The 72,089-nt window shown below is 46.9% G+C and overlaps 2 protein-coding genes across 2 annotated transcripts; both read left to right on the plus strand.

The window, feature by feature from the left end:
• The first annotated feature begins 16,418 nt into the window (after positions 1-16,418).
• Positions 16,419-17,844, plus strand: LOC119272570 (cysteine proteinase EP-B 2-like). The gene has a single exon (XM_037554037.1). The coding sequence runs from the start codon at positions 16,476-16,478 to the stop codon at positions 17,601-17,603; it is 1,128 nt and encodes a 375-aa protein (XP_037409934.1). The 5' UTR covers positions 16,419-16,475; the 3' UTR covers positions 17,604-17,844.
• Positions 17,845-20,149: 2,305 nt separating this feature from the next.
• On the plus strand, positions 20,150-23,253 carry LOC119269993 (TBC1 domain family member 13-like). Its single transcript, XM_037551932.1, has 9 exons — positions 20,150-20,275; positions 20,382-20,474; positions 20,831-20,935; positions 21,094-21,246; positions 21,784-21,882; positions 21,956-22,084; positions 22,237-22,416; positions 22,678-22,794; positions 22,862-23,253. The coding sequence occupies exons 1-9, from the start codon at positions 20,204-20,206 to the stop codon at positions 23,009-23,011; spliced, it is 1,098 nt and encodes a 365-aa protein (XP_037407829.1). The 5' UTR covers positions 20,150-20,203; the 3' UTR covers positions 23,012-23,253.
• The last annotated feature ends 48,836 nt before the right edge of the window (positions 23,254-72,089 follow it).

The following is a 72,089-nucleotide window of genomic DNA, read 5'->3' on the forward strand; positions in this document are numbered from 1 at the left end:
ATTGATGGGCATCTCCCTAGCCCGTTGATTAGCCGTGTTAATGTGAGACTTTCTCCTTTTTGTCTTCTCCACATAACCCTCATCATTATACTCTATTCCACCCATAGTGTTATATCAGCTCACGCTCATGTATTGCATGAAAGTTGAAAAAAGTTTGAGATTACTAAAGTATGAAACAATTGCTTGGCTTGTCATCGGGGTTGTGCATGATAAGAGCATTCTTGTGGACGAAAATGGAGCATGACCAAACTATATGATTTTGTAGGGATGAACTCTCTTTGGCCATGTTATTTTGAGAACACATAATTGCTTAGTTAGTATACTTGAAGTATTATTATTTTTATGTCAATATTAAACTTTTGTCTTGAATCTTTCAGATCTGAACATTGATGCCACAATAAAGAAAATTATATAGAAAATTATGCTAGGTAGCATTCCACATCAAAAATTCTGTTTTTATCATATACCTACTCGAGGACGAGCAGGAATTAAGCTTGGGGATGCTTGATACGTCTCCAACATATCTATAATTTTTGATTGTTCCATGCTATTATATTATCTGTTTTGGATGTTTAATGGGCTTTATTATATACTTTTATATTATTTTTGGGACTAACCTACTAACCAAAGGCCCAGTGCAAATTGATGTTTTTTGCCTATTTCAGTGTTTCGCGGAAAAGGAATATCAAAAGGAATCCAAATGGAATGAAACCTTCGGGAGAGTGATTTTTGGAACAAACGCAATCCAGGAGACTTGGAGTGGACGTCAAGGAAGCATCGAGGAGGCCGCGAGGCAGGGAGGCACGCCCCCCACCCTCGTGGGCCCCTCGTGGCTCCCCTGACCGACTTCTTTCGCCTATATATACTCATATACCCCGAAAACATCTGAGAGCACCACGAAACCCTATTTCCACCACTGCAACCTTCTGTACCCAAGAGATCCCATCTTGGGGCCTTTTCCGGATCTCCGTCGGAGGGGGAATCGATCACGGAGGGCTTCTACATCAACACCATAGCCTCTCCGATGATGTGTGAGTATTTTACCACAGACCTTCGGGTCCATAGTTATTAGCTAGATGGCTTCTTCTCTCTCTTCGGATCTCAATACAAAGTTCTCCTCGATCTTCTTAGAGATCTACTCGATGTAATTCTTTTTGTGGTGTGTTTGTCGGGATCCGGTGAATTGTGGGTTTATGATCAAGATTATCTATGAACAGTATTTGGTTCTTCTCCAAATTCTTTTATGTATGATTTGTTATCTTTGCAAGTCTCTTCGAATTATCAGTTTGGTTTGGCCTACTAGATTGATCTTTCTTGCAATGGGAGAAGTGCTTAGCTTTGGGTTCAATCTTGCGGTGTCCTTTCCCAGTGACAGCAGGGGCAGCAAGGCACGTATTGTATTGTTGCCATCGAAGATAAAAAGATGGGGTTTATATCATATTGTTTGAGTTTATCCCTCTACATCATGTCATCTTGCCTAATGCGTTACTCTGTTCTTATGAACTTAATACTCAAGATGCATGTTGGATAGCGGTCGATGTGTGGAGTAATAGTAGTAGATGCAGAATCGTTTCGGTCTACTTGTCGCGGACGTGATGCCTATATACATGATCATGCCTAGATATTCTCATAATTATGCACTTTTCTATCAATTGCTCGACAGTAATTTGTTCACCCGCCGTAATACTTATGCTATTTTGAGAGAAGCCACTAGTGAAACCTATGGCGCCCGGGTCTATTTTCTATCCTATAAGTTTCCAATCTATTTTACTTTGCAATCTTTACTTTCAATCTATATTATAAAAATACCAAAAATATTTATCTTATTATCTCTATCAGATCTCACTTTTGTAATTGGCCGTGAAGGGATTGACAACCCCTTTATCGCGTTGGTTGCAAGGTTCTTATTTGTTTGTGTAGGTGCGAGGCGACTTGCGCGTAGTCTCCTACTAGATCGATACCTTGGTTCTCAAAAACTGAGGGAAATACTTACGCTACGTTGCTGCATCACCCTTTCCTCTTCAAGGGAAAACCAACGCAGTGCTCAAGAGGTAGCAGCCCTTGGGTTGGTCTCTTTTTCTTTGATGGGCCTCCCCGGCCTACCTCAAATCGCCGAGCCGTCGCAAGCTGTCGCGGTTACCGTTAAATTGCTTCTACATTGAGCCGCCGGCCGGCGAGCCCTGCGAGCTGCTCCGGGCCTTGCTCCACATCACCATCGTGCCTCACCTCCACTTGCAAGCCGGCCGGTCGCCGTGAGTCGCCCCCACGCGACCTCATCTCCACCTACCTCAACTGGCCCTAAGTCGCCGCTTCCATCGCCATGAATCGCCGCCTCTACGGCATCCGCCTCTACTATGGTCTCCTCCGGCTCACCCCGCGCGTGGGTCGGCCGGCCGCCGGTTCACCGGTTCTGAGCTGATGGCCGCTTCCGAGTCGGATCTGGCCTGAGCCGCCGGCTGCCTCACCTCTGCTCACGAGCCATCCCTACTCATCTCTCCTTGTCGCGGCCGGATGCAGCCGTCCTCCAGCACCCATGTCGTCTTCTCCCGATGCACCACTGAGCCGCCGTAGTGGCCACACCAGCTGCCGGATTGGCTCCGCATATAAAACGCCATCCTCACGGATCGCCGGGCTGCACAAGTTGGAGCCGCCGCGCTGTTGAGCTTCTACTACTAGCTGATGTGTTTTCCTTGAGTTAACGGGTTCGCAGGTTCGAGCTGGAACCCGCCGAGCCGCCTCCAACCACTACTTCGCCGCGCCCTGCTGCGCTATGCCAACCCGCCGGCTCGGCCTCCTGATACGTCTCGAACGTATCTATAATTTTTGATTGTTCCATGCTATTATATTATCAACCTTGGATGTTTTATATGCATTTATATGCTATTTTATATGATTTTTGGTACTAACCTATTGACCCAGAGCCCAGTGCCAGTTTCTGTTTTTTCCTTGTTTTAGAGTATCGCAGAAAAGGAAAATCAAATGGAGTCCAATTGACCTGAAACTTCACGGAACTTATTTTTGGAAGGAAAGCAACCCGGGAGACTTGGAGTCCACGTAAGGGAAGTGATGAGGAAGCCACGAGGTAGGGGGCGCGCCCACCCCCCTGGGCGCGCCCTCCACCCTCGAGGGCCCCTCGTGCCCCCCTGACATACTTCTTCCGCCTATATATCTCCATATACCCTAAAACGATCAGGGAACACAATAGATCGGGAGTTCCGCCGCCAGAAGCCCCCGTAGCCACCGAAAGCCAATCTAGACCCGTTCTGGAAACCTGCCAGAGGGGGAATCCCTCTCCAGTGCCATCTTCATCATCCCGGTGCTCTCCATGACGAGGAGGGAGTAGTTCTCCCTCGGGGCTGAGGGTATGTACCAGTAGCTATGTGTTTGATCTCTCTCTCTCGTGTTCTTGATTTGGCATGATCTTGATGTATCGCGAGCTTTGCTATTGTAGTTGGATCTTATGTTTCTTCTCCCCCTCTACTCTCTTGTAATGAATTGAGTTTCCCCTTTGAAGTTATCTTATCGCATAGAGTCTTTAAAGATTTGAGAACACTTGATGTATGTCTTGCCGTGTGTATCTATGGTGACAATGGGATACCACGTGATTAACTTGATGTATGTTTTGGTGATCAACTTGCGGGTTCCGCCCATGAACCTATGCATAGGGGTTGGCACACGTTTTCGTCGTGATTCTCTGGTAGAAACGTTGGGGCACTCTTTGAGGTTCTATGTGTTGGTTGAATAGATGAATCTAAGATTGTGTGATGCATATCGTATAATCATACCCACGGATACTTGAGGTGACATTGGAGTATCTAGGTGACATTAGGGTTTTGGTTGATTTGTGTCTTAAGGTGTTATTCTAGTACGAACTCTAGGGCTGTTTGTGACAATTATAGGAATAGCCCAACAGATTGATTGGAAAGAATAACTTTGAGGTGGTTTCATACCCTACCATAATCTCTTCGTTTGTTCTCCGCTATTAGTGACTTTGGAGTGACTCTTTGTTGCATGTTGAGGGATAGTTATGTTATCCAATTATGTTATTATTGTTGAGAGGGCTTGCACTAGTGAAAGTATAAACCCTAGGCCTTGTTTCAACGCATTGCAATATCGTTTACGCTCACTTTTACCATTAGTTACCTTTCTGTTTTTATAATTTCAGATTACAAATACCTTTATCTACTATCCATATACCACTTGTATCACCATCTCTTCGCCGAACTAGTGCACCTATACAATTTACCATTGTATTGGGTGTGTTGGGGACACAAGAGACTCTTTGTTATTTGGTTGCAGGGTTGCTTGAGAGAGACCATCTTCATCCTACGCCTCCTACGGATTGATAAACCTTAGGTCATCCACTTGAGGGAAATTTTCTACTGTCCTACAAACCTATGCACTTGGAGGCCCAACAACGTCTACAAGAAGAAGGTTGTGTAGTAGACATCAAGATCTTTTTTGGCGCCGTTGCTGGGGAGGTTAGCGCTTGAAGGTATATCTTTAGATCTTGCAATCTAGTCTTTTAGTTTCTTGTTTTATCACTAGTCTAGTTTATAAAAGAAAACTACAAAAAAAATGGAATTGAGTTTGCCTCATACGCTTCATCTTTTTAATATATCTTTCGTGAGTATGATGGAAAGGAAAATTGTGCCAAGGTGTTAGAAGAAGAATGCATTGGAATGTTTGGCACTAAATATTTTAAGGGTGAGCATGATTGCAATGTTGTTAGTATGAATTCTTTGAATATCCATGATACTAATGATATGCAAAGCCACAAGCTTGGGGAAGCTATGTTTGATGAAGATGATATTTTTTGTCCCCCAAGTTTTGATGAGCAAATTTATTATGATGAAAGCATTCCTCCTATTTATGATGATTATATTGATGAAAGTGGATTTGGAGAGGTCATGACTTTATTTTGTGATGAATCCACTATTCCGGAAGAGGTTCCAATTGATTATGAGAACAAAGTTGCTATCTATGATGATTATTGTGATGACTTGTATGCTATAAAGAATAATGATATCCATGAAACTTGTCATCATGATTTTAGTTTTAAATTGGATTATGCCTCACATGATAATTATTTTGGTGAGTTTGCTCCCACTATTATTCATGCGAAGAATTTTGCTTATGTGGAGAGTAGTAAATTTTCTATGTTTGTAGATCATGATAAGAATGCTCTATGTGCTGGTTATATTGTTGAATTCATTCATGATGCTACTGAAAAGTATTATGAGGGAGGAATATATGCTTGTAGGAATTGCAATAAATATCAAGTTTCCTCTCTATGTGATTAAAGTTTTGAAGTTATCCTTGTTTTACCTTCCTATGCAAGTTGATTCTTGTTCCCACAAGTTGTTTGCTCACAAAATCCCTATGCATAGGAAGTGGGTTAGGCTTAAATGTGCTAGTAATATTCTTTATGATGCCCTCTTTATGTTTCAATTTTTATCTTTTATGTGAGCATCGTTGAAATCATCATGCCTAGCTAGGGGCGTTAAACGATAGCGCTTGTTGGGAGGCAACCCAATTTTATTTTATTCCTTGCTTTTTGCTCCTGTTTAGCAATAAATAATTATCTAGCCTCTGTTATATTGAGTTTTTATGTTTTACTTAGTGTTGGTGCCAAGTAGAACCGTTGGGAAGACTTGGGGAAAGTCTTGTTGATCTTGCTGTAAAAAACATAAACTTTAGCGCTCACGAGAATTGCTGCCATTTTTATTGGAGAGTGATATTTAGTTAATTCTTTTTGCAGATGATTAATAGATAAATTCCTCACGTCCAGCAATTATATTAGAATTTTTGGAGTTCCATAAGTTTGCGTTAGTTACAGATTACTACAGACTGTTCTGTTTTTGACAGATTCTGTTTTTCGTGTGTTGTTTGCTTATTTTAATGAATCTATGGCTAGTAAAAGAGTTTATAAACCATAGAGAAGTTGGAATACAGTAGGTTTAACACCAATATAAATAAAGAATGAGTTCATTACAGTACCTTGAAGTGGTGTTTTGTTTTCTTTTGCTAACAGAGCTCACGAGTTTTCTGTTAAGTTTTGTGTTGTGAAGTTTTCAAGTTTTGGGTGAAGATTCGATGGACTATGGAATAAGGAGTGGCAAGAGCCTAAGCTTGCGGATGCCAAAGGCACCCCAAGGTAATATTCATGGACAACCAAAAGCCTAAGCTTGGGGATGCCCCGGAAGGCATCCCCTCTTTCGTCTTCGTTCATCGGTAACTTTACTCGGAGCTATATTTTTATTTACTGCATGATATGTGTTTTTCTTGGAGCGTCATTTTATTTTGCTTTGCTTGCTGTTTGAATAAAATACCAAGATCTGAAATTCTTAAATGTTAGAGAGTCTTCACATGGTTGCATAATTATTCGACTACTCATTGATCTTCACTTATATCTTTTGGAGTAGTTTGTCATTTGCTCTAGTGCTTCACTTATATCTCTTAGAGCATGGTGGTAGTTTTATTTTATAGAAATAATTGATCTCTCATGCTTCACTTATATTATTTTGAGAGTCTTTAGAACAGCATGGTAGTTTGCTTTGGTTATGAAACTGGTCCTAATATGATGGGCATCCAAGAGGGATATAATAAAAACTTTCATATACAGTGCATTAAATACTATGAGAAGTTTGATACTCAATGATTGTTTTGAGATATGGAGATAATAATATCAAAGTCGTGCTAGTTGAGTAGTTGTGAATTTGAGGAATACTTGTGTTGAAGTTTGTAAGTCCCGTAGCATGCACGTATGGTAAACGTTGTGTAACAAATTTGAAACATGAGGTATTATTTGATTGTCTTCCTTATGAGTGGCGGTCGGGGACGAGCGATGGTCTTTTCCTACCAATCTATCCCCCTAGGAGCATGCGCGTAGTGCCGAGGTTTTTGATGACTTGTAGATTTTTGCAATAAGTATGTGAGTTCTTTATGACTAATGTTGAGTCCATGGATTATACGCACTCTCACCCTTCCATCATTGCTAGCCTCTTCGGTACCGTGCATTGCCCTTTCTCACATTGAGAGTTGGTGCAAACTTCGCCGATGCATCCAAACCACGTTATATGATACGCTCTTTCACACATAAACCTCCTTATATCTTCCTCAAAACAGCCACCATACCTACCTATTATGGCATTTCCATAGCCATTCCGAGATATATTGCCATGCAACTTTCCACCATTCCGTTTATCATGACACATTCATCATTGTCATATTGCTTAGCATGATCATGTAGTTGACATAGTATTTGTGGCAAAGCCACCGTTCATAATTATTTCATACATGTCACTCTTAGTTCATTGCATATCCCGGTACACCACCGGAGGCATTCATATAGAGTCATACTTTGTTCTAGTATTGAGTTGTAATCATTGAGTTGTAAATAAATAGAAGTGTGATGATCATCATTTTCTAGAGCATTGTCCCAAGTGAGGAATAAAAAAAGAAGAGAGGAAGGCCATAAAAAGGAGGAGAAGGCCCCAAAAAAGGGGAGAAAGGCCATAAAAAAGAGAAGGCCCAAAAAAGAGAGAAAAAGAGAGAAAAAGAGAGAAGGGACAATGCTACTATCCTTTGCCACACTTGTGCTTCAAAGTAGCACCATAATCCTCATGATAGAGAGTCTCTTGTTTTGTCACTTTCATATACTAGTGGGAATTTTTCATTATAGAACTTGGGCATCCTCAAGTGACCTAGGTCTTCGTGAGCAAGCAAGTTGGATGCACACCCACTTAGTTTCTTTTGTCGAGATTTCATACATTTATAGCTCTAATGCATCCATTGCATGGCAATCCCTACTCCTTGCATTAACATCAATCGATGGGCATCTCCATAGCCCATTGATTAGCCTCGTTGATGTGAGACTTTCTCCTTTTTTGTCTTCTCCACATAACCCCCATCATCATATTCTACTCCACCCATAGTGCTATGTCCATGGCTCGCGCTCATATATTGCGTGGAAGTTTACAGGTTTGAGATTACTAAAGTATGAAACAATTTCTTGGCTTTTCATCAGGGTTGTGCATGATGAGAGCATTCTTGTGTGACGAAAATGGAGCATGACTAAACTATATGATTTTGTACGGATGAACTTTCTTTGGCCATGTTATTTTGAGAAGACATGATTGCTTGGTTAGTATGCTTGAAGTATTATTATTTTTATATCGATATGAACTTTTGTCTTGAATCTTATGGATCTAAATATTCTTGCTACAATAAAGAGAAATACATGATGAATATGGTAGGTAGCATTCCAGATCAAAAATTCTGTTTTTATCATTTACCTACTCGAGGATGAGCAGGAATTAAGCTTGGGGATACTGATACGTCTCCAACATATCTATACTTTTTGATTGTTCCATGCTAGTATATTATCAACCTTGGATGTTTTATATGCATTTATAAGCTATTTTATATGATTTTTGGGACTAACCTATTGACCCAAAGCCCAGTGCCAGTTTCTGTTTTTTCCTTGTTTTAGAGTATCGCAGAAAAGCAAAATCAAATGGAGTCCAATTGACCTGAAACTTCACGGAACTTATTTTTGGAAGGAAAGCAACCCGGGAGACTTGGAGTCCACGTAAGGGAAGCAATGAGGCAGGGGGCGCGCTCACCCCCCTAGGCACGCCCTCCACCCTCGTGGGCCCCTCGTGGCCCCCTGACGTACTTCTTCCGCCTATATATCTCCATATACCCTAAAATGATCAGGGAACACAATAGATCGGGAGTTCCGCCGCCAGAAGCCTCCGTAGCCACCGAAAGCCAATCTACACCCATTCTGGCACCCTGCTGGAGGGGGAATCCCTCTCCGGTGGCCATCTTCATCATCCCGGTGCTCTCCATGACGAGGAGGGAGTAGTTCTCCCTCAGGGCTGAGGGTATGTACTAATAGCTATGTGTTTGATCTCTCTCTTTCTCGTGTTCTTGATTTGGCATGATCTTGATGTATCGCGAGCTTTGCTATTATAGTTGGATCTTATGTTTCTTCTCCCCCTCTACTCTCTTGTAATGAATTGAGTTTCCCCTTTGAAGTTATCTTATCGGATTGAGTCTTTAAAGATTTGAGAACACTTGATGTATGTCTTGCCGTGCATATCTGTGGTGACAATGGGATACCACATGATTCACTTGATGTATGTTTTGGTGATCAACTTGCGGGTTCCGCCCATGAACCTATGCATAGGGGTTGGCACACGTTTTTGTCGTGATTCTCCGATAGAAACTTTGGGGCACTCTTTGAGGTTCTATGTGTTGGTTGAATAGATGAATCTGAGATTGTGTGATGCATATCGTATAATGATACCCATGGATACTTGAGGTGACATTGGAGTATCTAGGTGACATTAGGGTTTTGGTTGATTTGTGTCTTAAGGTGTTATTCTAGTACGAACTCTAGGGCTGTTTGTGACACTTATAGGAATAGCCCAACGGATTGATTGGCAAGAATAACTTTGAGGTGGTTTTGTATCCTACCATAATCTCTTTGTTTGTTCTCCGTTATTAGTGACTTTGGAGTGACTCTTTGTTGCATGTTGAGGGATAGTTATGTGATCCAATTATGTTATTATTGTTGAGAGGACTTGCACTAGTGAAAGTATGAAGCCTAGGCCTTGTTTCAACGCATTGCAATATAGTTTACGCTCACTTTTACCATTAGTTACCTTGCTATTTTTATAATTTCAGATTACAAATACCTTTATCTACCATCCATATACCACTTGTATCACCATCTATTCGCCGAACTAGTGTACCTATACAATTTACCATTTTATTGGGTGTGTTGGGGACACAAGAGACTCTTTGTTATTTGGTTGCAGGGTTGCTTGAGAGAGACCATCTTCATCCTACGCCTCCTACGGATTGATAAACCTTAGGTCATCCACTTGAGGGAAATTTGCTACTGTCCTACAAACCTATGCATTTGGAGGCCCAACAACATCTACAAGAAGAAGATTGTGTAGTAGACATCACCTCCGCTGCCTTCTGAGCCGCCGTGCTAGTACCAAGTCACTCATGCGGGGTGTTAAGCTGCCGAGGCCGCGTCGAGGCGCACCTGTTGCGTGTTCATATGTCCCGATGACTCACCCCACGATGAGTCGCCCTTGCTTCAACTTCGCCTTCGTCGCCGCACCTTCGGGGCGTTTACAAGCCGCCTCTGCTGGCCTCCACTAGTCCGTCCGCCGCGGGTTACACCTAGCATTCCGCCTGACCGGCAACTACGGTGTCTTGCTAAGCTGCCGGTTTTCTACGGCAATTGACCATCGCATCCTTTGCTGGCCCTGAGAGCCGCCACCTTCTACCGTGAGCCGCCCTTGCCAGAGTGGCCTTAAGCTGCCACTGATGCATCCGCACCACATCGACCACACTTTGCCTCGCTGCCGCGCCCGCAGGACCCGAGCGGGAGCCGCCGGGTTCTCCTGCGCCGTACGCAACCTCTGCTTTGGGTTGCTCTGCATTGACCCGCCTCGCTACCATAGCCTGCCTCTGCCACTCGCCTTCACAGTCGCCTACGCCAAATTTTCTCCACCGCAAGCACAAGCCGCCCCCTGGTTCACCTCCATCCGCACGCCTCCACCATGTCCGCGCCTATGAGTCGCCGGTGCCTAGTTCTACAGCCACGGACAAAATCCTCGCCGAGCTCGTTTTCGGGGCCTGCACGCCTTCACCCATGTTTGCTAGCTAGTGCTAGTTGTGTTTGCGCGTATATGAAACAAACAGAGAAGAGTGGAGGCCGGGAGTAGCACATACGCCTGCAAGTTTTCTGATACTCTACTAGTCCATGGAAGGTGCTAGATGAAGCACGTATGCAGCCAACTACATTTTCATACGAATCACTATGAATTACAAGGCAAAGACTACATGGATACTGTTAAAGTTAGTACTCTAAGTTAAAACGTCTACAAAATACCAATGCAATTATCCGCGGCCGCCTCAAAGCGCCCTCGCCACCTCTGTGAGGCACTGCTTCGTTAACCAGTATTTACATCAAGACCAAGTTGACAAGGACACCCAAGTTTGATGCGCTGCTTGGGAGGCATGACTCACTTAAAAACTGGATGGATGTGTGGTTATCTGTCTGGACGTGAAGGCAATCATTTGGTAAAACTGTTGTGCAATCACTTCGTCCAAAAAATAAATCAGGTGATATCCATCTAAAGTCTATTTTTTAGCACACATTGTTTTTGTCAAAGAACAATTATTTTGGTCTATATATAAATCACTGCAAAGGTGACCGTCATGTCACAGAGTTTGTTGAATAAATCATGCTGGGATATACAATGAGTGTTGTGAAGATCATCAACTCGCCACCTTGCCTCCAGCTTTAACATATTCCAGTGTTCCGCTGTTCAACTATATGTCGGTTTACATCATGGTCAAATATGGAGAATCTTAAGCCAACTCTTCGAGTCGTCTTAAGACTCGGGGGCTACAATGATATGGCTCAGCAAGTCTTGCCAGTTTCAGAAAATTCAAGAACCCCAGGACGTTGAAGGCGAAGATAACCCGGTCCCGGAGGCTGCTGCCATATTGATGAAAATTTAAAGGCCGTCAGAAAATTTCCGGCTCAAAATGAAGATTCCTATTTAAAATCCGGCTCAAGATACATCTCTCTCCCATAAAGCTTTGAAGCTCCCAATATCTGGTTTAACATCCGGTTCAAACAGAATCCATCTCTCGCAAGTTCGAGTTCTCAGGAAAAACTAAAGGTTGCCAAAGAGAATTTGCTGCCATGATGCGTGGTTCAAACATGGGTATCCTGCCTTATTGGTTTATCTTATTGGTCATTTGGGGGCTTCCTACTCAATGAGCATGGCTGTGTTTACCCTCTTGCTCCGGCTTACACGCCTTATTACAAATCACTTGGAGGCTTGATGCCCGAGTTAAAGGGACCAAAGAGAGTTGGATGCACAACACAGCTCAAACATAGGTACCTGCTGAGCACAGCTCAGAAATATATCATTTGGGGGCTTCCTGTTCAATGAACACATCTATATTCACACTTTTGATTGGCATAGATGTCAGGTGTATTCACCAAAAATCCGGGTTATCGGCCTATATGCAAGATGCTCTTCGACCAGGTAATCCTGGATGACCCGCCCTGTTCTTAACAAGTCAATCTCTTAAATGAGACCCTGAACTTGTCGAGGTTAAAACATTTATTGGGTCATGAAAGAGCCGGCTTACGGAAAGTAAGGAGAAGCTCAGGTTGTTAAGCCGCCTTCCTTGAAACTTGGTTAAACCGACCTGTTTTGCACGATGCTACTCCAACCCCGCATACTCTCGATAAGTCAATCTTTTAAAGACCATGAACTTATCTAGGTTAATATGTCGATTGGGTTATGTGAGAGGCGGCTCACAGAAAGCGCAGATACTCCAGCGGCTATCATGCTAGTTTCATTGAAGAAGATATTTTGGCTCGGCAGCCTATGAAAGCCTCGTGTTTTGGGGGTTATTTATTTTATTTATTTTGGATTTGGATCACCTCTTTTTCATATGGTTTTTACAAGTCGGGCCAAGCAGCCCTGATTATGTCTCATATTTGGGATATTACCCCTACCCTGGTTATGGACTTCTATGGTCACCAGCGGATTTATACTGGGCATCATGACCTGCCCCGTGGTAAACTGCCGGGACACTTGTGATTTGTTTGTGTGTAGGAACCGGTTTTCAAACCGGGTTATATTATTCAAATCTTTAATAGCCAACATGGCTGGATTTTTATTATGATTATCAATAACCAGTATTATGATTGAGGTTTTCAAAGCCGCTCCAGAGTAATGGCTATTATTTCTTCATTCAAGAATACCGGCTCACAATAGAGAGCAAGGTTCAATATTGATATGTAGAGCATTCAGCAATATCATCCAAACAGAGGATATGATTTATTCTACAATGGAAGGAATAGTCCCGAGTCGCTGTAGACTTACGACCCAGCACTTGGGGGCTACATTATCCAAGTTGAGATTACATTAAATATGCAAGTCCCATGTCATTGCCAGCATGCACCATGGCACTTGGGGGCTAATGCAAAGTCATTTTTTACTTGCCTTATTGAAGAGCCGACTCATCACATCGTAATGAGCCGGACCTTGGGGGCTACCAATTGCTCCTGTCAAAAATTCAAGGTACACAAGCCTTAATCCATTATATTGAAGGGTTCATTGCTTAGTTGGTAGAGTACAAAGCTCTTAACCTTATAGACGTGGGTTCGAGCCTCATGGTGGGACTTACATCATATGATGTTATTTTAAATGAAGTATATATAAAGTTCCAACTCAGTATTATCGTACTAAGCCGGCCCTTGGGGGCTACACGTTGTTGTTCAAAGTCTACATGATCATATTTACAAAGTACATGCTCATTATTGCATAATGACCCAGCCCTTGGGGGCTACACTGGTTGAAGTTTTTATGAGCATAAGGCAGTTACAAGTCCCAGGTTGCTGCAAGCATGACAACTCGGTACTTGGGGGGGTACTTGGGGGCTATACATATGTGGAATATTCAGTTTTGACTAGTGATTGAGATGAACAACCCGGATTTCTTCAAGGTTGCGACATTTATATTGAAGGAAGTCTTAAGCTGTTGATATGCTCCCTTCTTAAGACTTGGGGGCTACAAGTGATATGCATATAAGGGAGGTACATTTTCAAGCTTGATGTTAGCAACAATTATGACCCGATGCCATCAATATTTACAAATTGGCAATTTTGGCAATGATAAACCGGAAGTTCTACATCTTCAAGCCGGCTGAAAATCAGATGAGTATTTCAAGATCAATATTCTTGTTAAGCTGTGGGAGCTGAATCAAATGAATTATTCTTCACAATATTTCTGTGAGAAACCAATGCCAATAAATTGATTATGAAGCTGGTCTATTGACCCGGACTTTCCAGAAGAAGGAAAGGACAAGGACTTAAGGATGATCAGGTGCCGGCTTACAAGAATTTTTAAACCGGAGCACAGCCTGTCCAATTTGTTCTTGTGTTTATTTTGTAGGATGAGTTTAACCTGGATAAATCCAAATTAAACTGGGGGCTAATGTCGGGGATATACCCCACGGTGTAACCCGGCCGGATGTATGACCCGGTCAGACTTGGTGACTCAATGGTGACCTGCCTTGACCCGGTGACTAACTAGTAACCCGCCCAGAGTTGGCGGTTCATTGGTGACCCGGCAGGCGGGTCAGAGGAGCGACAGGACCCGGTGGCCCAGAAGGCGGCTCATGGAAGGCCGACTCAAGTTATGGTGGGCTGGTTTAAGGCATAAGGAATATTCTCTTACAAACGGAGCAAGACTAGGATTTCACTCGTAATAGAGTAGTCCTAATCCTACTAGGACTAGTCATGTAACCCGCCTCTTCAACTTATATAAGGAGTGGCAGGGCACCCCAAGAGGGACAAGTTCCACGAGTTGGAGAGATTAGGGTTAGACAAACAAATCAATACCTCGAGATAGAGCACCCTTGTAATCGTGTTCATCGTCAACAATATCAATGAAGCAGGATGTAGGTTTTTACCTCCACCGTGAGGGGCCGAACCTGGGTAAACCCTTGCGTCTCTCAATTCTGACCAACCCCTCTCATGCTACCACATGGATGCATTGGCCTCACGACTAAGTCGTGACACGAAGAACATCTGCCATGACAAATCCACGACACCTGGGTTCTTTCGGGTATACAAATTTTCCCGCGCACTAATTCTGAAGTCTAATGGTTGTTGACGGGCTAGGTTCTTAGGTGTCTTTGAAGTTGTAGAACTTTCGACACAACTGTTAGTTTTCCATGGCGCGCCTATAAATAGCCCCCAACACCCTTGTGATTTTGGTAGATTCCCAAGTGTTGTTTTGCAAAATACATTGTGACTTACCCATTTTTCTCGGTACAAGAATCCTAAGTGAGGAAAACCTAAGCAAGAAGAATCCAAGTTGTGATTGAGAATCATAGAAGAACACCTTTGAACCTAAAAACCCCGCTTATTACTCTTGAAAATTTAGCATCTTCAAAATGTTAGGCATCAATTTGTGGATTTTCCACAAACTAGGTTGTGTCGGTGCGGAGTTCACTGCAAGTGGAAGTGTAGCTTACCTCCAAGGAAGTGAATATCAGGATACATTCTTTGGAGCTTCGGTTATCCCTAACCTTAGCTCTTTACTTGTGGTTTAATTTTGTGTGGCAAGCCATTCGTGGGAAGCTTCTGACCGCGGACCAGTTCCGTAAGCGTAATGGCCCGGGAGAATACCAATCATGTGTTGTTCAACTGTCACCTTGCTAACCTATTCTGGAACGGCATCAGATCGTGGTTGGGTGTGAATTGGTCTCCCTCCTCTTTTCTGCACCTCCGGTCCTTCAGTCCTTGTCTAATTCTCTTGTTGGGCAAAAGAGACGCCTATTTTGGTTCGGGTTTTCGGCTATGTTGTGGGTGTTATGGATTACTAGGAACAAATTTACTATCGAAAACATCTTTCCTTCTAAACATGTTCACTGCTTGTTTAAACTGATTTCCTTTTTCAGCAGTGGAAATTATTGACTAAGGAGAATGATAGCGAGGCAACGAGTGTGCTGATCTCATGTGTGCACTACAACTCTACGGCGTCTTCTTTGCTTCGGATCGACCAAGCTGACGATGGTTGATGCTGTGTAATCGTGTTTCTTTAAAACTCTCGCTGCGTGTATTTTCGGTTGCTAATCCTAGACATTGATGTTATGTTCAAACTCTGGCTGATGGCTTTATCTATAAAGTTGAACTATGGCCTTTTCTCTTAAAAAGTAAAAAAGATAACATTGTGTCTTTTGACACTTGAGAGAGGTAGGTGAAGGCGAGCAATACCGCGGCAGACTACCCCGCCGGCGGCGAACGGCTAGGCGGCCAGCCGGTGCAGTTACAATCGAGCATGCACCCCGCCCCCCGTGACTGCCATTAATGCCGTCTTTGATCCTCTCGACCGGCGCAACGGGCTACGTCGTCATCCGCCATGATCGAGTATCACCAGTAACTGCATCTACCGATTCTACGGCGGCGCAGCGTCCATAGAACGGCACACCTACGGTCAGCAGACTATCACGGCGATCCGATCCAACGACGAAGGAATGAATCAGGCCTGCACCTCGGCCACGAACCGGGAATGGTCAGTGAATCTGCCCTGAATCTTCGTGGCCGCCCAATACCAGCGCCGCCGCACGCAACTTGGCAACCGCCCCGAGCAGAATCTGACACCCCGTCCGGTCAGCTTTCTGTTACCGCCATTTAAACCTCCTCGTGTCTTTCCCGCCGCAAACCAATCCATCGCTCTCCTTCTGCTTGCTTACAAAGCTTCTCAGTGCTGCTCATCAGATGACGAGGGACGACCCGACCTATAAATACACCTCCTCTCTTCTCCTCCACCCTCATAGATCTCACACTCCAAGCTAGCCAACACCAGCTACTGCTCGGTGAACTAGTTTGGTACGTAGCAGCTAGCACGATGGGGCAGCTTAGCAAGAACCTTCTGGTGGCGTCCATGGTGGCGGCCGTGCTGGCCGTGGCGGCGGTGGAGCTGTGCGGCGCCATCCCGCTGGAGGACAAGGACCTGGAGTCGGAGGAGGCGCTGTGGGACCTGTACGAGCGGTGGCAGACCGCGCACCGCGTGCCCCGCCACCACGCCGAGAAGCACCGCCGCTTCGGCACCTTCAAGTCCAACGCCCACTTCGTCCACTCCCACAACAAGCGCGGCGACCGCCCCTACCGCCTCCGCCTCAACCGCTTCGGCGACATGAGCCAGGCCGAGTTCCGCGCCACCTTCGTCGGCGACTTCCGCCGCGACACCCTGGCCACGCCGCCGTCCGTCCCCGGATTCATGTACGCCGCCGTGAACGTGTCCGACCTGCCGCCGTCCGTGGACTGGCGGCAGAAGGGCGCCGTGACGGGCGTCAAGGACCAGGGCAAGTGCGGTAGCTGCTGGGCCTTCTCCACGGTGGTGTCCGTGGAAGGCATCAACGCCATCCGCACGGGCAGCCTCGTGTCCCTCTCGGAGCAGGAGCTCATCGACTGCGACACGGCGGACAACGAAGGGTGCCAGGGCGGGCTCATGGACAACGCCTTCGAGTACATCAAGAGCAACGGCGGGCTCATCACCGAGGCTGCCTACCCGTACCGCGCCGCCCAAGGCACCTGCAACGTCGCGAGAGCGGCCCAGAACTCCCCCGTGGTGGTGCACATCGACGGGCACCAGGACGTGCCGGCCAACAGCGAGGAGGCGCTGGCCCAGGCGGTGGCGAACCAGCCCGTGTCCGTGGCCGTCGAGGCCAGCGGGAAGGCGTTCATGTTCTACTCCGAGGGGGTCTTCACCGGCAGCTGCGGCACGGAGCTGGACCACGGCGTCGCGGTGGTCGGGTACGGCGTGGCAGAGGACGGCAAGGCGTACTGGACGGTGAAGAACTCGTGGGGGCCGTCGTGGGGGGAGCAGGGCTACATCAGGGTGGAGAAGGATTCCGGCGCCGCGGGCGGGCTCTGCGGCATCGCCATGGAGGCGTCCTACCCCGTCAAGACCGACAGCAAGCCCAAGCCCACGCCGACGCCCAGGCGCGCCCTCGGAGCCAGGGAGTCACAGTGATGCGGCGGAATTATTGCTACTACTACTATTGTTCCTAGTTAAATTAAGGGTGAAATAAGTTAAGATTGAATTAAATGGTTCTGCGTGGGCACGCGGCAAGAATTAGGCGTGTGTCACGTGGGACAAGGTCGATCGATATCTATTTGGATTTTCTGAATGTAATGTAAAATATAATGTGATGTAATGTATTGCTGGTTACAGTGTATGAAAGCTTGCTAATATATTGAGTTCTGTTCAGAGATGAAGTTGTTTGAATTTTTTTGAATTTATTTGCTTTTGCGGGTAAGGCAACATGCATGAGTTGGGCTAAAAAGATAGTTCGGCTGTATTTTGTCCTTTTATTGGGAAGTTCTTTCAACCTTTAAGGCCCATTTTGTAAAACTTTCATTGTTGGGCTTGATGGGCTTCAGCAAATTCCACTTGGATGCCATTGCATTTTGGTGCCCGCTACTTGGGCGTAAATCCCGAGGATAGTTTACACAAATACGAACAAATAAGTTTCATCCAGAGTTATAATCATTCGAAAAGAAGCTACTATCATCATTGAGGAGCGCATAATCTAGAAGTCGTGTTTGGTTACCACTCGCGTCGGGCATGCACAAGATTAATGTCGATGCAACAGCGCCCCGCTCAGCTCGGAGTTGAAAGGGGGCATGTGCAGCTATGGACCTGTTCTTTTCAGCTGTAGATTCCTGCATATGTGGATTTTGCTGGGCCGCAAAGTGAATTAGATGTGTCTAGAATCCCTTAGAACTACGGTCCAGTTCTTTTTGGCTACTTCAATCTTACCTTGTTGTCTGACGAAATGCCTATAATACCCCTATCAACGACATCGCAAATTCTATAATACCCCTGGAGGACTAGTTGCTAGGTTAATCTATGGGTGAAATTAGTTCTTTTTGTATTTTGCTTCTAAAAACAAAGAATCTGCTACAAAAGCCAAAAAGAATGGATCCTATATGTCGCGACGAAAGTGGAGGTTATTTCGGATACTCGGTAAGAATAAACAAAGAAATGTCATAGTGGATGATGTCATTAACTCTCTATCTTCACTTAAATCTGGTGCATGTATTATTGGGTTGTCCACATTCATGAAGAACACTTGCTTATAAGGCTCTCTGCTCAAGAGTCTGATTCTGAAGAAAATCAACATGGACCAACACAAATTTGGCATGGTGATCTCCAAGCACGATTGGAATGGGACAGATTTTGAAGCCCGCACTTTACAAAAACTTCTTCCAACCTCAACATGGGACATCATATGTGGTTTTATATCAACCCTTCCATGATTGTGCATCCACAAACAACAGGATTGAATAAATATCTCTCTTGATTCTAGAAAAATAAAAGATAAATCAAGTGGGTCCTCTAACGAAAAGTTATGCGATCGATGGGGCGTCATTCAGTTTATCATCCGCCATGCTACTAATGCTATTGGCAAAGATCATGAATGGAAGCACGGGGGTGGAAGCGGTAGGGTGAGGTGGGGCACTCGCCCTACCTTGATTTCTGGCGATTGTGTACTTACGTATACAAATCTATCGATCGCTAAAAATCACGATGAACCATTTTACTGGGACGTGAATCTTGTACACCTTATTGGGTCGTTGCAACTAGCAGGTGTGTTACATTTTTATTTCCTTCATCATGACACCACATCATCGTGTACCATTAAAAAAATCCAGGGCAAGCACGGCGGGGATTAGGCTCCAGACTCTCACTCGACACGAACCCTAGCGGCGATGTTCGGGGGCGGCGACCAGCAAGAGCTTAGCCGCTTAGGTGTCGGGGCGGCACCAGCAGGAGTGTCGACCATGTGGGGGCGAATGTCAAGGAGGAGCGCTGAGAGCGGAGCTTTCCCGGTGGCTAGGAGCGCACGCTATTTCCAGCAGCCAGCAAGAGCGCGCGTGACGACTTGAAGCCCACATTCAGAAGGAGAAGATGATGGGAATAGGAAGGAGAAAGTCTTGATCTTGGTTAGATTTTCAAAAGAAGGGCAGTGCACTACCATTGTGCGCATCTTCTAGACTCCATTAAAGCTTCCTTATCGATATGTTTTAGGTTGTTGTTCTATTTAAAATATGTTTGCATTTTCATTGTATTTGATTATTTTGTGTAGGGTCATATGAAAATACCGGTGTGCATCACTGGATGTATATTATCTATGTTAGTTTCTCACCAAAATTTTTTTTGCTTAAAAGTTCACCCCACCATGAAAAAAAATTCGTCCTCCACCACTGAATGGAAGTACGTAGAACTTTCACATGATGTGAGTGAGTGATGACCTAACAAACAATTTTTCACCGACCAGATACATGTGAATAAAATTCATAAAGCTTCAAGAAAATTATGAAAAATCCATAAATGAAAGAGGCCCTAATGTTGACCATTGATCGAAAGCTCAGTGAAAGACATGCCGGTTCTAGTTATATAGACCAGGAAAGTCGTCGCATAATCTCGGCCGTCCATTTCAATGGTCCTAGCAAATCGACGGTTGCGGCCAGATCACATAATGTCCCAACGCGACCCAAACAGTTCCGAACCCACGGACCAGTGTCAGAGTCTGCACCCGTCTTGTGAATTTGTGATATCCCAAATCCATGGCGAGCTCGCCGCAATCCCCGCAGTCGGCGGAGCTGGAGATCTCGCGCCAGTCCCGTATCCTCGCGGCGGTGAGTCCGAATTCCGCTGTCTCAGTTCCTAGCTTTTGCTTCTTCGCTTCTGCCCCATCGGGTCGTCCTGATGCGTCGTTCTTGGGGCGACCGGTGAGCTCTGCAGCTGTCGAAGAAGGTGATAGATCTCGATGAGCTGCGGATGCTTGCGGCTCAGGGCGTCCCCGACGGCGCCGGCGTCCGGTCGACTGTGTGGAAGGTACCCGATTGGCAGGCTCGTCCTTCTGTTCTTTCGAGATTTGTTCTGTAGTCTCAAGCTGAAGATTTAGTATTTTGCCTTAATTCAGAATTTCAGACAGACGACTGATTTACTGTATGTGCAGCTGATGTTTCTGGTCAATGTGCGTTGTTTATTTTTGCCTTTTGATGCCAATGTCAGATTAGAAATCGTCTGCCTTTTTGTCCCTTTGTGTTCATCCACGTGCTACTGTTAACCTTTTTTTGATCAGTTGTCCTTATATGGTCAGTTTGAGGGGAAAGATGCAGTCAAAAGTGTTGCTTTTTGCCCTCTTCGGTCACAGACTCACTCTCACTGTACATGTGTTGGTTGCGCAGCTGCTACTGGGCTATCTGCCCAAGGATCGTGCACTGTGGGAGCAGGAGTTGGCAAAAAAGAGGTCACAATATGAAGCCTTCAAAGACGAATTCCTTCCCAACACTGTATGTCACTTCACGCTCAGATTAGACTGTTTTTTTGCCTTAATTGTACGAATAAATCCTTTTCTAAAAGAATGTACGAATTAATAGATTCACATCACATTGGTACTTAGTTTAGATCCTCACCAGGAGACAGAGATCCTGAATCCTAATTTTGCTAGGTAGGTGGAAGTAGCACGACTGGGGGATCAGAAGGCCACAGTGACGGAAATGCAGAGCATGTTGAGCATGGGTTTCTTGACAGGTCGGAGATAGCCCAAGATGATCATCCTTTGAGCCTTGGGAAGACCAGCCAATGGAATCAGTTCGCTGAGGTATGCTCTAGTGCATTTGGATTTTATGATCTGGCCAATTGCACACGTTGTTTTGGTGTACTTCGTAGTTCTGGAGACATATTGCAGGCAGTGTTTCATTTTTTGGATATTGGTACTAATCTGTGCTGCTTACACTGGAGGTTGTGTCAGACAGCCATTAGCATCAATTTAGAGCATTTATGCTTTGACAAACATAAGGATCAAGTGCAAGAAATTTAAACCACTTATATCATTATATCTGCATCGTATTTATGCTCGTTTTTGTTTTATTTTCGTAAGAAGGACATCGATTGACATGTTTTGAGAATTTAAATTGCAAAAAATCTGGTGAACCGTTTGAAGCAATTGTTGTCAAAATTAAAACATGTGGATTTACCTTTTAGTTTCGGAAGAATTAACCTTTTCTAGTGTATTTATATATGTGTGCTCTCAATGTTTGCGAATGCATATGGTGTCGAGTGCATGGGTGAGTCATTTCACCATTTCACATGACTCTAACATTGGTATCTTTTTTCTTTGAATATATCTTTCATATAGCATTCAGAGATGATCGAGCAGGTTGACCGTGATGTAAAACGCACTCACCCTGACATACATTTCTTCTGTGGAGACTCTTCTTTTGCAAAGTCCAATCAGGTAAATCTCCAGTATCTAAGTGTAAACAGTTTTCTGCTAGGATACATGGCTGATCATTTGTTATTCTGACCAGGATTCTCTGAGAAATATATTAATTATCTTTGCCAAGCTGAATGCTGGGATAAGATATGTGCAAGGAATGAATGAAATTTTGGCGCCGCTCTTCTTTGTATTTCGGAATGATCCAGATTATAAAAATGCTGTATGGAGTAAGCGATTATTTTGACATATGCGTCATACCATTTGTTGTAGAGCAGACTGTTGACTGCTGAGACAGTTCTTATTTTGTATACTCATGAGTCATGACTTTGAGACTATCTATATCGTGATGTTGGTACCTGGAATCCTTTGCAGAACTTCGCCGAAGCCGATTCTTTCTTTTGCTTCGTGGAGTTACTTAGTGGGCTTAGAGACAACTTCTGCCAGAAGCTAGACAACAGTGTTGTCGGCATTCGAGGGACGCTCTCCAAATTATCGCAACTTCTAAAGAAGTATGATGGAGAACTTCAGCACCACTTGGAAATAACTACGGAAGTAAGTCTTGACATAATAAACAACATGATCTTTATTGCTGTGTGTAGGGTTGTCCTTTCACTTGCCACACCAATTGCTATCGGTGACATTATGTATGCTTCATCTGAGCTGAGCCTTCCACTGTTCTATATTTTTACAGTAGCTCTTTTATAATGTTTGGATGTGTGGAACATTATGATAGTAGCACACTACTGATATGCCATGGTTATAGTAGTGAAGAAAGTGCCTGCAGTATTTCTAACAGAAGCATGGTTTCTGCAGGTTAATCCCCAATTCTACGCGTTCAGGTGGATAACGCTGCTGTTAACCCAGGAATTCAACTTTGCCGATATTATTCATATATGGGACACTCTGTTAAGTGACCCAGATGGTCCTCAGGTAACAAACAAGCAACATGCTCTGGTTTGTTCTGCATTTCGGCAGATGCCTGAAAATTTGGCTGCAGGAAACCTTGCTGAGAATATGCTGCGCAATGCTGATCCTGGTCCGGAAACGGCTCCTTGCCGGCGATTTCAGCTCCAACCTCAAGCTTCTGCAGAGCTACCCTCCGACGAACATCGGCCACCTCCTCTATGTTGCGAACAAGTTGCAGTGAACATGTATCTGTTCACTTAATACTATAACTGGAGTACCAACGTATTTCTTCAGTGAAATCAGTAACAGTACTCGGCGCCGCAAAACTGAACTTCTGTTATTGCTTTTTATCATATTTATCCAAGTTCATTAATATTGTATGAACCGGGATTGCTAAAAGTCTGATATCTTCTGTGGAGATCTGTGCAAAATTTTCTTTTGAATTTATTCTTTTTATATATGTCATGTCACTTGATTGAGACCTGGTTAAATCCGAGTCGACTGAGATCTAGCCCTATATATGAATTGCCAGTTCACTACTTGCCCAGGTTTCCCATATTATTTCCAATACAAGTGGGTTTGACCATGACTTCCCGGCTCTATCTCTGGTACCGATGCGTTGACAAGGTTGGCATGCAGCATGCCAAGCATGGACTCGCCGCACAGTGATCATCTGCTCATGTCATTGGACACACTAACAAACAGCTCGGCTGTACAGAGGCGGGATGGGCAATCCATGAACACATGCGTGCCATGCCATATACGCTGCCCGGCCTAGGGTAGAATGGTGGGGAGAAGCTTCGCCTGATGCCCGTGTTTACGATCGATATATTTTCTGAACAGGGCCTGAATTGAAACGGAGCACGTCGTCCATGGCCGTGGCCGTGCCGGAGCAGGCTAGGGGCGTAGGGGCGTAGGGGAGGGAGAGGTCTATGCTCTCATGTCTGATCTAAACAGCAGCGATGGAGCGGGTGGCTGCGTCAGGCGCAGGGATTCGCGATCTCTGCAGCAGAATATATACAGAGACACAAGAGATTACTACTTGGAGGGGACGTACCAGGGGTGCCGTGGGCGCAGGCTCCCTGTAGCTAAGCTACGAGTGAGAGTAGCTACAGCAGCTGCCGCTGCCGCTGCTGTAGCTACTTGGATGGAAACCACTGCGATTCAAGTCAAGCAGATAGACGCACACAGCTCGGCAAATTAGAGCGCCCCTATGTCTCCCTTGTAGCGAGACGTAGGGCAATGTCGTCTGAGAGCATCTCCAACAGGTGCGGTAAAAGGCGTGCCCGCGCGGTAAAATTTGGTTTTAGCGTGCGCCGGCTGGTTCCGCACGCTCCAGCGATGGCGGGAACTTATCGCGCGCGCGGGAGAAAGCGGCACGCGGTGCGGTAGATTTGGCGCGCCGCTTCACGCGCGCCTATAAAATGCCGCGCTCGTCACGCGCATAGACACAGCCACGTGCCCTCCCCTCGCAACCTCGCCGCTTCGCCGCTTTCCGCGTCACCATCGCGCCACCATGCCGCCGCGCCGCCGGGGTTCTTCGTGTTACCGCGGCGTCCGTGAGCGCCCCAACGGCTGGTACTCCGCCGAGATCCGGGCCGGCGACGTCCGGCTCGGCCTCGGGTCGTTCCGGAGCGCGTACGAGACGGCCCGCGCATACGACGCGGCGGCGTGGCGCTTGGATAGGCCCCGGTCGCAGATGAACTTCCGGGACGTCTTCACGCGCGAGCAGGCGCAACGCGTCGCCCCTCCGCCACGTCTCATCACTGACATGGACCGTGCCGACCACGATCGGCGCTGCCGCCGCCTCCTCATCGCCGAGGAGGACGAGCGAGCCATGGCGGAGTGGTGCCGTCGCCACCCGGAGGACGTCGCCGACGAGCGTGCCTACTGGGCGGAGAGGACGGCAAGGCGCCGCGCGGAGTGGGCGGACCGGCGTCGGCGGAAGGCATTGGCGAATGCGCAGTGTGATATCGTTGAAGCAGGTGGGAGGTCGATCTTCACGTCAGACGATGAACGTTGGGACGACATATGGCTCGATACCTCGGACAACACCGACGAGGATGGTGATGATGGTAGCGACTTGGAGTAGTTTCTATCTATGTATGCCGTAGTAGTTTCTATCTAGTTGCACCGTAGTTCTATCTATCTATGCTTTCGAACTATCTATCTAGTTGTACCGATGTAAAATACCTTTGTATCGTTTTTTATCTATGCAATTTATCGTTTTTTATTATCTTAATATTTATCTATGCTTTCGAAAATGTTGTAAAAATGAGCGCGCGTGCTGCATTTTTGCGCGCTGCTGGAGCGACGCGCGCGCTGCATCTTAATGCGGCTGCTGGAGTCAGCGCTGCGCGCCGCGCCAAATCAGGCGATGGGCGCGCGACAAAGCTGTTTTTTGCGTGCGGCGTGTTCGGCGCCTGTTGGAGATGCTCTATGCTGAAGCGAACGCCATACCAGGCCAGCCCAGCGCCCGAGGCCACAGGCCAGGGCCAGGGCCTCCTTTTTTCCTGTTTTTTTCACATTCTTTGTTTTTATTCTTTGCTTTCTTTTTTTACTTTTGATTATGCTTTTAAATATTCTAAATATATATATTGTAAAAAACATACTTAAAACATGTTAATCAAGCATTTGGAAAATGTAAAATGTGTATGTATACGCAAAAACTATAATGTGTACCAAAAAGGTTTATGTATTCTTTTTCCTAAATTGATCAAATATTTTAAAAAATTGACCAGTCATTCTGAAAGTGTAATATGTGTGTAGAAAATATGTTTTCATGTATGCGAAAAATGTATACAAAAATTATAAAAAGTGTGCGAAAAAAAGTTGATCATGTATTTGAGAAAATGTTAATCATGCAGATCAGGTATTTAAAAAAAGTTGGTCAAGCATTTAAATTTTAAAATGTGTATAGAAAAAATATTTCTCATGTATACGGAAAATTATACAATGCATATGAAAACTTTTGATTGTGTATTTAAAAAATGCTAAATGTGTATAGAAAATGTTCCTAGTGGGTAGAAGAAGTAGAAATAAAAAATATATGTTTAAAAATGTTAATCGTGTATTTACAAAAAGTATGCATAGTTTAGAAAAAATATTATTACCATAAAAATGTCAAGCGTGTATTTGGAAAAAGGTTGACAATGTATTAAAGAAAGGGTTCATAACATGTTTTCAAGAGAAAAATGTACAAAGTATGTCAAAAAAGTGTTTCTCGTGTACCCTAAGCACTGCAAAATAATATACATGTGTTGAAGAAAAAAAAATGACAAAAACCAAGAAAGAAACATAAAGAAAACCCAGGAAAAACAAAAGAAACCTGAAGCATAACGAAGAAAAAAGGAAAACCAGAAAAGAAAGAAAAGAAAACAGGAGAAAACTAGTGGAAAAAGACAGGAAAACAAGAAAACCCGGACAAAACCAAAAAAATGAAGAAATAAGAAAAGAAACCAGTAAAATTCGGGAATAAAAAAATAAAATGGTGAAAACCCAAAACCCGAGGGGAACCGTGAAGAAACAAAAAACTGAAATAAAAAACCAAAAAGTAAATGAATTGAATAAAATAAAAATAAATAGACAAGAACGCATCGTACGCAGCTACCAGCGAGCGAGCGCTGAGAACGGGCCGGACCAGTACTGTAGAACAGTTCAAAAAGCTTCAGGTGACATAAAAGGCACTCTTGCTATAAGCGACTTATAGGGTTTGCGGGCAAATTATGCTACTGCAGAATTTTGTGAATCACTGCAGCACCAAGATATCGCAGACCGTATGATCTCGTGGCCACTGTAGTTTGGTATGTTTGATGGGAACGGTGTCAGTACACCATAAACGTATCTTCGAACCGAGCAGGTCAGCACAAGCAATTATAACCCTTGCTAAGAATTTTTCTAAGGCCAAGTCAAAGAAGGTAAAACTTAAAAGGCACGGCTGGTGCTGTTCGCCATAGGGAATTCTTAAACTCAATGTGGATGCCACTTTTAATCATGATAGTGGAACAGGAGGAACATGTGCCATTTTACGAGACAATTCTGGTGTCTTCGTGGCAGCGTCATGCAGTGACATTTCATTTGTAGAAGATGCGACAACGGCAGAAGCTAGAGGCTTACGAGACGGGCTCCTACTCGCAAATGAAGTTGGGTGTAACAGAATTTGCGTCGAAGAAAGGCGATCACGCTCCCACCATGGCGATCCGCCCGCGACACCCCAGATCCATCGTCGCTGCCTGATGCTGCCGGCCCAATCCAGTTCGAGGGGAAGCGCACTACATCATCTTGCCGTGTGCTCGCTGATGAGGACCCGTTGGGACTCAACGAGATCCAGAGGAAGATGTCAGGGGCGATCCGCTCTCTGATGGCCCGGAAGGAAGCAAGAAAGGGCGTGAATGACGCGGGAGGGGGATTGAGAGGATCACAACCAGATGTGGTATTGGGACGAATCCGGGAAGGTATGGATCGGATCCGAATGTCTCTGCAGGGCAGCAGATCGCAGGAGGAGATCCTGAAAAGCGAATGGGACTGGAGTACCGGATCGACAGCAAGCCCGGCACCGGAATACACGCTGGGGATGGACGACGCTCAGTCCATCAAATCTAGCAAGAGTCAGGAGGGCGTACCGTTGTTTGCAGGTGAAATCCCAGCAATGTCCATGGGAATCAAACATGAAAGGAGTTGGTCGACAGAGGAAAGTGATGAGCCATTGTCAAGCGATAGCGGGGAGAATCGGGCACGAAGAGATTGATTTGCTCAGAAAACACAGTATGAGAAAGAGAATCACAAAAGCAAGGAAATAATCGTGGGGATTGAGGTAATGGGAAATCTGCCACCAAACACCAAAACGGCAGTGAATCAGGTCGGGGTAGAATTTTCGCAAACAGGGGATCCGCCAGACATCATATTCCCAGATGTATCAGAGGGAGACGATCTGTTGCCTGATGTGAGGATGTCGAGCTGGGTTATAAATTCAGAGACGGGGAAATACTCAACCCCTACACAAAGCCACAAGCCAAGATCCGAAACACACACCTGCACCATGGAGAACCTAGGTGACCGCAAGATGAAGAAGGCCATGACCGAGAGCAAGCTGGAGGTGGTCACCTCGAACAGCGATGAGCGGGTGGGCAGAAGGATGGAAACAGGGTCATCCTCGCATGGTGGCCAAGGGGAGGCCTCCCTTCCGGTCCCCTTGCCGTGCCCGCGGGTGAGGCCGGTGCATCAACGCACTCCGGTTGTGGAGCTGGACCTGACCAGAGCCAGGGCGGCCATACGCACGCGCTGGCTCGCCGTGGGATACTTCTTCTCCGTCCTGCCATTCAGCACGGTGGGCCTCTTCGGCGAACTGAAAAGCAAGTGGGGACTGCGTGGCCGCCTCAACTACACCCCCCTCCGTAACATCGTGTCAAAACCGGCGGATCTCGGGTAGGGGGTCCCGAACTGTGCGTCTAGATCGGATGGTAACAGGAGGCAGGAGACACGATGTTTTACCCAGGTTCGGGCCCTCTTAATGGAGGTAAAACCCTACGTCCTGCTTGATTAATATTGATGATATGTATCCGTATCGCCAAGCTTGCCTTCCACGCCAAGAAAAGTCCTCTCCGGACACGGGACGAAGTCTTCAATCTTGTATCTTCATAATCCAGGAGTCCGGCCGAAGGTATAGTCCGGCTATCCGGACACCCCCTAATCCAGGACTCCCTCGGTAGCCCCTGAACTAGGCTTCAATGACGACGAGTCCGGCGCGCAGATTGTCTTCGGCATTGTAAGGCGGGTTCCTCCTCCAAGTACTTCATAGAAGATTTTGAACACAAAGGTAATGTCCGGCTCTGCAAAATAAGTTTCCACATATTGCCATAGAGAGAATAATATTTACACAAATCTAATCTGCTGACGTATTCCGTAGCGTGACATCACACCACGACCAAGTCTTTATTCGAATCGTTTTACCGTTCCATCTCAGCGCGTTTAGCGATGCGGTTTCCTTGTCACGTCTTGTCAAAGCAGAGATCGTGTTCCCTCATTCCGGGATTCTCATCAATACGGCGTGGGTAACCCAACCGCGCCATTGATTACGGCGCTTGGGAGATAAGCGAGTTTTACTAGACTGGTGGGGACGCATAGTCGCGTCCACCCATATAAGGGGATAAGAATCCACTTTTTCATCCACGCCTTCTTCCTTCTTTGCCTATCCATTTCCGCGCACTCGAGCTCCAGCGCCCAAGTCCGCACACCCCACCTCAACCTTCTTCAACCATGTCCGGAGCGGGAGGCAAGTGGATGGCCTCCTCCGTCACGGAGGGACACATCAAAAAACTGAGGAGGGCCGGATACTTGTCTAACGACATTGCGCACCGGCTTCCCGAAGAGGGGCAGCTCATCCCCACCCCTAGGCCCCATGAGAGGGTGGTGTTCCTCCCCCATTTCCTCCACGGACTGGGCTTCCCTCTCCACCCATTTGTCCGGGGGCTCATGTTCTACTATGGCCTGGATTTCCACGATCTGGCCCCGAACTTTGTCCTCAATTTATTGTCATGTGCGAGGCTTTCTTCTGCATCCGCCCCCATTTCGGCCTATGGCTCAAGACTTTCAATGTCAAGTCGAAGGTGGTGCGTGGCACCCAGGCGGAGTGCGGAGGTGCCATGGTGGGCAAGATGCCCAACGTCCTATGGCTCGAGGGATCCTTCGTGGAGTCCCTAAAGGGGTGGCAATCGGGGTGGTTTTACATCACCAAGTTGCGCGACCCTGAATGGGTCGCAGCCCCCGAGTTTCGATCCGGACCCCCTACGCGGCTCACCTCCTGGAAAGAGACGGGCCTGTCGTGGGGTAAAAAAGGAGAGCTGATCGGACTCCAAACATGCGTCCAAACCCTGGTGGACAAGAAGCTCAAACTTGTCAACGTAGTCCAGGTTATGCTCATCCGCCGGATCCTCCCGTGTCAACAACGGGCTTTCAACCTGTGGGAGTTCGACCTGTGGGAGTTCGACCCGGCGCAGCAACGAACTCTGAGCAGGCTCTTCGACACAACGTACGAAGATGCCTGGAAGGTGCTTTTCAAGGGCGCCGAGGCCCCCGCATCCGCTACCGAGGATCGCGGATTCAGCACGCAGCGTCGCGCTCGTGCGGTAAGCTGTTTTTACCTTTTACAGGGTATTAGTTTTTCATAGTTTGACTCCATGCGGGATCTAAGCTCCCTTACCTTTAACAGGATTGGCAGAAGATGTCCGGACAGATCAACTGTCCGGCTCCTTTGCCCGAAGGCCCAGCGGACGCTCGCTTAGCGAAGCTGCTGGTTCCGGCATCCTACGTGGTGCCGGAGAAGAAGGCCAAGAAGAAGGCCACGGGGACTCGAAAGAGTGCCCGGCGCCTGGGGGTGTCGGATTCATCATCCGACGACTCCAAGACGCACTCCTCTCGTGAAGACAAGGAGGAGGAAGAAGAGACCTCTCCCCCTCCAGCGGGGGGAGAGAAGAAAAGGAAGGCCGCCCCAACTGGGGAGGCTGAAGGGTCCAAGAAGGGGAAAACCCTTCCTCCGGACGGCTCCACCAACACCGACGACGGCGAAGAGGAGTGGCCGCACATGGCCAAGCCCCTGGCGAGATCGTAAGTATTCGGACACCAGAGCAATTCATAGTGTTCCTTTCTTGCACAGCTCCTCCTTACGCCGAATATGACTATGCAGTCCGCCCAAGGCCGGGCTCGACGAGTCGTTGAGCGGCTCCCTGGATTCGTCGGATGTGAATTCGCTTCCGACGGCTTCCTCCCCCTACCCTACGGACGACGCCGAGGTGGCGTCCCAACAGGTTCCAAGCCAGGAGGAGGTGGTCCTGGAGGCGCCGCAAGGCAACCTCCCGGACTCCAGGCGTAAAGGGGATAGAACCCCCAAGGGCATCGCGCCGGAACCTTCAACGGTTCCGGACTCCGGTAGGCAGCCTCCTTCCAAGAGGGACAAGCCTACCGAGCCGGTGACCTCCGTTCAACCGGAGGCACCGGACAATTTGCTGGAGGTGCTTAAAGGCGCCTCCATCAGCGAGGAGCACCGCACTATTATGAGTGCGGTGATCGGGAAGGTTCAGTCCACCAAGAGCGGACTGACTGAAGCTTGTGCCAGCCTTCTAACAGGCTTTAAGGTAAGTAAAGAATAAAAATATTACCGCATAGACAGTAGCCCCTGATGCTCTATTCGGCGTTCAGAAAGAAAAGCCGAATAGAGAATCTAATAACATTCGCAGGAGTCTAACATAATCAAGTCAATATGCGTATACAGGCTTCGCTGCTGGCCTCCGCCGCACTGACTGCGGAGGTGGATACGCTGAAGCAAAACCTCGCGTGGTCCGAGAACGAGCTCGGCCATGCCAAGAGGCAACTCGAGGAGAAGGAAGGTAAGTAATACCTTGCGCAAGTATATAGAGAAGATGTGGTTGCAAAAAATGACAGGATCGACGTGCTATTATAGGGGCCACGACCGAGGTGGCAACCCTTAAGCAAGCGCTGTCCGAGGCCGAAAACAGAGCGGCCGCGGAGCGCACAGAGAGAGGGAAGCAGGAGGCGCGGGTGGAGGAGGTGCAGAAAGATCTCCAGGCTCTCGTGAAAAAACACGAGACTTTGGAGCTTGACTCAAAGACGCAAGCGTCCGAGCTTGCGGCAGCCCTCAAAAGCGCGAAGTCTGCCAAGGCCGAAGCCCAGAAAGCCCTCCAGGAAATTGGAGCGATGAAGAAGATAGCGGTGGGTAAGGCATTCATTATGCAAAGCAAGCACGTGAAAGTGAATTACTTGTTACTTACCCGAGTCCGGAGCTCTCCAGGAGCATTCGCAGATTTGCCCCACAGTGCGTCTGATGCCGCCGCCTACTACCGAGCCGAGGAGGGGAGCTCGACGGAGAAGGTGTTCTGGTCTCAGTATGCTGAGGCCGAACACCTAGTGCCTTTGAGCGAGCAGCTGAAGCAAATGGTCGAGCTCCACAAGGTGGCCGAACAGGCCATAAAGGGCCTCGTAGTTCGGCTTTGGCCTGGAGAGGCTCTGCCTGGGAGCTACTTCGGGCTGGTGAGGCGGCTGGTGGATGCCTGTCCACGGCTTGAAGCAATCAAGCGCTCCGTCTGCATCGAAGGTGCCCGTAGGGCGCTTGCCCGTGCTAAAGTGCACTGAGGCAAGATGGATGCGGAGAAGCTGGTGAAGGACGGGTCGCCGCCGGGAAGGAGCATCGCATCCCGGAAGCGTATTATGAGGGCGTCCTGAAGGGTGCCTGCCTTATAGCGGATGAATGCTCCAAAGATGTAATTTTTGAGTAAACTCGCATTTGTGATCCTGTACGCTGAAAACTTGTTCATATGCGCTAAGCAACGCTTTTGAATTTAAAATATTACCTTCTGTGCGGCTGTTTATCAAATTTGAGAGATGGCGAGTCGTCGGCTTCTGCCCCCATGCCACGAGTGCTGGGGTGTTCGGGATAAACATGAGCGCTCTTTTCCCATTCTTGGGTCCTTCGAGGGAGGCGCTCAACACAACGAACAAGGCAATCGGACTATAATGCTTGAACACTCTCACTTAGCCATAGAATTCTATAATTTTAAATTTTGGCGAAGCCCCTAGTGTTCAGAAGACTGAGTTCGGGGCGCTATCGACGCCTAGGCCGGACAAAGCCGACTCCTCGCTCTAAGCGGCATAAGTCTTTAGGGACTCGAAAACCTCTCGAACAGCGACCAGCTCTCGCCTCATCATGACAGTCAGTTTTAGCTTTCTCTACTGAGGTGCTTAGCCCAGCTCAACTGGGGCACAATCGCAGTAGTTCTCCTAGTGCTACCTTAGCCGATATAACGGAACGTAAGGTACCAAAACATAGGAGCCGGGCAAACCCAACTATTGACCCAAGACATGATTCGGAGCCGATGCATATAATGCTATAAGTTCGGGGTGCCGCACTTGTGAAAGTGTTCGGACTTCTCACACCGTATTGTGGGGTACTTAAGCCCCTGGCGTATTGGCCGTACCAAAGTGTACGGGTGCAACATGTCATTAATGAATATATATTCGTAAAAAAGAGTAATGCAATAATAGACAGAAGTTATGCATTGTTTATTAAAAAAGCTGCGATCAAAGCAGAACGATACAAATAGTTCGATAAGCAAAAAAATAGGACTATTTAACGTGTCCTTTCCAGGGGTGAGCCGCGGAATGGTATGTGAAACAGGTATACTGCTCGTTATAGAGACCATCTTAGAGTTCCATAGTGCGGCGTAGCTTTCTGCTTGCCTGGTTGTATCGTTTGTGCGGCAATTGTACTGCCGGACAAGCCTTCCGAAGAATGAAGTCCTGAAAATAAGAGAAAATTGAGAAATTGTCACATCCCTAGTCTGGTATGACCTAGACTAGCTAGTCAGTTGTGCATCATTTTTAAATTCCATTTTAATTTTGAAATGAGGATTTGTGAAACCCTCAGAATCATCTCTGAAAATGACCCAAATAAAAATTGCTCCAAAAAGGTCCAAGAAAATGCTCCTGTTGCTCTCTGAAAATATTGGACAGAGATAAAAATCAAACCAATATTTTTAAGAGCTCATAAGTATTTATTTTGGGCATTTGGATTTAATGCATAAATATTTGCATTGGAAATATATTAGTTATATATATTAATATATGTCCAAAAATTATGCCACATGTTGGGGAGCTCTGGAATAATGCCACTAGTTCCTACAAAAATGGGCATAAGGAAATAAATTGATTTAGTATTATTACTAAATCAAAACATATGTCAGAATATTAGAAAAGAGACAAAAAGAGGAGAAACTTACCTGGGCCTCCTCCCTGTGCAGCCCAGCAGCAGCCAGCGCCGGCCCAGCCCACCTGGCCCCCTCCTCTGTCGTCTTCCTCCCCGACAGGAGGACGGGCGCGTGCCCGACGCGCGTGCGCTCCGCCGCGCCACGCCACCTCCCTCTCTGCCTGCCTGCCCTCTCCCCTCCTCGTCTGGATGCCCCGGAGACGCCACGCAGCTACCCCGACCTCTCTCGCACTCTCCCTCGCCCTCGTCCTCTCCTCTGTCACTCTCTCTCTCACGGCCGAACGCCACCGACGCCACCGCTCGCCGTTGCCGCGGCCACCACCTCCCCCTCTCCCTCTCTTCGAGTCCGGTAGCTCCGCCACGTCGTCCACCACCTCTCCGTCAAGCCGTGCCTCACCGGACGCCCCGTGGATCCGTCGCCGTCGCCTTCTTCACCTCCGGCCGCCGTGGATCCCCATCGCCGCCCCGCCGTCTCCAGTGCGTCCCCGAGCCCGCTTCGACGCCCGCTGCAACCGCGGTGAGCTCCGCCACTGTTCCCCTCTCTCCCCTGGTCGCGCTCGCCCTCTAGTTGTCGTCTCCACCATGGCCGAACCTTCGCCGCCGCCGAGCTCGCCGTCGACGCAGCTCCGGTGACCATTTGGTCACCCCGGCGAGTCCAACAAGCTCGTAGGGCCACGTAGAGCATCCCTAGTGCTTTGCTTCTCCCGTTTTCGCGCTCCAAACGCGCTCTCGTGCACGACCGAACTCCGGCAGCCGCAGCTGAGCTCGCCGCCGTCGACTCCGGCCACCCCAGGCCCAGCCACGGCCACCGCCCGACGCGCCATCGAGCTGGCTCTCCAACGCGCCTAGCCGCGCGCCATTTGGAGCACCACAGAGGAAACCCGGGGCACAAGTACACCGCGGATCTCGCCGGCGACTAACCGCCGGCGGGTTTGACTTGTTTGACCTGGGGTTTGACCCCCCAGGGTCGCTGACTAGTGGGGCCAGGCCCTGCTAATTTTAGTTAAATATTAACTAAACCTAATTAGCCACTAACACTGACCAGTGGGCCTCGACCCCCCCCTAATCCTTTAATTAAGCAAATAACCCCATGTTAACTAACTATGACACTGACGTGTGGACCCCACACGTCAGGTTTGACCCAGTCAGCCGCAGTTGACTTGCCGATGTCATGCTTACTCAGTGCTGACGCAATTATTTATTTTCTGGAATTAAAATAAATCAGGAAATTCCAGAAAATGATTTAAACTTCAAAAATTCATAGAAATTCAACCATAGCTCAGATTGAAATAATTTATATATGAAAAATTATTAGAAAAATGCAACCTTTCCATCTGTACTAGTTTCATGCATGACAAACCAACTTATACATGCTGTTTATGGGAAAACACATTATGGCATATATAAGAGCCTACTATGGAAGTGCATTTGAGCTTTTGGGTTCAAATGGATTTCAAACCAAATGAATACTAGTTGCATTAGCTCAAACAACATCACATCTTCATGCCATGTTCATGCATCATATTGTTGCATATGCTTGCGTATTGATTGCCGGCACCGTTCCTTCTCGATAGGTCCTGCTCCGGAGCCGTTCCAGAGTACCTGTCTGTGAAGCAGTGCCTCCTCTGTTGATCTACCAGGCAAGCAAACCCCCCTTGTTCATTCCGATAAAATCCTACTCTCTCGCTCCTACTCTCAGTTATTGCATTAGGACAACAACGATTCATCTGCTACTTTGTGCTGCGGTAGTTGAACCCATTCCTCTGCATGACCTGTCATTGCCACAGTAAATAGTTGAAATCCACTAGCATGTGTAGGAGTTGATTGAGCCATGTTGTGTTCCTACCATGCTATGCCTGCTATTGCTTAGAGTTGTGTCAGGTCTGGTTCATTGGGAATGAATTGGAGTGTTACGATATGTTCTGATGCTGAGAGTGAAGTGTGTGAACACGATTTGGTAAAGGTAGCGGTGAGAGGCCATGTAGGAGTACATGGTGGGTTGTCTCACTGGAACCGTCCTTAAGCACTGAGTTCTATGTATGTCGTCCAATGACTAGCTACTACCACACATTGGAATGCTTAAGTGCCCCTCTCGACTTATTAGCCAACTTGATCTCTGTCCAGGAGTCGCAACTAGTTTCTGGTGTTTGTAGGTAGTGCTATTTTTCTACCAAGTGGCACCCGTCAGGGTGGGCTTGGGACATACTAGGCACACGTGGCCCGGTGTACCGAGTGGCACCCGGATGGTGGGCTCGGGAACCCTGCACACATCGTTTGGGGCCGTGAGCGACACCCCGGCCGGATCTCCTTACGGATGGAATCCGAATAGGCGATAAACCTGGGCTAGAGTCTTGTGTGGTTAGTCAGGTCGTGGCCGACACCCTCGCCAGGCTTCCGCTTGAAGGTTGCCGAGATACATGACGTGTACATGGCGGTAAGTGGCGAGAGCGTGTGTGAAGAAGTACACCCCTGCAGGGTTAACATGATCTATTCGAATAGCCGGGTCCGCGGTTATGGACTTCTTGGATGCTTACATGGTACATAGACAACTTGAAGTGGATACTCTAAAATGCTCAAGACAAGTGTGAGTGCTATGGATGGCCTTCTCGTAGGGAGACGGGAATGAATCCATAGTGGTGTATTGTGTGGTGTTTAGTGGACTCGTGTGCGCCATATCACCTCAAAGAAGTTCTGGTAGTCATAGAACAGGATAGCCACAGAGTCAAAGCTGGCTTGCTGCAACTAAACCCCACATTACCCACTTGATACAAATGCATGTATGATAGGATCTGATGTAAGTCTTGCTGAGTACCTTTGTACTCATGTTGCTTTATTTATGTTTTTGCAGCGGACACTTCGGTCTTGCTAGTGTTCTCATGGACTTCGACAAGTAGCTTGTACCTCAGCTACGATCTTGATCGGACGTTGTAGATAGTCAGGCTTTCAGCCTTTTTCATTTATAGATGTCTGTACTCAGACATGTAATGCTTCCGTCTGTTGCTTGATTGCTCTGAATGTTGGGTCATGCGACCCCTGTTTGTAATGAATGCTATGATGGCTCTTCTGAGCCTTTATCTATATGAGTTGTTGGGTTATGCTGTGATGCCATGTTGTACAACACATACTTGCATGTTATGCCTACGTGTAATGTGTATTGCTATGTGTGGGATCTGACTATCTAGTTGTTTATCCTTAGTAGTCTCTCTTACCGGAAAATGTCTCCTAGTGCTTCCACTGAGCCCTGGTAGCTTGCTACTGCTCCGGAACACTTAGGCTGGCCGGCATGTGTCCTTCTTCGATCATGTGTCTGTCCCTTCGAGGAAATGTCACGCGATGAATACCGGAGTCCTGTTAGCCCGCTACAGTCCGGTTCACCGGAGTCCTGTTAGCCCAGTGCTACAGCTTGGATTCACTCGCTGATGACCGACACGTTCGTTGCTGGGTCGTGGATGCCTGTCCCTGTAAGTTAGTGCCACTTTGGGTTTACGACTAGCCATGTCAGCCCGGGCTCCTTATCATATGGATGCTAGCGACACTATCATATACGTGTGCCAAAAGGCGCAAACGGTCCTGGGCAAAGGTAAGGCGACACCCGTGGGGATACCGTGCGTGAGGCCGCAAAGTGATATGAGGTGCTACATGCTAGATCGATGTGGCATTGAGTCGGGGTCCTGACAGCCTTGGTATCAGAGCCTGACTGCCTGTAGGATTACCAAGCCAAACTGGTCGAAGTTGAGTCTAGAAATTCTTTAGTTATGTAAGGGAATTGATTGTGGGAAGGAACGTAAGGCTCCTTTTACTCCTTTACCTCATGGCCTTCTGATCTGAGTCGTCCTATCTTTCCTACGGGGTTAAGGAACTAGGCTTTCTCTTCCGTCTATCAGGATCACGTGTTACTACTCCGTAGTCCCATAGGATTGGTTGATCAGAGTCATACCCCAGTTTCGAGTACTTCCGGTGTAGCCTGTTTAGTTTGATCTCAGAACCTTGAGTGATGATGTTGAGCATGTACTACCCCATTTTAGCAGGATGTCTCATTCTAAGCATTTTACTTCCGTTATGCTGCCGGATTTCCCTAGGAGTTCGAGAGATACTAATTCCTTGTCCTACATTCTACAGTCTATAGTTGATGCTGACTCCGTCCCTGGTTTCGTTTCCCAGGATGTCATCAAGTTCTATTGTTCGTAGCCAGAACCATGGATATGGTAGGGATGAGGATCCTCCCGACCCGCCTTCGTTGACAGAGTTCATGTTAGAAATGGAGAGGAACAAGCGTGAGTCTAACCGCTTGTTGGCACGTATCAAGGAGAACACCGCACATCAGTCCAATAAGTCTGCGACCATTCATGACTTCATTCGCTTGCACCCACCTACCTTTCATCATTCCATCGAGCCACTCGATGCAGATGACTGGCTCCGTAGCATCACTCATAAGCTACGTTCCGCGAGCGTAGCTGAAGATGACAAGGTCACTTATGCCACATACCACCTGGAAGGTCCTGCTAGTCTTTGGTGGCAGAACTATGAGGCTATGCTTCCAGCTGGCCAGAATCCTACCTGGAGAGATTTCACTGAGGCTTTTCGCGAGCATCACATTCCTGAAGCCCTCATCGATCGCAAGAGAGAAGAGTTCTGTAGTTTCACCCAGAGTAAGATGGCTGTTGATGCTTATAGTAGAGAGTTTGAGAACCTCGCTCGCTATGCCACAGAAGAAGTGTCCACGGACGCCAAGAAGCAGGCTAGGTTCCGGAAGGGTCTCAACCCCAAGTTGCGTCGTGATCTCCACCTGCATCATTGTGATACATTCCAAGCCCTTGTGAACAAAGCCATCAATGCAGAAACAGCTCAGCTCACCTACGAGGAGTCTCGTAAGCACGCCCGTGATTTGGGATCTTCTTCCGGTTCTAGTTCTCAAAAGCGCCGGATTTGGGTTCCAAACTCCGCTCTTCCTTCCGGATATACACCGAGGCCATCCCATGTGGTGCCACCCCCAGCTCAGTCATATGTTCCACCCAGGCCTACTGGTAGACCGCTTGTCAATGCGGGTTCACGTCCAACTTTAGGGACTTGCTTCACATGCGGAAAGCCAGGACACTATGCACGTGACTGCCCTCAGACTAGTTATGCTCCACCCCAGCCCGAGAAGACTGTTGGCTGTATTAAGCCATCACGCAAGATGATCAGTGTCAAGTCAGCCCCCACTGAACGTGGACGTGTGCATCACGTCTCAGCTAAAGACGCTCATGATGATTCGGATGTCATTCTTGGTACACTCCTTGTCAATTGTCACCCAGCATCAGTTATATTCGATACTGGAGCATCTCACTCCTTCATTTCTGAAGGCTATGCTCGTTTACACGACATATCATTTTGTGATATGCCAACTCCGCTTGAAATCCAAACCCCAGGGTCTAGATGGCAGACCACCGGAATTAGCCATGGTAATGAAATCCTTGTTGACAGACTTGTATTCCTTGCATCACTTGTAGCCCTCAAGTCCTCAGATATTAACATCATCTTGGGTATGGATTGGATGACAGCTCATCATGCCAAGATTGATTGTTACACAAGATCTGTTCAGCTTACACACCCATCTGGCAAGATAGTCACTGTCTCCACTAGAGTTGCAAAGCGTCAGCTCTATTCTCTTAATGCCAGCCCTCTTCCAGACCTTGAAGATATCCCGGTAGTCTGTGACTTTCCGGATGTCTTTCCAGAGGAACTGCCAGGTGTTCCACCTGACAGAGATGTAGAGTTCGTCATAGATCTTATCCCAGGAACTGCTCCAATCTCTAGGAGACCCTACAAGATGGCACCCTTAGAACTAGCCGAGCTTAAGAAACAACTTGATGAGTCCTTGCAAAAGGGTTTCATCCGTCCTAGTTCTTCTCCTTGGGCTTGCCCCGTCCTCTTTGTTAAGAAGAAGGATGGTACGGACCGGATGGTTGTAGATTATCGTCCCGTTAATTTGGTCACAATAAAGAACAAATATCTGCTCCCCAGGATCAATGATCTATATGATCAGCTCGCTGGATCCTCAGTCTTCTCCAAGATGGATTTAAGGTTAGGCTACCACCAAATCAAAATCAGAAACGGGGACATTCCCAAGACAGCCTTTGTTACTCGTTATGGTCAGTACGAGTACACAGTCATGTCCTTTGGTCTAACCAACGCTCCAGCTACATTCTCCCGCTTGATGAACTCGATCTTCATGGAGTACTTAGATAAGTTCGTCGTGGTTTACCTCGATGATATTCTTATTTACTCAAAGAACGAAGAAGAGCATGCCGAACATCTTAGACTTGTTTTAGAAAAACTCAGAGAGCACCGCCTTTATGCCAAGTTCTCCAAGTGTGAATTTTGGTTGCCAGAAGTGACCTACCTAGGCCACATAATCTCTGGTAAGGGCATTGCTGTCAATCCAGAGAGAGTTCAGGCTGTTCTCGATTGGACTCCACCTGAGACCGTTAAACAAGTTAGGAGTTTCCTTGGTCTAGCCGGCTATTGTCGCCGCTTTGTTGAAAACTTCTCCAAAGTAGCCAAACCCCTCACGGAACTTCTCAAGAAGGATAAAAAGTTTGAGTGGTCCCCACAGTGTGAGTACAGTTTTCAGGAACTGAAAAGACGCCTGACTTCTGCTCCCATACTTGTGCCACCGGATTTCACAAAGGACTTTGTTATCTATTGTGATGCCTCACGACAGGGACTAGGTTGCATTCTTATGCAGGATCGTCATGTGATTGCCTATGCATCTCGACAGTTGCATCCACATGAGGATAATTATCCTACACATGATCTAGAGCTTGCAGCCGTAGTCTATGCACTCAAGACCTGGCGACATTACCTCCTTGGTAAACGTTGCGAGATCTACACCGATCACCAGAGTCTCAAGTATATCTTCACCCAACCAGATTTGAACCTTAGGCAAAGACGTTGGTTGGAGTTGATCACAGATTATGATCTAGGGGTTACCTACACCCCAGGCAAAGCCAATGTCATGGCTGATGCTCTAAGCCGTAAATCCTATTGCAACAATCTCATGTTGCAGCAAGGCCAACCACTTCTCCATGAGGAATTCTGTAAGCTTAACCTTCACATGGCTCCTCATGGATTCCTTTCTACCTTGGTGGCGAAACCTACCCTTGAGGATCAGATCATCTCTGACCAGAAGTTTGATAGGGGTGTTATCCGCATTAAGAGAAACATTAAGAAGGGAGTTGGTGGATGTTTCTCTATGGATGATCGAGGTGTTGTCTTCTTTGTGAATCGCTTGGTGGTTCCCAAGAGTTAACATCTTCGACAATTGATTCTTAAGGAGGCGCATGAATCTCCTCTCACGATTCATCCCGGTAGTACTAAGATGTATCAGGATCTATGCCAGAGGTTCTGGTGGACTAGGATGAAGAGAGAAATCGCTGAGTTCATTGCTAAATGTGACGTTTGTTGTCGCGTTAAGGCAGAGCATCAAAGACCTGCTGGCACCCTTCAGCCTTTAGCTATTCCTAATGGAAATGGGATAAAGTTGGTATGGACTTCATCACCGGCTTTCCCAGGACCAAAAGAGGGAATAATGCTATCTTCGTAGTCATTGATCGTCTCTCCAAAGTGGCGCACTTCCTACCTGTTCGAGAGAGTATCACTGCTAGTCAGCTCGCTGACTTATATATTTCTCGAATAGTATCCCTCCATGGTGTTCCACTAGAGATCAATTCAGACCATGGCAGTCTTTTCACTTCTCATTTCTGGGAGAGTGTCCGAACTGCCATAGGAACCCATCTTTCCTTTAGTACCTCTTTCCACCCTCAGTCGAGTGGTCAGGTGGAACGGGTGAACCAAATTCTCGAAGACATGCTTAGAGCTTGCGTTATCTCATTCGGTATGGATTGGGAGAAATGTCTTCCTTTTGCCGAGTTTGCTTATAACAATAGCTATCAATCCAGCCTCAAGAAAGCTCCTTTTGAGGTTCTCTATGGACGAAGATGTCAAACACCTTTGAACTGGTCAGAAACCGGTGAAAGACAATTCTTTGGACCGGACATGATCCAGGAGGCAGAAGAGCAAGTTCGCATCATTCGTGAGAATTTGAAAACAGCCCAATCTCGTCAAAAGAGCCAGTATGACCGTCGTCATAAGGAAGTGGCTTATGAAGTTGGCGACAAGGCTTACCTTCGGGTTACTCCCATGAAGGGTACCCATCGTTTCGGTATCAAGGGCAAGTTGGCTCCTCGTTACATTGGTCCTTTTCGTATTCTCGCTAAACGAGGAGAGGTTGCCTACCAATTGGAACTACCCCCACATCTTTCTCGAGTTCATGATGTCTTCCACGTCTCTCAACTCAGGCGTTGCTTCTCGGATCCCATCCGCAGAGTGGACCACGAAACGCTTGATCTCCAAGATAACCTCACATACCGAGAGTACCCGGTTCGCATTCTTGATCAAGCAGAGCGTGTCACTCGACGTCAGAACATCAAGTTTCTCAAGGTTCAGTGGTCTCATCATTCCGAGAGAGAAGCTACTTGGGAGCGAGAAGATCGTCTTCGACTGGAGTACCCCGCTTTCTTTCCGTCGACCCCTGAATCTCGGGACGAGATTCTTTCAAGTGGGGGCGAGTTGTCACATCCCTAGTCTGGTATGACCTAGACTAGCTAGTCAGTTATGCATCATTTTTAAATTCCATTTTAATTTTGAAATGAGGATTTGTGAAACCCTTAGAATCATCTCTGAAAATGACCCAAATAAAAATTGCTCCAAAAAGGTCCAAGAAAATGCTCCTGCTGCTCTCTGAAAATATTGGACAGAGATAAAAATCAAACCAATATTTTTAAGAGCTCATAAGTATTTATTTTGGGCATTTGGAATTAATGCATAAATATTTGCATTGGAAATATATTAGTTATATATATTAATATATGTCCAAAAATTATGCCACATGTTCGGGAGCTCTAGAATAATGCCACTAGTTCCTACAAAAATGGGCATAAGGAAATAAATTGATTTAGTATTATTACTAAATCAAAACATATGTCAGAATATTAGAAAAGAGACAAAAAGAGGAGAAACTTACCTGGGCCTCCTCCCTGTGCAGCCCAGCAGCAGCCAGCGCCGGCCCAGCCCACCTGGCCCCCTCCTCTGTCGTCTTCCTCCCCGACAGGAGGACGGGTGCGTGCCCGACGCGCGTGCGCTCCGCCGCGCCACGCCACCTCCCTCTCTGCCTGCCTGCCCTCTCCCCTCCTCGTCTGGATGCCCCGGAGACGCCACACAGCTACCCCGACCTCTCTCGCACTCTCCCTCGCCCTCGTCCTCTCCTCTGTCACTCTCTCTCTCACGGCCGAACGCCACCGACGCCACCGCTCGCCGTTGCCGCGGCCACCACCTCCCCCTCTCCCTCTCCTCGAGTCCGGTAGCTCCGCCACGTCGTCCACCACCTCTCCGTCAAGCCGTGCCTCACCGGACGCCCCGTGGAGCCGTCGCCGTCGCCTTCTTCACCTCCGGCCGCCGTGGATCCCCATCGCCGCCCCGCCATCTCGAGTGCATCCCCGAGCCCGCTTCGACGCCCGCTGCAACCGCGGTGAGCTCCGCCACCGTTCCCCTCTCTCCCCTGGTCGCGCTCGCCCTCTAGCTGTCGTCTCCACCATCGCCGAACCTTCGCCGCCGCCGAGCTCGCCGTCGACGCAGCTCCGGTGACCATTTGGTCACCCCGGCGAGTCCAACAAGCTCGTAGGGCCACGTAGAGCATCCCTAGTGCTTTGCTTCTCCCGTTTTCGCGCTCCAAACGCGCTCTCATGCACGACCGAACTCCGGCAGCCGCAGCTGAGCTCGCCGTCGTCGACTCCGGCCACCCCAGGCCCAGCCACGGCCACCGCCCGACGCGCCATCGAGCTGGCTCTCCAACGCGCCTAGCCGCGCGCCATTTGGAGCACCACAGAGGAAACCCGGGGCACAAGTACACCGCGGATCTCGCCGGCGACTAACCGCCGGCGGGTTTGACTTGTTTGACCTGGGGTTTGACCCCCCAGGGTCGCTGACTAGTGGGGCCAGGCCCTGCTAATTTTAGTTAAATATTAACTAAACCTAATTAGCCACTAACACTGACCAGTGGGCCTCGACCCCCCTAATCCTTTAATTAAGCAAATAACCCCCTGTTAACTAACTATGACACTGACGTGTGGACCCCACACGTCAAGTTTGACCCAGTCAGCCGCAGTTGACTTGCTGACGTCATGCTTACTCAGTGCTGACGCAATTATTTATTTTCTGGAATTAAAATAAATCAGGAAATTCCAGAAAATGATTTAAACTTCAAAAATTCATAGAAATTCAACCATAGCTCAGATTGAAATAATTTATATATGAAAAATTATCAGAAAAATGCAACCTTTCCATCTGTACTAGTTTCATGCATGACAAACCAACTTATACATGCTGTTTATGGGAAAACACATTATGGCATATATAAGAGCCTACTTTGGAAGTGCATTTGAGCTTTTGGGTTCAAATGGATTTCAAACCAAATGAATACTAGTTGCATTAGCTCAAACAACATCACATCTTCATGCCATGTTCATGCATCATATTGTTGCATATGCTTGCGTATTGATTGCTGGCACCGTTCCTTCTCGATAGGTCCTGCTCCAGAGCCGTTCCAGAGTACCTGTCTGTGAAGCAGTGCCTCCTCTGTTGATCTACCAGGCAAGCAAACCCCCCTTGTTCATTCCGATAAAATCCTACTCTCTCGCTCCTGCTCTCAGTTATTGCATTAGGACAACAACGATTCATCTGCTACTTTGTGCTGCGGTAGTTGAACCCATTCCTCTGCATGACCTGTCATTGCCACAGTAAATAGTTGAAACCCACTAGCATGTGTAGGAGTTGATTGAGCCATGTTGTGTTCCTACCATGCTATGCCTGCTATTGCTTAGAGTTGTGTCAGGTTTGGTTCATTGGGAATGAATTGGAGTGTTACGATATGTTCTGATGCTGAGAGTGAAGTGTGTGAACACGATTTGGTAAAGGTAGCGGTGAGAGGCCATGTAGGAGTACATGGTGGGTTGTCTCACTGGAACCGTCCTTAAGCACTGAGTTCTATGTATGTCGTCCAATGACTAGCTACTACCACACATTGGAATGCTTAAGTGCTCCTCTCGACTTATTAGCCAACTTGATCTCTGTCCAGGAGTCGCAACTAGTTTCTGGTGTTTGTAGGTAGTGCTATTTTTCTACCAAGTGGCACCCGGCAGGGTGGGCTTGGGACAGACTAGGCACACGTGGCCCGGTGTACCGAGTGGCACCCGGATGGTGGGCTCGGGAACCCTGCACACATCGTTTGGGGCCGTGAGCGACACCCCGGCCGGATCTCCTTACGGATGGAACCTGAATAGGCGATAAACCTGGGCTAGAGTCTTGTGTGGTTAGTCAGGTCGTGGCCAACACCCTCGCCAGGCTTTCGCTTGAAGGTTGCCGAGATACATGACGTGTACATGGCGGTAAGTGGCGAGAGCATGTGTGAAGAAGTACACCCCTACAGGGTTAACATGATCTATTCGAATAGCCGGGTCCGCGGTTATGGACTTCTTGGATGCTTACATGGTACATAGACAACTTGAAGTGGATACTCTAAAATGCTCAAGACAAGTGTGAGTGCTATGGATGGCCTTCTCGTAGGGAGACGGGAATGAATCCATAGTGGTGTATTGTGTGGTGTTTAGTGGACTCGTGTGCGCCATATCACCTCAAAGAAGTTCTGGTAGTCGTAGAACAGGATAGCCACAGAGTCAAAGCTGGCTTGCTGCAACTAAACCCCACATTACCCACTTGATACAAATGCATGTATGATAGGATCTGATGTAAGTCTTGCTGAGTACCTTTGTACTCATGTTGCTTTATTTATGTTTTTGCGGCGGAGACTTCGGTCTTGCTAGTGTTCTCATGGACTTCGACAAGTAGCTTGTACCTCAGCTACGATCTTGATCGGACGTTGTAGATAGTCAGGCTTTCAGCCTTTTTCATTTATAGATGTTTGTACTCAGACATGTAATGCTTCCGTCTGTTGCTTGATTGCTCTGAATGTTGGGTCATGCGACCCCTGTTTGTAATAAATGCTATGATGGCTCTTCTGAGCCTTTATCTATATGAGTTGTTGGGTTATGCTGTGATGCCATGTTGTACAGCACATACTTGCATGTTATGCGTACGTGTAATGTGTATTGCTATGTGTGGGATCTGACTATCTAGTTGTTTATCCTTAGTAGTCTCTCTTACCGGGAAATGTCTCCTAGTGCTTCCACTGAGCCCTGGTAGCTTGCTACTGCTCCGGAACACTTAGGCTGGCCGGCATGTGTCCTTCTTCGATCCTGTGTCTGTCCCTTCGGGGAAATGTCACGCGATGAATACCGGAGTCCTGTTAGCCCGCTACAGTCCGGTTCACCGGAGTCCTGTTAGCCCAGTGCTACAGCCTGGATTCACTCGCTGATGACCGACACGTTCGTTGCTGGGTCATGGATGCTTGTCCCTGTAAGTTAGTGCCACTTTGGGTTTACGACTAGCCATGTCAGCCCAGGCTCCTTATCATATGGATGCTAGCGACACTGTCATATACGTGTGCCAAAAGGCGCAAACGGTCCCGGGCAAAGGTAAGGCGACACCCGTGGGGATACCGTGCGTGAGGCCGCAAAGTGATATGAGGTGCTACATGCTAGATCGATGTGGCATTGAGTCGGGGTCCTGACAGAAATCGGCAGCTCCTAGTGCGGTTTAAGCCGCGATTCGGGCGTGCCATGATGGTGCCCCTCCCCCTGTGCCCATGGTATTTCCAGAGCGTAGTTATGTACGCGCAACACTGGTTGCGCAAGTTCACGAGGGCTGGGGTTGGGGCCGCATTGCAACGCTTGCTCGGAACGTGCCAGGCGGTCTTGTTGTAGGTTACTCCGGGCGCGCTTGACGGTGTCCAGACGTTTAATGGCTGGACTAGAGAATTGCCTTGAGAGGCTGCTTTGTACTTCCGCTGCGATAGCTGCCGTATGCTCCTCCGTTCGGAGAGAGCGTTCGGTGTTTCCATTGACCGTGATGACTCCTCGAGGGCCTGGCATCTTGAGCTTGAGGTATGCGTAGTGCGGCACCGCATTGAACTTAGCAAATGCGGTTCGCCCGAGCAGTGCGTGATAGCCACTGCAGAACGGGACTATGTCGAAGATTAACTCCTCGCTTCGAAAATTATCCGGAGATCCGAAGACCACTTCAAGTGTAACTGAGCCTGTACAGTTGGCCTCTATACCTGGTATGACGCTTTTAAAGGTCGTTTTAGTGGGTTTAATCCTCGAGGGATAGATGCCCATTTTCCGCACTGTATCCTGGTAAAGCAGGTTCAGGCTGCTGCTGCCGTCCATGAGGACTCTAGTGAGGTGAAATCCGTCAATAATTGGGTCTAGAACCAATGCGGCGAATCCTCCATGACGGATGCTAGTGGGGTGGTCCCTTCGATCAAAAGTGATTGGGCAGGAAGACCATGGGTTGAACTTTGGGGCGACTGGCTCCATCGTGTATACGTCCCTTAGTGCACGCTTCCATTCCCTCTTGGGGACGTGGGTTGCGTATATCATGTTCACCGTCCGCACTTGTGGGGGAAAACCCTTCTGTCCACTGTTGTTCGGCGGCCGGGGCTCCTCCTCGTCATCGCTATGCAGCCCCTTGTCTCTGCTTTCGGCATTTAACTTGCCTGCCTGCTTGAACACCCAACAATCCCTGTTGGTGTGATTGGCTGGTTTTTCGGGGGTGCCATGTATCTGGCATGAGCGGTCGAGTATTCGGTCCAAACTGGACAGGCCCGGAGTATTTCTTTTGAATGGCTTTTTCCGCTGACCGGGTTTAGAGCCTCTGAATCCGGCATTAACTGCCGTATCCTCAGCATTGTCACCGTTAATGCGGCGCTTTTGCTTGTTGCGACGCGACCTGCCACTGCTGTCCTTGGTATCCGAATTACCAGGGCTCTTGGTCATGTTATTGCTGCAAGCTAGCCAGCTGTCTTCTCCCATGCAGAAGCGGGTCATAAGTGTCGTGAGGGCTGCCATAGATTTCGGCTTTTCTTGTCCTAGGTGCCGTGCAAGCCACTCATCGTGGATGTTATGCTTGAAGGCTTCTAGGGCCTCTGCGTCCGAACAGTCAACGATTTGATTTTTCTTGGTTAGGAACCGTGTCCAGAATTGTCTGGCCGATTCCTATGGTTGCTGAATTATGTGGCTTAGGTCATCGGTGTCTGGTGGTCGCACATAAGTGCCCTGGAAATTGTCGAGGAATGCGGCTTCCAGGTCCTCCCAACAACCAATTGATTATGCTGGCAAGCTGTTAAGCCAATGCCGAGCTGGTCCTTTAAGCATGAGTGGGAGGTATTTGATGGCGTGTAGGTCATCATCGCGGGCCATGTGGATATGAAGGAGATAGTACTCGATCCAGACCGCGGGATCTGTTGTGCCATCGTATGATTCGATGTTCATGGTTTTGAAACCCTCGGGGATTTGATGATCCATTACTTCATCTATGAAGCATAGTGGGTGTGCGGCGCCTCTGTATTGGGCTATATCACGACGCAGCTCAAACGAGCTTTGTCTACTGTGTTCGGCCCGACCGGATTTACTGTATCCAGCGTGACGAGTATCGTCTCGTGCCATGGGGCGCCCACGTGATCCGTAGATCGATCTTGTTTGCCTTGCCTTGTCCTCCAATATACCTCGCAGGTCTGGCGCATTTTCCCATGCCTTGGTATTTTTTGAGCGGCGCCGGGGTGCGGCTTGAGTGGAGGGCCGAGAGGCCTCTCTGTCGCAGCCACGGGGTGGCCGGTTGGCCGCATCATGCGCTGATGATGTAGGTTTGGTGCTTCCTCCTCTAATTAGGGTAGCAACCTGCGATTTGGGTAGCTCTTGGAGGGGCGTTCGAGTTCATACTCTTCGGCCGCAAGGACTTCAGTCCATCTATTGGCTAGCAAATCTTGATCAGCTCTAAGCTATTGCTGTTTTTTCTTGAGGTTGCTCGCCGTGGCCATAAGCCTGCGTTTGAAACGCTCTTGTTCGACGGGATCCTCCGGCACGACAAATTCGTCGTCGTCGAGGCTTGCCTCGTCTTCGGAGGGAGGCATATAATTATCGTCCTCGACCTCTTTGTCTGCCGCTCTCTCATGAGGGTTGGCTTCTCTATCCTCCTGTGCTGAATCTTGCTGGAGGTGGTTGTCTTCGTCACTGTCCGGGGTGTTATTGTCTCCCGTGCCGGAATCACCGTTTTTGCTTTGGTGGGATTTAGAGCGGCGCCGCTGACGCTGACGCTTAGGCTGCTTCTTGGAGGGGTCATCCTCCGCTGTTCCATCGCCATTGCCTCTTTTGGGGTGTCCACCATGTATATATCATACGACGAGGTGGCTTTCCAGTGCCCTATCGGCGCTGGTTCTTGATGGTCTCCTGCATCGGCGTCCATACCGTCGATGTCTTCGGAGTCGAAGTCGAGCATGTCGGTTAAATCATCGACAGTGGCTACGAAGTGGGTGGTGGGTGGGCTTTGAATTTCTTCATCATCCGCATCCCAACCTTGCTGACCATAGTCCGGCCAGGGCTCTCCTGATAAAAAGAGAGACTTTAGTGAATTCAGAATATCGCCGAAGGGCAAGTGCTGAAAGATGTCCGCAGCGGTGAACTCCATGATCGGCGCCCAATCGGGTTCGATCGGTAGGGGCGCGCAGGGCTTGGAGTCAGGAGAGGAGTCCGGCTCCTTGGAGTCATGGGCTTCACAGAGAATAAGGCTGGTGTTTGGCTCGATCTCCATAAAGATTGCATCCCCCGAGGCGGTGTCTAACCACCCATCCTCGATTGGTGTGATCGGCTCCGAGCTAGGGGTCGGAGCGGACACAGGTGCGGCCTCCAGGGCACTGTTCGGCGGCAGAGCTAGATCATGCCCATCGTGACAGTGCGGCGCGCTCAGGTGTGGCTCGAATCCGTCGAAGATCAAGTCTCCGCGGATGTCGGCCGTGTAGTTCAAACTTCCAAATCTGACCTGATGGCCAGGGGCGTAGCTTTCAATCTGCTCCAGATGACCAAGTGAATTGGCCCGCAGTGCAAAGCTGCCGAATACGAAGATCTGTCCGGGGAGAAAAGTCTCACCCTGGATCGCATCGCTGTTGATGATCGGAGAAGCCATCGGGCCTAAAAGTGACGACACAGAGGAACTCTCAATGAAAGCACCAATATCGGTGTCAAAACCGGCGGATCTCGGGTAGGGGGTCCCGAACTGTGCGTCTAGGCCGGATGGTAACAGGAGGCAGGGGACACGATGTTTTACCCAGGTTCGGGCCCTCTTGATGGAGGTAAAACCCTACATCCTGCTTGATTAATATTGATGATATGGGTAGTACAAGAGTAGATCTACCACGAGATCAGAGAGGCTAAACCCTAGAAGCTAGCCTATGGTATGATTGTTGAGAGGGCTAGGGTTACACAGAGTCAGTTACAATGGTAGGAGATCTACATATCCGTATCGCCAAGCTTGCCTTCCACGCCAAGGAAAGTCCCCTCCGGACACGGGACGAAGTCTTCAATCTTGTATCTTCATAATCTAGGAGTCCGGCCGAAGGTATAGTCCGGCTATCCGGACACCCTCTAATCCAGGACTCCCTCAGGGATCGCCGCCATGTCCTGGAGAATGGCCCATGGACACACCGCAAGGATGCTTTCCTCATCGTCCCCTTTGATGGACAGGGCAGGGCGGCTGATGTGGTGGTGATTGTCATGCCCATTTGGGCTCGCATCTACGATGTCCCACCGCTCATGCTCACAGAGGAGATCGGATGGGAGCTTGGAAGACAGCTAGGCAAGGTCTTGAGGGTAGATGCTGATAGGGAGGGAAACATTTTCTCTGAATTTGTACGCGTGCGAGTTGAACATGATGTAAACACACATCTCCTGCGTGAGATCAGTGCTAGAGAGCTAGGGGTAGATGGTCTGATGGACCTAGAGGTTAAGTATGAGCGAGCCCCTCGCTTTTGCATGTACTGCGGCCATATAGGACACAGGGAGAGAGATTGTAGGATCCCGATGGACGACAAGACGCTGCGGTACACGACAGCGATGAGAGCATCACCGTTCAAGATGAGCAAGAACAAAGGTGGGTTTGTGGCGCCAGACGCCGGTAGCGCCAGGCGCTTCCTGTACTTCGGATCGGAGGTGTATGGAGAAGCATGGACAGCCCCAGCCAAGCTCGCCTGGGAGAAACTGGGGAAGACCCAGAATGATGTGTGCCCCAGGTTCAGACAAATACCAGATAATATTCTGCAGGACCCAGGGGTCCAAGCTGCAATCGCAGCTGTGAGCAGGCTCAGGGTGAGCGAGGAACCCCTGCAGAAAGGGGGGGGAAGAAGCCAGCCGGCGCTGATCAAGTGCACACGTCTACGCCAACTGAACCCGTGGGAGCCGGGGTCTCTGTTCCCACCAAAACCCTGGCAAACACGGATGCTGCAACGCCACCTCCGCTTGCTGAGTGGTCCATGGACGTGGTGGGGGACGACAACGGCAAAACCCCTCCCCTCCACTCCATCACCGATGCAACGACTCCCCCATACCCTCCTGGTTTTGGGCCTGACGTGACCCACAAGGCCACGCCTGACAAGGCCACCCCTGTCGATGCCTCTACCCCAACTCTGGTGGCGGCGGAGGTGATAAATAGTCCCAAGAGCTTGGATGGCAAAATCAGATTCAGGGCGAGCTACAACATATTGAGCAAGAGGGGCAAGGCCATAGCAGAGTCTGATTCAGTGTTAGGAAAAAGAGGGGCAGGGCATGATCTTGTATTGAGCGACGCCGTAAACTATAATAGCAAAGAGGGCAGTGAAGGGCATAAGAAACAGAGAGGAGATGAGGAGGAGGAGTTAGAGAGTGTTACTGGAGGGACAGGAGGAAAGGAGGCAACTGACAAAGGGGCCGCCAGGGAACTGACGGACGCCGAGGAGGGCGGCCGTCAGGAGGAATGGCACTGTTGTGCTGGAATTGTCGGGGTTTGGGCCACCCCGAAACAGTTCGAGAACTAGTGTGCCTAGTGCGCACCCACAGCCCCACTGTTGTGTTCATCTCAAAGACGCGACAGTGTAAGGAGAGCGTGAAAAGAATAAGAGATAGAATAGGTCTGGAAAATTGTATCACCCATGATGGGGTAGGCAAAGGTGCCGGTATCGCCCTATTTTGGGACGATAGCATTGAAATAAACTTGCTCTCTTATGGACCGCGGTATATCGATGTTCATATTCAGAATGAGCCTAACGGCCCCTTGTGGAGAGGTACGTTTGTGTATGGAGAACCAAAGGCACATGAGAGGTACCACATGTGGAATTTACTGAAAAGAATCAAGCCTAGATCAGCTGAACCATGGATGATGATGGGCGACTTCAATGAAACGATGTGGCAAGGGGAACACTTCTCTGCAGCAAAAAGATCTGAAAGAAACATGTGTAACTTCAGAGATTGTATGGGATGGTGTGACCTACATGATTTGGGTTTTAAAGGGTCGGAATGGACCTATGACAATAAGCAGAAGGGGATAAAAAACGTAAAAGCACGACTGGACAGAGGGGTAGCGTCTCCGGCTTGGAGTGAACTGTTTCCCTAGGCGCATATTCAGCACATTGCCACTTCGAGGTCCGACCATTTTCCCCTTCTGCTATCTCTAACTGATACACACCCTCCAGTCAGACACAAAAGTTTCAGATATGAAATGATGTGGGAGAGAGTCAGCACTTTGGAACCCACTGTCAAAGAAGATTGGAACAGAGAGGGATTCGTAGGTAGTCTGCCAGAAGTTGCGCTGAAACTAAACATAATGCAGAAATCACTAGCGGCATGGTCCAAGAAAGATTTTGGCACGGTTTCCTCGAGCATTAAAAAGAAGAGACAACGCCTGAAAGTATTGACAGAGGGGCCGGACCAAAGGAATAAAGAGGAACAAATAAGAAAGTTGTCAAAGGAACTTGATGAACTGCTGCTATGCGAGGAAGTAATGTGGAGGCAAAGATCATGAGCCACCTGGATTAGAGAGGGTGACCAAAACACACGCTATTTCCACCAAAAAGCTACCTGGCGCCAGAAAAAGAACACAATTAAAAGGCTAAGAAATGCTGATGGAGTCTAGATAGAAAGGAAGAAGGAGCTCAACACCCTTGCCATGAAGTTCTTCAGGGAATTGTACACTAAAGAGGAAGGTGTGGCTCCTTTCGACCTTATTAATTTGTTACCCCGTTCGGTGGATGAAGAGATGAACAAAAAATTGGTAAGGGGGTTCACAGAGAAGGAAATAAGCGATGCCCTTTTCCAGATCGGCCCGCTAAAGGCTCCAGGCCCGGACGGATTCCCGGCCCGGTTTTTCCAGCGAAACTGGGAGATAATGAAGAATGAGGTGGTGGCAGCTGTGCAGAATTTCTTTGAAAACGGGATCATGCCAGAAGGAATAAACGATACGTCGATCGTACTCATCCCCAAAGGAAAGAACCCCCAAAGCTTGAAAGACTTCCGGCCAATAAGCCTCTGCAATGTTATATATAAGGTGATCTCTAAATGCTTGGTGAACCGGCTGAGACCAATGTTGGATGGACTAATCTCAGAAACCCAGAGCGCGTTTGTTCCGGAAGATTAATCACAGACAATGCCATCATAGCGTTCGAGTGTTTCCATAAGATCCAACAAAGCAAAAACCCGCACAATACACACTGTGCGTATAAGCTGGACCTCGCCAAAGCCTATGACAGAGTGGATTGGGACTTCCTAGAAGGAGCCTTGGAAAAGTTGGGTTTCCATGCTCGTTGGATAAACTGGATTATGAGATGCGTTAAATCTGTCCGGTACTCGGTGAAACTGAATGGAGAAGTCTTGGAACATTTTCTTCCTTCGAGAGGGCTCAGACAAGGTGATCCCCTCAGCCCCTATCTGTTTCTTTTTGTCGCTGATGGGCTCGCCACAATCTTCAACAGGGAGGTTCAAGGTGGAAGCATTTCACCTGTCAAAGTGGCCCGCAACAGCCTGGAATATCAAATCTGTTATTTGCCAACGATAGCTTGGTATTTTTTAAGGCCTCTTGTGACCAAGCCAGGGTGGTTAAGAGGGCGCTTAACATGTTCCAAAGATGCACAAGCCAACTATTGAGTAGCAGCAAATGCTCTATATTATTTAGTGAGCATTGCCCCAATGCGTTATAGGAGGAAATTAAGGATATCCTTGCTTGTGAATCATCTACGTTTGAAAGTAAGTACCTGGGACTCCCAACTCCAGAGGGAAGGATGAAAGATGCAAATTTCCAACCTATTATGGACAGATTCTTAAAGAGATGCAATGATGGGTTGGGTCGCCACATGTCTTTTGCGGCAAAAGAGGTTCATGTCAAATCAATAGTTCAAGCCCTGCCTACTTTTACTATGGGGCTTTTCAAATTCTCAGTGGGTTTTTGTGACAAATATGAGCGTCTCATCAGAGAGTTCTGGTGGGGGGAAGATGAAGGACAAAGGAAAGTACACTGGATGTCATGGGAGCGTATGATTAAGCCCAAGAGAGCAGGAGGGATTGGTTTTCGTGATATGCAGATTTTCAACCAAGCCCTCCTCGCAAGACAAAGTTGGCGCCTGCTTCAGAACCCAAATAGCCTTTGTGCTAGAGTCCTTAAGTCAAAATATTATCCTAAAGGAGATCTCCTTGATACTGTTTTTGCTTCGGACGCATCCCAAGCATGGAAGGGCATTGAACATGGCCTTGAGCTTCTGAAAAAGGGGCTGATATGGAGAGTTGGAAACAGGAAGAAAATTCAGATCCAAAGAGACCAATGGGTCCCAAGGAAAAGTGGGCTGAAAGTAACAGAGTTTAAGAGACGATCAAGGTTAAGGTGGGTAAACCAGCTAATGAAATCAGATAGCAAAGAATGGGGCGAGACACTCATCCACCAACTGTTCCATACCTATGATGCTGAAGAAATCTGTAAGATTAAAATTCCTAGATATGAAGCTGAGGATTGTGTTGCATGGCATGAAGAAAGGTTTGGCTTGTTCACTGTCCGAAGCGCATACAGGTTGGGTGCAAGTCTCAAACAACATGGCGACGCGCTGGCGTCAAGCTCGTCTCATGATGCGGAGAATAGAAGCATATGGGACCTCATATGGAAAACGAAAGTACCGGAAAAGCTCAGGATTTTTGCGTGGCGAGTGGCAACTAAAACACTCCCCACCAAAGAGAATAAGTGGAAAAGAACACTTGAGCTTGACAACATCTATAGTATATGTGGGAGGGAGCCGGAGGATGAGTTCCATGCAACAATTAATTGCACAAAGGCCCGTGCACTCCGAGAGAAAATGAGATCGAACTGGTGCTTACCGGATGAGGATCATTTCAGGAAAACCGGTGTTGACTGGCTCCAGAATCTACTAGGGAACTACGATGCAGAATCAAGGAGGAAAATATTACTCCTATTGTGGCGTGCGTGGTGGCTGCACGATGATTGCATCCATGCGGATGGCAACGCTATGATCAACCATTCAACGGGCTTCTTGGTCAAATATGCTGAGGAATTGAATCTGATAGGAACTGAACCCACTGTAGACGAGGTGGACGGTCACTTGGTCGGCCTTTAGAAACCTGGCTCTGTTGAGGCGCGTCACGCGGAGATTAGAAATGGCAAGAAGCCCCAGGAGCAGTGCTTGTGGAACGGCCAAAATACTAGTACCTGTGAGGAATTGGAAGCAGACCTATCAGCAAGGACGACAATGAAGCCCATACATACAGAGGGGAGCAAATGGGAACCGCCACCGGAAGGCATATGGAAATTAAACTTTGATGCAGCGTTCCTAACCAATACTGGCGACACTGTGGCTGGAACCATCGTCAGAACACACCAGGGTGTGGTTGCATTAGCATGTGGGCAGCGACTGCAGACATGCAAGGACCCAGAAGAAGCTGAAATGGCTGCTGTTGCACACGGACTCTCAGTATTAAGCAAATACTACAGGGGGGCAGTTTGTGTGGAATCAGACTGTGCTTCAGTTATCTCAATGCTGAATAACAGAGCAAGTAATCTGTCGGCTCTTTTCCCCCTAGTCATGGAAGTGATGCACTTCATGAATGTTTTCAAAGAAGTGACCTTTAGTAGCGTGAGAAGATCCAGCAATAAACTGGCACATGAGCTTGCTGCTCTAGCAAGAAGACAGGGAGACCTCTTTATTTTTGGCGATGTCCCTCCTTCCTTAAGGAGCATCCTCATAGAGGACTGTAATAGCTCTTCCATTGTTACTTAAGTTGTAGCTGGTTTGATCTTCAAAAAAAGAAAGAATTTGCGTCGAGGCTGATTGCTTGGAGGTCGTCGAAATCATGCAAGGTGGTGGAAATTCACTTGGACCGGCTGCAGCAATTTATGAGGAGTGTTCTTTTCTGGCTCGCAATTTTATTTCGATAGCTTTTTCTCATTGTCCTAGGGAAGCTAATGAGGCGGCTGATTTGTTGGCTAGAAACTCGGAGGTTTCTCGAACCATTGTTTGAAAATCGGAGCCCCCAGGTTTTCTTCTGGATGTATTAACAAACGACGTATCGCTGTTTTCGCATGAAATATAAACCGCCATGATGGCTTTCCCTAAAAAAAAAGATATCGCAGACCGTGCGAGCTAACTACCAAGCTTCGAGGCCATGGGCCATTGAAACTTTTTACGATATATGCTACGATGTAGTTCTGGTAGGCCGGATGCATCGTGGCATGATTAAGCCATGCGTTCTATATCATACAATTTTTCACTGAAATTTTCTTGTCCTTGTTATTACTTTATCAATTCAGATATTAAGCTCCCTAGATTTGGAGCCCCCGGTGCATTGGGGGCTATGGGCTCGCGGGGGGCTGCGTGGAAGGTAGTGTGTCCTTGCTTAAGGCATCTTGTGTATTATTATTTTTTACTTTTTACTTTTTCTTATCTTCTCACTTATAAATAAATTTTTTATTCTTTTAATTCAAGAGTATTAATGAAATTTGTTAAATTTTTTAAAATCCTAAATAATTTATCAAATTGATAACATTTTAGAAATTGTGAATTTTTAAATTTTCATTATCATTTTATTGCGAATTTTAATTCAAATTTAATAATGTTTTGAAATCCAATAATATTTTTAAAATTCTCAAAACCTTTTCAAATGGTTATTTAATTTTCAATATTTTCTGATACAAGATTCTTTTAAACTCCGTGAAAATCTTAAAAAATCTTTAATATTCTGAAACTTCACGATTTTTCTATGTTTTTTTATAATTCTTGATTTTTTTGAAATGCATAGTCATTTGTAAAATTGTTTTTTTAATATGCATGGAATTTTTTTATTTTCAACAATTTAAAAATTCCATATTCTTTATAATCCACCAAAAAATATTTAACAAAATATTTGCAATAAAAAAGATGACAGACGGCTATTTTTTAAGATAGTAGTGGAGCGAGCTGGAAAAAGCAAGCAAGTGAAGCAAGAAGCCTAGCTGAGTGGGTGAGAGCTTCCTGGGCCGACTCATGTGAGTGATTCCACAATTTCAGCACCAAGGGGCTCACACAAGAACCACCAACTGACACCAAAGACAAAATGTGTAAAGATGCCACAACCATGCACCGAACAACTTCACTCTACTCTCCAAACAAATACCATCTCTAGCAGCTTCTCAGTGCGATATACGAACAGAAAAAACACCATGAGAATATACATAAGACCCAAGCCGAACACCGACAGATAAAAGAAAAATGAAACAACCGAACACATTAAATTAGAAGAGAAATAAGACTTAATCACGGGAGTAAAGAATGGCACGCCAGCCTCTAGTTGAGTACATGAGATGTGGTGCAGCTTGCCGGATATGGTACTAGATGTGTGAGTGTGGCAGAACTCATGTTGATCCCACTGCCTCACCGGGCTCTGCTTAGAACGGCCTAAGAAACGCGCCTGATGAATTGCTCGTTCTTCGCGATACAATTTGTATTCTAGCTGCCTCTTCAACAACAGTCCAATAACTAGGTGACCTAAAACAGATTATTATTATTATTGAAAAAACCCTCCCATGTATTAATTAATTAAAAAAATTCATACAAACATCTATTTTTACAACTTTAGCCATGTAGGGCGGAACACTATTTATAAGCAAATCATCATACCTATTATCTAAATTGAACTTCGCAATCTCGTGCGCCACCTTATTAGACCTTCTATTAATCTTAGATATCTTGAGATTAATCATCATCTTGAAAATACTCAGCGCCTCCATCTTAAGATCAATGAAGGGAGACCTGTCCAAATAATAATTTCCAAGAAAAGACGCCACAAAAGAGCAACCGGTTTCCAAAATGATGGGTTTCGTGAAGGACAATACTAACATAAAGGCTCGCAAGTGTCACTTTCAGTTCCGCTCCATCCACGCTATTGAAAATCTCAATATAGTCCTAAGAAGAAATGATGACTTCACCAGTATGGTTCCTCGCAACCACTCCCACAATGTCAACACTAATGGCCTCCACAAAACTTGCGTCAACATTGATCTTAATGAAATCTCGATCGGGGGGCTGCCAGGTCACACATTTTCCATCCACGTCATTGGTATAATTTACGCGATGCACCCCTCCTTACCTTTGTTGGTAATCTCCACATCTATTGAAAATATGTCCTAGAGGCAATAATATAGTATTATTATAGTCTCGTGTTCATAATTAAGAGTTTATATTCTATGCTATAACTGCTATGATCCTGGAATATATGATTCGGTGGAAAACTCATATGCATGTGTGAAACGATAAACGGTAAAATAAGATTCCCAGTCTCGCCTCTAAGACTGGCTCAGGTGTTGTTGCTTGTTAGTGATCATGTTTCCGGATCTTAGGATATCGTTAAACGTAACAATAGTCCTAAAACAACATTGGGAGTATGACGTTAGAAGAACGATCATATTAAATCAACCCAAACTTGTTTGTTATACTTTGAGATGATATCGCCTCAAGTCAATTCTTATAACACGGAGTGTTAGCGTCTATTTTAGTTCCTTACCCCATGAGAGTATCGTAGTCACTTCTTACTGTACGGTGAACTTTGGGCTTGCTCAAACATCATCTGTAACATCGTGATCATAACCACAACTATAGGTTCATTGGAAATTTTAACAAGGGACTAGATAGCTCAAAAGTGGAATTTACTCATTTGATGATGGGGAGATATTCTTAGGGACCTCTCGGTGTGATGGCATCCATCACCGTCTCGCCAGACAGAGGTGGCTACGCCATGGGGTTGTAGGGACATGTCAACGAGAAAGAAGAACAAAATCTGCAACGAGGAGACCGGCATAATGAGCATGGGTAGGACTCAAGAGGACACCGACACATCTCACCTCGGGTTTTGTGAAGTATCATGAAGCAAAGGGAACATCACATGATAACCAAAAGATCACTCAAATGGCATTCTTATAATTATAGGGATCAATATGGATGTCCGCGGTTCTGCTATCTTTCGTTCATGTCTATCGTTTACCGAACCTAGAGGATCACAAGGTTAAGGTAATCACGACATGGTGATTCTTAGTAGGATGAGAGTATCGTTGATTTATTTGTGGAGTTGTTTCATTAATATTCAAAAAAGTCTCAAGAGGAACCGAAAGCGTTTGCGGTCACCGGAAGGGTTTCGAAGTTTATCGGGCAATGCTGGGTATTACCAATAAACAATATATACGTGAAAAATGTTCCTGGTGTTATTAAATTAATAATAAAAGGCTCTAATAATAGTAGGTGCCTTTTATATTTAACTTAATACCAACGGGTCTTAAAAGGCCAATAGGTGGAGGGAGAATTGGGCCACCTAGGCCCACCCAATAGGGGTGGCGCCCCCTTTCCCCCTTTGCGAGGCCGAATTGGGGTGGGAGAAGGAGGAAATCCCTATTTGACACTCTCTACGTCAAAGGGTCGACCGAACGCACAAGAGCGCTATCAACTAGGCCAGCCCATCTCCCACTTTACACATAGTAGGGCAGTTACGGTTCTGGAAACTTGCCAGATGGTTCGCAACCAGTTTTTCCAGTTTTTGGGTACCTTCTAGAAAGTTCCTGAACCATTTTTTCTTTTTATGTTTCTTTTTTTGGTTTTTGTGTTTCTTTTTTCTTTTCTTACATTTTTTTTCTAATTGTACAAATTTATCAAATTGTTGAAAATATTCAAAATTGTTTGTGTTTCCAAAATTAGTTCGGCATTTTAAAATTGTTTCATTTTTCAAAAGAAAAAAAATCAAAGGTTGAAAAGTTGTTAGAGTTTTACAAAAAATGTTCCGATTTGGAACATTTTGTTCACCAATACAAAAAATGTTCACATTTTGAAATAAAAATCGGGATTTCAAATTTTCTCAGTTTCATTATTTCGGAATTTCAAAAGTTGTTCCCGATTTTAGATTTTGTTCAGCAATTGAAAAAATGTTTTAGCTTTCAATAAATGTTCGAGGGTTTAGAAAATAGTTCCATTTCATTTTAATGTTCACCAATATAAAATGTTCGCATTTTTTCAAATTCTTCAAGATTTTGCAATTGTTCTTAGTTTAATTATTTTTTTCTGAATTTAAAATTTTGACCCCGTTTTCTAAAAAAATCACCAACTCAAATAGTGTTCACATTTTGAAAACATGTTCTGGCATTTTGAAAAATGTTCGTATTTTTATAAATGATCTGAATTTTTTTTAAAATATTTGATTTGTAAATAAATTGTTTAAAAAGGTCAAAAGATGTTTCATTTTTGACTTTTGTTTACAAATTCATAAAATGTTCATGTTTTTTCAAAATGTTTGGAAATTTGAAGAAAAATCATCGTTTCAAAAGATGATGAGAATTTTAAACATTGTTCCTGTTTGTTTAAAATTATTCGTAAATTCAATAAAGTTTTTGAAATTTGAAGCATTGTTTGCAATATTTAAGTAATGTTCAGTTTAGATCGTTAAATTTAGTTCTTTATTGTAAGCTCTGCTCATTATGTCACCAACACCCAATAGGTGGACTGGTTAGTCAGATGCATCCACAAGCAATAGGTGTGTAGTTTCAATCCCAGTTAGTGCACCGCAATGTTTTTTGCGCATTTCTCACCTAACAGCCCGCTTCACTCCAACACGAATGGGCCGACCCAGTCGGGCGCCTTGTGCGAATGGAGGTCTTTTTGCCACATAATGTGGCGAATAGGAGCTCCTGGGGAAGGACTCCTCCTTTCCCCCTTGGCCAGCGCAAGGGGAGGGGAGTCCTTCCCCTCCTTGTGGCGCCCCCTCCTCCCCCTTCAACCTATATATACTAGAGGCTTTGAACAATTTTGAACACACCAGTTTTGGAGCCTTATCTAATTCTCTAGTTCTAGTTCTAGTTCTAGTTGTTGTTAAGGCATATCTCTCTCGATGTAGTTTTGGTGATTGATGACAACATGCTTGCGGACTAACCGTGTGCTTTGAGCATTTCAGAGATTCATCCTTTGGCTCGAGACGAATTCTTTCGCCTCGGAGTGTTTTTCAAGACGGTGTAGCTCTTTTGTTTCTTGTTGGTGGACTAGTTTCGTAGGAGTCACCGTACTATTAAGGGGGGTCCGCTTTGGTAAGGCTAGGGTGGAATCATCACGTACACTTCCGTTTCACGCCCTCTGGGCCTTCCCGCGTCGTTGGAGGTTTGATTCCCTGCTGTTTGGGTAGTCTTTGGCCCCAGCGGTAGTACCGCTTGAGGGTCCTCAGTGGCAGTACCGCTGCAGTACCGGGCCACTACCGCCTTGACTCGAGGGGGGCGCATCTCGTGTCGGGTTGAGCGGCACTTACATCGGTAGTAGGTGCGGTAGTACCGCTGGAGAGCGGTAGTACCGCCCTACCACCGTGGCAGTACCGCGCTGGGCCGGTCCCTCCTCTATCTTCAAGCCCTCCCAGGCTGGGCGGTAGTACCGCAAGGGGGAGCGGTAGTACCGCTGGGTCCAGCGGTAGTACCGCTGCCCCTTGCGGTAGTACCGCCCTCTGCGGGGCTGTTTTGGGGGTAACGGTTGGATGAGGTCCTTTAGTATAAAAGGGGGCCCCCTTCTTCCTCGTTGACTTACCTCTTCCTCCATAAGCTCCATTAATGCTCCAAGCTCCATTTTCGCCCGATCTCTCTCCCTAACCAATCATACTTGTTGATTTGCTCGGGAGTGGTTGAGAAGATCCCGATCTACACTTCCACCAAGAGAAATTTGATTCCACCACCAATCCCTAGTGAATCTTGTTACTCTTGGGTGTTTGAGCACCCTAGACGGTTGAGGTCACCATGGATCCATACTCCATTGTGGTGAAGCTTCGTGGTGTTGTTGGGAGCCTCCGATTAAGTTGTGGAGATTGCCCCAACCTTGTTTGTAAAGGTCCGGTCGCCGCCTCCAAGGGCACCAATAGTGGAATCGCGACATCTCGCATTATGTGAGGGCGTGAGGAGAATACGGTGGCCCTAGTGGCTTATTGGGGAGCATTGTGCCTCCACACCGCTCTAACGGAGACGTACTTCCCCTCAAAAGGAAGGAACTTCGGTAACACATCCTCGTCTTCACCGGGTCCACTCTTGGTTATCTCTTACCTTTACTTGTGCAAGCTTATTAGTGTTACTTCTCTTGCTTGCTTGTATGTTTGTTGTTGTTGCATCATATAGGTTGCTCACCTAGTTGCACATCTAGACAACCTACTTTGATGCAAAGTTTAATTTGGTAAATAAAAGCTAAAAATTGTTTGTTGCCTACTCACCCCCCCTCTAGTCAACCCTATCGATCCTTTCAATTGGTATCAGAGCCTCGTCTCTTTACTAAGGACTTTGCCATCCGAAGAGTATGGTTGACACCATAGACGGTGTGGAGGAGCACTCCGGTGTGAATCCGATCTCGTCTATGGGTGATGGAGGAACCTCGGTCTCCCATGAGGAATTCAATGTAGCCTTGGAGACATTGAAAACCTTAATGACGACCGAGGTTGAAAGCATGTTTACTAAATTCATTGAAGGGCTTAAACTATCCACCGCACCATTGAAAGTGGGTGATCCCACTGACAAGGTGACAAATGCTAACTCCGACAAGGGGGAAGCTAGTAGTGAAAAGGCTCCTCCTTCTAGTGGTAAAAATGGCACCGACATCTTTGCCCATGTGGAACCACCACTTGTTTATGGTGGACCGATTCCTTCCACTCATTTGAATCATGTCGGTCCTCCCCCTAAGATTGTGAAAAATGAGGACTTTGATTCTTGGGTTTATCGCTTTAAGCGTCATTTAAATCATGTGAATACTAATCTTTGGAGAATCATTGAAGAAGGTTTCTATCCACATGACCCAAGCAACTTCACTCCTCTAGAAGCCGCGGATAATCAATTCAATGAGAATGCTCTCTTCATCATCCAAGATGCAATTCCACCCGAAGATCTACCTCATCTTCGGCCATTCGCCTTGGCCAAAGATGCATGGCTTTGTGTTTTCTCTCTCTACCGAGGAAGCGCAAGAATTCAATGCTCCAGCTTTGAAGTAGTGCAAGATGAAGCCGATGAGTTTGCTATGAAAGAAGATGAAGAACCTCGTGAGCTTTATCGAAGAGTAACCAAACTCGCGGTCTCACTCTGAGATCATGGGAGCAAGGACACAGATGACAATTGGATCAAGCGCAAATTTCTCAAGGCAATGATGCCTTACCACAAGGCCATGTCCTCCGTCATTTGTCAAAGACCCGACTTCCACACCTTGACCTCAAGTGAAGTGTTGGATGAGTTTGTGGCTATGAACATCTTGGACAAGACCGCTGAAAATGCGGTGCTTCGCTCTCAAAGGGCAAAGAAGCCCAACCTTGCATTGAAGGCCAAGGTTTGTGTTGAAGAAGAAGAAGAAGAAGAAGAAGAAGAAGAAGAAGAAGAAGAAGAAGAAGAAGAAGAAGAAGAAGAGGAAAGCAACCCCGAAGATACAAAGTATGCCTATCATGAACACATGGCACTTGCTTCAAGGCAATTTTGGAGCAAGAAGAACTCAAGGCCAAACTTCAACAAGAACAACTCAAGTGGCATGAAGAGCAAGCAACGTGTGAGGAATTGCTACAATTGTGGCAATGTGAGCCATTTCGTTGTGGAATGTCCGTATGAGAAGAGGGAAGACAATGGTGGCAAGCTCATCTGAAAGGACAAAGCCAAGTCTTTCCCTAACAAGAGCAACTTCACCAAGAAGACCCCTCACAAGGCGTTGGTGGTTCAAGAAGAGTACCATGAGGATGATGATGATGATGAAGATGGTGAGTCGGTTGCCATGGCCTCCATTGCCATTGCAAAAGCTCCACGAGTGTCTCTCTTCGACTCACCCAATGAGAACATCACCGCCAAGTGCCTCATGGCTAAGACCACCAACAAGGTAACCCCCAACATCAAAACTACCATCATTAATAATCCTTCCTTGATGGATTGCATTGATGAATATGAGGGATCCAATGTGGAGGAAAATGAGTTTGAGTCCTTTATGGGTAAACTCAAGGGTAAATCCAAGAAGCATTTTGTTGCTCTCTTGGAACAATTTGGTGAAGCCAATGACTGTTGGAAATATGCCCTAGAGGCAATAATAAAAGTATTATTATATTTCATTGTTCATGATAATTGTCTTTTATTCATGCTATAACTGTATTATCCGGAAATCATAATACACGTGTGAATACATAGACCACAATATGTCCCTAGTGAGCCTCTAGTTGACTAGCTCGTTGTGATCAACAGATAGTCATGGTTTCCTGGCTATGGACATTGGATGTCGTTGATAACGGGATCACATCATTAGGAGAATGATGTGATGGACAAGACCCAATCCTAAGCATAACACAAAGATCGTGTAGTTCGTTTGCTAGAGCTTTGCCAATGTCAAGTATCTCTTCCTTTGACCATGAGAGCGTGTAACTCCTGGATACCGTAGGGGTGCTTTGGGTGTATCAAACGTCACAACGTAACTGGGTGACTATAAAGGTGCACTACAGGTATCTCCGAAAGTATCTATTGTTTTATGCGGATCGAGACTGGGATTTGTCACTCCGTATGACGGAGAGGTATCTCTGGGCCCACTCGGTAATGCATCATCATAATGAGCTCAAGGTGACCAATGTGTTGGCCACGGGATCATGCATTACGGTACGAGTAAAGTGACTTGCCGGTAACGAGACTGAACAAGGTATTGGGATACCGACGATCGAGTCTCGGGCAAGTAACGTACCGATTGACAAAGGGAATTGTATACAGGGTTTGATCGAATCCTCGACATCGTGGTTCAACCGATGAAATCATCGAGGAGCGTGTGGGAGCCAACATGGGTATCCAGACCCCGCTATTGGTTATTGCCCGAGAGTGGTCTCGGTCATGTCTGCATATCTCCCGAGCCCGTAGGGTCTACACACTTAAGGTTCGGTGACGCTAGGGTTATTAGGAAGACTAGTATGTGACTACCGAATGTTGTTCAGAGTCCCAGATGAGATCCCGGACGTCACGAGGAGTTCCGGAATGGTCCTGAGGTAAAGTTTTATGTATGGGAAGTTGTTAAACGGGCACCGGAAAGTTTCGGGGTTATACCGGTATTGTACCGGGACCACCGGAAGGGTTCCGGGGGTCCACCGGGAGGGGCCACCCCTCCCGGGGGGGCACTTGGGCTGCGTGGGGATAGCATCCAGCCCCTAGTGGGCTTGGCGCGCCCCCCTCCTTGGGCCCATGCGCCTAGGGGTGGGGGGGGGAACCCTAAAGGGGGCGCACCCCCTTTCTTTGGGGGGCAAGCCTCCCACCCCTTGGCCGCCGCCCCCCCTAGGGTTTTCCCTAGAGGGCCGGCCCCCTTGCCCTTTCCCCTATATATAGAGGGGTGAGGGGAGGGCTGCAATACACCATAACTCAAGGCGCAGCCCCTCCCCTCCCCAACACATCTCCTCCTCCGTACGTGCTTGGCGAAGCCCTGTCGGAATACTGCCGCGTCAACTGCACCACGCCGTCGTGCTGCCGTTGGATCTGCCTTCCTCAACCTCTCCTTCCTCCTTGCTGGATCAAGACGGAGGAGACGTCTCCCGTCCCGTACGTGTGTTGAACGCGGAGGTGCTGTCCGTTCAGCACTAGGACAACGGTGATCCGAATCACGTTCGAGTACGACTCCATCATCACCATCTCCTTGGCAAGCTTCCGCTCGTGATCTACAAGTGGTATGTAGATGCAAACTCTCTCCCTTGACTCGTTGCTTAGATGAACTCATAGATGGATCTTGGTGAAACCGTAGGAAAAATTTTAATTTTCCGCAACGTTCCCCAACAGTGGCATCATGAGCTAGGTCTATGCGTAGTTCTCTTTGCACGAGTAGAACACAATTTTGTTGTGGGCGTGGATCTTGTCATCTTACTTGCCTCTACTAGTCTTTTCTTGCTTCGGCGGTATTGTGGGATGAAGCGGCCCGGACCAACCTTACATGTACGCTTACGTGAGACCGGTTCCACCGACTAACATGCACTAGTTGCATAAGGTGGCTGGCGGGTGTCTGTCTCTCCCACTTTAGTTGGAGCGGATTCGATGAAAAGGGCCCTTATGAAGGGTAAATAGAAGTTGACAAAATCACGTTGTGGTTATTCGTAGGTAAGAAAACGTTCTTGCTAGAACCCAATTGCAGCCACGTAAAAGATGCAACAACAATTAGAGGACGTCTAACTTGTTTTTGCAGCGATTGATCAAGTGATGTGATATGGCCAGAAGTTGTGATGAATGATGAATTGTGATGTATGAGATCATGTTCTTTGTAATAGGATTCACGACTTGCATGTCGATGAGTATGACAACCGGCAGGAGCCATAGGAGTTGTCTTTATTTTGTATGACCTGCGTGTCATTGAAGAACGTCATGTAACTTACTTTACTTCATTGCTAAACGCGTTAGTCATAGAAGTAGAAGTAGTCGTTGGCGTGACAACTTCATGAAGACACGATGATGGAGATCATGATGATGGAGATCATGGTGTCAAGCCGGTGACAAGATGATCATGGAGCCCCGAAGATGGAGATCAATGGAGCTATATGATATTGGCCATATCATGTCACAACTATATAATTGCATGTGATGTTTATTATGTTTATGCATCTTGTTTACTTAGGACGACGGTAGTAAATAAGATGATCCCTTACAAAAATTTCAAGAAGTGTTCTCCCCTAACTGTGCACCGTTGCTACAGTTCGTCGCTTCTAAGCACCACGTGATGATCGGGTGTGATGGATTCTTACGTTCACATACAACGGGTGTAAGACAGTTTTACACAGCGAAAACACTTAGGGTTAACTTGACGAGCCTAGCATGTGCAGACATGGCCTCGGAACACGGAGACCGAAAGGTCGAACACGAGTCGTATGGAAGATACGATCAACATGAGAATGTTCACCGACGATGACTAGTCCGTCTCACGTGATGATCGGACACGGCCTAGTCGACTCGGATCGTGTAAACACTTAGATGACTAGAGGGATGTCTAATCTAAGTGGGCGTTCATAATTTGATTAGAACTTAATTATCATGAACTTAGTCTAAAACCTTTGCAAATATGTCTTGTAGATCAAATGGCCAACGCTCCTGTCAACATGAACTTCAACGCGTTCCTAGAGAAAACCAAGCTGAAAGATGATGGCAGCAACTATACGGACTGGGTCCGGAACCTGAGGATCATCCTCATAGCTGCCAGGAAACAATATGTCCTAGAAGGACCGCTAGGTGACGCTCCCGTCCCAGAGAACCAAGACATTATGAATGCTTGGCAGTCTCGTGCTGATGATTACTCCCTCGTTCAGTGCGGCATGCTTTACAGCTTAGAACCGGGGCTCCAAAAGCGTTTTGAGCATCACGGAGCATATGAGATGTTCGAAGAGCTGAAACTAGTTTTCCAAGCTCATGCCCGGGTCGAGAGATATGATGTCTCCGACAAGTTCTACAGTTGTAAGATGGAGGAAAACAGTTCTGTCAGTGAACACATCCTGAAGATGTCTGGGTTGCACAACCGTATGACCCAACTGAACATTAACCTCCCAGATGAGGCGGTCATTGACAGAATCCTCCAGTCGCTCCCACCAAGCTACAAGAGCTTTGTGATGAACTACAACATGCAGGGGATGGAAAAGACCATTCCTGAAGTGTTCTCAATGCTGAAGTCAGTAGAGGCTGAAATCAAGAAAGAACATCAAGTGTTGATGGTCAATAAGACCACTAAGTTCAAGAAGGGCAAGGGTAAGAAGAACTTCAAGAAGGACGGCAAGGAGGTTGCCGCGCCTAGTAAGCCAGTTACCGGGAAGAAGTCAAAGAATGGACCCAAGCCTGAGACTGAGTGCTTTTATTGCAAGGGGAAGGGTCACTGGAAGCGGAACTGCCCCAAATACTTAGCGGATAAGAAGGCCGGCAACACCAAAGGTATATTTGATATACATGTAATTGATGTGTACCTTACCAGTACTCATAGTAACTCCTGGGTATTTGATACCGGTGCCGTTGCTCATATTTGTAACTCACAGTAGGAGCTGCGGAATAAATGGAGGCTGGGGAAGGACGAGGTGACGATGCGCGTCGGGAATGGTTCCAGAGTCGATGTGATCGCCATCGGCACGCTGCTTCTACATTTACCTACGGGATTAGTTTTGAACCTTAATAATTGTTATTTAGTGCCAAGTTTGAGCATGAACATTGTATCTGGATCTCGTTTAATACGAGATGGCTACTCATTTAAGTCCGAGAATAATGGTTGTTCGATTTATATGAGAGATATGTTTTATGGTCATGCTCCGATGGTCAATGGTTTATTCTTAATGAATCTCGAGCGTAATATTACACATGTTCATAGTGTAGATGCCAAAAGATGTAAAGTTGATAACGATAGTCCCACATACTTGTGGCACTGCCGCCTTGGTCACATTGGTGTCAAGCGCATGAAGAAGCTCCATGCTGATGGACTTTTGGAGTCTCTTGATTATGAATCATTTGACACATGCGAACCATGCCTCATGGGCAAAATGACCAAGACTCCGTTCTCCGGAACAATGGAGCGAGCAACCAACTTGTTGGAAATCATACATACCGATGTGTGCGGTCCAATGAGCGTTGAGGCTCGCGGAGGATATCGTTATGTTCTCACTCTCACTGACGACTTAAGTAGATATGGGTATGTCTACTTAATGAAACACAAGTCTGAGACCTTTGAAAAATTCAAGGAATTTCAGAACGAGGTGGAGAATCAACGTGACCGAAAGATAAAGTTCCTACGATCAGATCGTGGAGGAGAATATTTAAGTCACGAATTTGGCACGCACTTAAGGAAATGTGGAATCGTTTCACAACTCACGCCGCCTGGAACACCTCAGCGAAACGGTGTGTCCGAACGTCGTAATCGCACTCTATTGGATATGGTGCGGTCTATGATGTCTCTTACCGATTTACCGCTATCATTTTGGGGATACGCTCTAGAGACAGCTACATTCACTTTAAATAGGGCACCGTCTAAATCCGTTGAGACGACACCGTATGAATTATGGTTTGGGAAGAAACCTAAGCTGTCGTTTCTAAAAGTTTGGGGATGCGATGCTTATGTCAAGAAACTTCAACCTGAAAAGCTCGAACCCAAGTTGGAAAAATGCGTCTTCATAGGATACCCTAAGGAAACTGTAGGGTATACCTTCTACTTAAGATCCGAGGGCAAGATCTTTGTTGCCAAGAACGGATGCTTTCTGGAAAAAGAGTTTCTCTCGAAAGAAGTAAGTGGGAGGAAAGTAGAACTCGATGAAGTACTACCTCTCGAACGAGAAAGTGGTGCAGCTCAGGAAAATGTTCCTGTGATGCCCACACCAACTGAAGAGGAAACCAATGATGATGATCAAGGTACTTCGGATCAAGTTGCTACTGAACTTCGTAGGTCCACAAGGACTCGTTCCGCACCAGAGTGGTACGGCAACCCTGTCCTGGAAATCATGTTGTTAGACAACGGTGAACCTTCGAACTATGAAGAAGCGATGGCGGGCCCAGATTCCAACAAATGGCTAGAAGCCATGAAATACGAGATAGAATCCATGTATGAAAACAAAGTATGGACTTTGACTGACTTGCCCGATGATCGGCGAGCGATAGAAAACAAATGGATCTTTAAGAAGAAGACGGACGCGGATGGAAATGTTACCATCTATAAAGCTCTACTTGTCGCTAAGGGTTATCGACAAGTTCAAGGGATTGACTACGACGAGACATTCTCTCTAGTAGCGAAGCTTAAGTCCGTCCGAATCATGTTAGCAATTGCCGCATACTATGATTATGAGATATGGCAGATGGACGTCAAAGCAGCATTCCTTAACGGGCATCTTAAGGAAGAGCTGTATATGATGTAGCCAGAAGGTTTTGTCGATCCTAAGAACGCTAACAAAGTATGCAAGCTCCAGCGATCCATTTATGGGCTGGTGCAAGCATCTCGGAGTTGGAATATTCGCTTTGATGAGATGATCAAAGCGTTTGGGTTTATGCAGACTTATGGAGAAGCCTGCGTTTACAAGAAAGTGAGTGGGAGCTCTGTAGAATTTCTCATATTATATGTGGATGACATACTCTTGATGGGGAATAATATAGAATTTCTGGACAGCATTAAGGCCTACTTGAACAAATGTTTTTCAATGAAGGACCTTGGAGAAGCTGCTTATATATTAGGCATCAAAATCTATAGAGATAGATCGAGACGCCTCATAGGTCTTTCACAAAGCACATACCTTGATAAGATTTTGAAAAAGTTCAAAATGGATGAGTCCAAGAAAGGGTTCTTGCCTATGTTACAAGGTGTGAGATTGAGCTCAGCTTAGTCACCGACCACGGCAAAAGATAAAGAAGAGATGAGTGTCATCCCCTATGCTTCAACCATAGGATCTATTATGTATGCCATGCTGTGTACCAGACCTGATGTAAACCTTGCCGTAAGTTTGGTAGCAAGATATCAGAGTAATCCCGGCAAGGAACACTGGACAGCGGTCAAGAATATCCTGAAGTACCTGAAAAGGACAAAGGACATGTTTCTCGTTTATGGAGGTGACGAAGAGCTCGTCGTAAAGGGTTACGTCGACGCTAGCTTCGACACAGATCTGGATGACTCTAAGTCACAAACCGGATACGTGTATATGTTGAATGGTGGAGCAGTAAGCTGGTGCAGCTGCAAGCAGAGCGTCGTGGCGGGATCTACATGTGAAGCGGAGTACATGGCAGCCTCGGAGGCAGCGCATGAAGCTATTTGGGTGAAGGAGTTCATCACCGACCTAGGAGTCATACCCAATGCGTCGGGGCCAATCAAACTCTTCTGTGACAACACTGGAGCTATTGCCCTTGCTAAGGAGCCCAGGTTTCACAAGAAGACCAGGCACATCAAGCGTCGTTTCAACTCCATCCGTGAAAATGTTCAAGATGGAGACATAGAAATTTGCAAAGTACATACGGATCTGAATGTCGCTGATCCGTTGACTAAACCTCTCTCGCGAGCTAAACATGACCAACACCAAAACTCTATGGGTGTTCGATTCATCAATGTAACTAGATTAGTGACTCTAGTGCAAGTGGGAGACTGTTGGAAATATGCCCTAGAGGCAATAATAAAAGTATTATTATATTTCATTGTTCATGATAATTGTCTTTTATTCATGCTATAACTGTATTATCCGGAAATCATAATACACGTGTGAATACATAGACCACAATATGTCCCTAGTGAGCCTCTAGTTGACTAGCTCGTTGTGATCAACAGATAGTCATGGTTTCCTGGCTATGGACATTGGATGTCGTTGATAACGGGATCACATCATTAGGAGAATGATGTGATGGACAAGACCCAATCTTAAGCATAGCACAAAGATCGTGTAGTTCGTTTGCTAGAGCTTTGCCAATGTCAAGTATCTCTTCCTTTGACCATGAGAGCGTGTAACTCCTGGATACCGTAGGGGTGCTTTGGGTGTATCAAACGTCACAACGTAACTGGGTGACTATAAAGGTGCACTACAGGTATCTCCGAAAGTATCTATTGTTTTATGCGGATCGAGACTGGGATTTGTCACTCCGTATGACGGAGAGGTATCTCTAGGCCCACTCGGTAATGCGTCATCATAATGAGCTCAAGGTGACCAATGTGTTGGCCACGGGATCATGCATTACGGTACGAGTAAAGTGACTTGCCAGTAACGAGACTGAACAAGGTATTGGGATACCGACGATCGAGTCTCGGGCAAGTAACGTACCGATTGACAAAGGGAATTGTATACAGGGTTTGATCGAATCCTCGACATCGTGGTTCAACCGATGAAATCATCGAGGAGCGTGTGGGAGCCAACATGGGTATCCAGACCCCGCTGTTGGTTATTGCCCGAGAGTGGTCTCGGTCATGTCTGCATGTCTCCCGAGCCCGTAGGGTCTACACACTTAAGGTTCGGTGACGCTAGGGTTATTAGGAAGACTAGTATGTGACTACCGAATGTTGTTCGGAGTCCCGGATGAGATCCCGGACGTCACGAGGAGTTCC

Source organism: Triticum dicoccoides, chromosome 3A (assembly GCF_002162155.2).
Source record: "Triticum dicoccoides isolate Atlit2015 ecotype Zavitan chromosome 3A, WEW_v2.0, whole genome shotgun sequence".
Classification (NCBI taxonomy): domain Eukaryota; kingdom Viridiplantae; phylum Streptophyta; class Magnoliopsida; order Poales; family Poaceae; genus Triticum; species Triticum dicoccoides.

Coding starts and splice junctions, on each gene's coding strand:
- LOC119272570 (XM_037554037.1), top strand. CDS start 16,476: ATGGGGCAGCTTAGCAAGAACCTTCTGGTGGCGTCCATGGTGGCGGCC.
- LOC119269993 (XM_037551932.1), top strand. CDS start 20,204: ATGGCGAGCTCGCCGCAATCCCCGCAGTCGGCGGAGCTGGAGATCTCG. Junction 20,276..20,381: donor AGTCCCGTATCCTCGCGGCG/GTGAGTCCGAAT, acceptor TGAGCTCTGCAG/CTGTCGAAGAAGGTGATAGA. Junction 21,247..21,783: donor AATGGAATCAGTTCGCTGAG/GTATGCTCTAGT, acceptor TCTTTCATATAG/CATTCAGAGATGATCGAGCA.